Source organism: Papaver somniferum, chromosome 9, assembly GCF_003573695.1.
Source record: "Papaver somniferum cultivar HN1 chromosome 9, ASM357369v1, whole genome shotgun sequence".
In the NCBI taxonomy this organism is placed as follows: Eukaryota; Viridiplantae; Streptophyta; class Magnoliopsida; order Ranunculales; family Papaveraceae; genus Papaver; species Papaver somniferum.
In genome coordinates, this window is record NC_039366.1 from 32198840 (window position 1) to 32270928 (window position 72089).

General features: G+C 36.5%; 1 protein-coding gene and 1 long non-coding RNA gene across 4 annotated transcripts; one reads left to right on the forward strand and one right to left on the reverse strand.

Annotated features, from left to right (window-relative positions):
- Positions 1-27759: 27759 nt before the first annotated feature.
- On the reverse strand, positions 27760-30252 carry LOC113313750. Of its 3 annotated transcripts, XR_003342015.1 has the most exons (4): positions 29878-30252; positions 28806-29591; positions 28574-28711; positions 27760-28396 (listed from the first exon to the last, which is right to left on the reverse strand). It is a non-coding gene; the product is annotated as an uncharacterized LOC113313750 (long non-coding RNA). The 3 variants fall into 3 exon arrangements; XR_003342014.1 differs by having other exon boundaries at positions 27760-28711; XR_003342016.1 differs by having other exon boundaries at positions 27760-28711; positions 28806-29607.
- Positions 30253-33161: 2909 nt separating this feature from the next.
- Positions 33162-38597, forward strand: LOC113313427 (calcium-transporting ATPase 1, endoplasmic reticulum-type-like). The gene is made up of 8 exons (XM_026562196.1): positions 33162-33301; positions 33555-34449; positions 35179-35269; positions 35908-36176; positions 36286-37230; positions 37577-37646; positions 37770-37888; positions 38322-38597. The coding sequence occupies exons 5-8, from the start codon at positions 36973-36975 to the stop codon at positions 38343-38345; spliced, it is 471 nt and encodes a 156-aa protein (XP_026417981.1). The 5' UTR covers positions 33162-33301; positions 33555-34449; positions 35179-35269; positions 35908-36176; positions 36286-36972; the 3' UTR covers positions 38346-38597.
- Positions 38598-72089: the final 33492 nt, after the last annotated feature.

Consider the following 72089-nt stretch of genomic DNA (forward strand, 5'->3'; position numbering starts at 1 on the left):
TGATTTCGCAGGAAACTATGTTGATAGCAGAGGACACACAGGTCAATGGGGAGCAGGAGGAGCCACAGGAGGAGCAGACTTAGCGTTTGAGTGGGCAGAGATAAAGCAGCACATGAACATTGAAATACAAGTTGAAACCAATGAAATTCTGGAACACTTCAATGCTCTCTATCTCAAAGCTATAAAGAGAAGATTCAGCAGGAACTATCATAAGGAAAAACAAACATTGAATGAAGCAACAGTATTAAATGTAAAACATGTATCTTTTGTTTTAAGGGGTCTTAAACTTCTTCATAGAACCCAAAATCTCCAAGCTCTAAACTTGGCTATTACTTGTAAGAACCTTAGCAGTGGGTCTGATGTTTTTCAAAACAATGACACCACTAGCATTACTATCAATCTTTTATCTTAGGCTCTGCCTAAGTTTTCTTAAAAAAAAAGAAGGTAGAAGCCCTAAGAAATGTTGTATCCAAATGCACTAAAACTCTGCAAATAGAATATCTTCCAGGCCACTTATCATCATAACGATCTAGAAGACACCATCACCTAGTAAAATAACTTTCTATGATGAAATCTGAGTAGTCGTCTATGCCGGAGCTAGCATCCAAACCCGGCGCTCCTAACACAGAATTAGGATTAATATGATCTATGATGAAGATGGTGGGGATTAGAGGATCTGATGATGTGGGGCTCTCTATTAAAATTTCGGTAAAGTTTTCCTAGCAGGGTCTATTGTTCCTTAAAATCAGGGACGGACTCAGAAATTAGCGTCGGGTGGGGCTAAACCTTTGCCAATTTTTTTTCTTTTGTTCAACAAGATATTGAAAGTTTCTATAGGCTTAAAGAATGAATCAATGTTTTCAGTTTCTTAGCTGGTGGAGGAAGATGGTTGAGTGACATTATAACTTGACTAGTATCAGTAAATACACAACATTAAAATTAAACTTAAGGACCAAACCAGTTAACATGATTGGAATTATAACACCGAAAGAATATTTTTTTTTGATCTACCAGAATATAAAGATGCCAAATAAGAGTAGCATTCATAGTATGTAAACACTATTGGAATCACTATTATGGTATGCTAGTATGATATACACGATTATAATTTGAAATCAACAATTACCAAGTCTGCTCTCTAACTGTGTAGTATGATATACACGATTTAAACACCCTACTACCACCGTAGCATTGAATCATTAAAAAGTAAGATGAACCGATGGGTGCTATATTAACCAAAGACCAAAATATCTAAAAACTAGTTTCAACAACTACTATGTGGTTTGTAACCAAGATTAAGAATCAAATAAAGTAAGAGTACTTACATGTCTTGAGAACTATATTCATACAATAACAGCAACGGGTACTGTACTCATACGATGAATGAGCAATGGTACAAACCAGTTAACTCTAGCAATTTTTACTTATGTTCTGTGGGTCAAATCAAGACTATCAAGTCCTTTTACTCAATAATCATCTAATTTTAAAGATATTTGTACCAAAACCTCAAGATGGATCGACTCATAAGTGATCCTTTTTAGTAGAAGATAACCAATAGTTTCCTAGAATCTAGTCTAGATACAAAATCCAAACGCAAGAATCACCAAAACAAATAACCACCAATTTTGAAACACTTAAAAAACCTAAATGTACAAGTAAAAATTAATAATCATCGTACCATTGTGATTTAGAAGATTTCGATCAAAATCAAGTCAAATCATAAGGGTTTTGACTCTTTTGAGTAAATACCTGTAGAACTCTCTGGTGATGACTACGTTGTTCTTGTGGATGGTGAAACTCCTTCTACTGTTGAAAATCGTTCGATGAAGCCTTTGGATCCTTGGGAAATCCCTGGTGCTCTTGATGATGATTTCTCTGACTCCAATCAGATAACTAAATCTGAGTTCTCCAACGCATCGGAAGTTCTGAACACAATTACCATGGGGCTAATACTAAATTCACAACTAATACCTATAGTAAAAAAAACGTTTGCAGCTATGGGGGCGGGCTAAAGCCCCAGTTAGCCCCCTTATAGGCCCGCCCCTGCTTAAAATTGCTTTCAATTCTGTTTTAATCTTAAATATTACCCATCAAATTTGTTTCAATCTTAATTTTTGATCAATTTGGTTAGATAGACTTCAATTGAACCCATGATCTTGCATAATTTTGTCTGTTGATTAGCTTCTTTGATTTTGATGTGGCATCTCTTGATTTTGTCTGTGTTGTTGAGCTGTTGTCCAATCTTAGAAGGATGTTGTTATTGGAATTCCTCTGTATTTATTTAGGAATTGAGCAGTAGTTCTTTTGTAGAACGGTTGGATGTCTATCGCCGTCGTTCTGGTCGCCGGTTAGTTTTTGGTGATACTGTAGCTTGTTGTGTCCGCAAGAAAGGGAAAAAAATATTTACGAAAGGAAAGATCAGAATAGGACGGGTGTCGTTTTCCAAGTATATGATGGGTGTTGTAGATGGTGACATGTGGATCAGTGGGTGTCGTTTACCTAGTATAGGATGGGGGTAGTAGGTGGTGACGTGTTGATCAGTAGATTAGGCTGATTTGAATTTTCCCATTGCTTTGGCACATGTTCGATTGGCGTCAGTTTTGTAGGAACGATTTTTTAGGGATCATGGTTTTTTTGAGGGGAGCATGGTTTTATTAGACCACCTTCCCTATAATTATAAGGGGTGTTCTAAAACGTTGAAATGATTAACTTATTCTTAATCTAATTTAATTTAAAATCAATCTAATAACCACCACCACCGCCCACCATCGCCGATTACCACCACCACCACCTCCGATTATCACCACCACCAACCACCTCCTCCCACCACCACCGCTCACCACCGTCGATTACCACCACCACCATCTTTGATTATCACCACCATCAACCACCGATTACCACCACCACCTCTATACATATAGCTTAATTTAAATCATTAACAAAGATATTCTCACAAACCCATTACTTGTAATTTGTTTTTGGTTGAAAAATGAGAAGTAATCATCAAAATGAGTTGAAAATGGAAGTTGCATAGAGGTTTAATGGAGGGGGTTTTTTCAGTGAAAGGTTCGGTTACATCGCAAAAAACAAGTCTCAGCCGAACTTTTAGTTCGGTTACGTCGCAAAACGTTCGGTTTCGTCGCAAAAAGTTCGGTTATCACGAATTGATTTTTTCTTAACCGAATTCACAGTTCGGTTGATTTGCAAAAAATACTTTTAGCCGAACTCCTTGTATTAGAACAACACAAATCCATAAGTTCGGTTCCTTCGCAAAATGAGGATATCACCGAACTTTAGTTTACGAAAATAATGAAAAGTCCAAAAGTTCGGTTTGTTTGCAAAAATGTTAAGTTTTTTTTGTAACCGAGCTATGGGCTAATTCTATATAGGCATTTGCAAGTTCAGTTCGGTTGGATCGCATAAATTGTTAAGTTTTTTACTTTAACCAAACTGAACTCTGATATTGAGTTCGGTTAGATATGTTATTGGGTAAAAGTTTGCGAACCAACCGAACTTCTTAAACTTGGTATAAATTTTTTTTTACGTAAAGTTCGGTTAGATAGTTGGTTGGTATGAAGTTTGTGAACCAACCGAACTATGTACACTTGGTAAAATCTTATGTTCACGTAAAGTTCGGTTAGATATTGTTTGCGAACCAACCGAACTTCTAGACCCTAAAGTTCGGTAACATTGCGGGCAAACCGAACATTACTCTGTAAATCCTATAAACAAAGTTCGGTAACATGTCTGTTAACCGAACGACTAAAAACCTCCATTACGAGCGAGGTCGGTAACCTGCGTGTTTGGAAAAAGTAACCGAACTACACTTTCAGATGTGTTCGGTTACATGTTCTTCACATAAGGTAACCGAACAAGGCCAAATCTACTTCAAAAGTTTACATTTTTTTGAAAATTCGGAGCAATTCAACCAACATTATCTAAGTTTGAAGCATACATGGGTACCCAAATACTCTTCCTCCGGTTTTGTTTGGTTACATGATTCAGATGAGTCATCAATTGAATCATCACTTGAATACTCAAGCTTAGTGAACTCAATTTTTTTTATTTTCCATGTTTTTCTTCTTCATCTTCTCTAACTTTACTCAGTAATTCTACTTCTTTTTTAGAAAACCCATCTGATTTTTTAATCTCACTAGTTATCTTTAATTTAATCATTTCACTAATTATTACACTAACTAATATTAACACTAACTAATCATTACCCAAAATTAATCGGGAGAGTAGTTTAGGTATTAATATAAATATCTAGATAAGGGGTGACCTAGATTTACATATAAATGTCTTACTAAAAATAGAACCATAATTCCTCAAAAAAAAAAATCATGGTCCCCAAAAAATCGTTCTTTTCTAGGCTCAGTTTGTTGGCCGCTCTTCATTTCAACGCTCTATGGGCCTAGCCAGGCCTTTTTTTTTTTTTTTTTTGCATCATCGTCATCTTCATATCACAGTGTTGGTCCGTAGTAAATTAATATGTGAATAGCTTCTTATTTTAAGTCCCCACAAATCATTCTTATCATTCGTTTTACCCCCAAGAATCCCTTCAAATCGTATCCTAATCTTGATGACGATAAATGAGCGCAGAAAAAAGTTGCCAGCCCCGGAATCAATTTAGTCCCTTGATTCCTGCATTTATTTTAAGTTCAATCACATCAACTTCAAGCCTTCACGTCCCGAAACTTCTCAATTCCCATTAAACCCAAACTCAATATCATATTTGCCAGAAATGAAAACGCCCATCACTAGTATTATATCAACAAAATTTCCAGCCACTCATTATTATATCAACCTGCTCATTATTATTTCATACTCAACCCAAAGTTTTCACGGAGTCGAAGGATTTTTTGAGAAAACCTTCTTCCAGTCCTCAGAACCCAAAATAATATTAAATCCAAGATGAACGAACATCTTGTCCTGGAATTGCCAGGAAATCAACAATCCAACCACAATACAACACCTAAAAAATATAATCTCTTTACACAAGCCCGATATACTCTTCCTTTCAGAAACTTTAGCTAATGAAAGGCACATGTCAAGACTTGCTCAATCCCTTCAATTCCATAACCTAACATCAGTCCCCAAAGTTGGTCGAAGAAGTGGACTTTGTCTCATGTGGAACAACATAAACATTCAAGTGATAACTCAATCCCAGAGTTTCATCCATGTCCTTGTTACTCCCTCAACCCCGGCACAATCATGGCTCTGCACAAGCATTTACGGTCCTCCACATCCAGCGGAAAGGTCTGATTTTTGGCAGGATTTCCAAATAATTTTCCCCAACATAACCAACTCAACCTCATGGGTGTTGATAGGAGACTTTAATGAAGTAACAAACCAATCAGAAAAGAAAGGAGGAAGACAAGTCAACTATAGCGAGACTCAGCCATTCATCACAATGATGGATCAAATGGGATTGATCGACCTAGGATTTCGTGGGGATCTATACACTTGGACAAACAATCAGCAGGGTCAAGACAGCATATTAGAAATATTGGTTAGAGCCCTTGCAACCCCATATTGGCGCACGAAAAATCCCCATGTCGTCGTCACTCATCTTCCGAGGATAGCGTATGATCAAGCACCCATTCTTTTGCGCACCAAAGCAATAAAATGGAAGAGACAAAAAAATTACAAATCTGAACGATTGAAGCACCCTCATCTCAAGCAAGTTGTAGCTTCTGCCTGGACTCTATAAAGTGACGCTGAACCTGCTCTGGACCTTCAACTAAAAGTAATCACTACTGGCCAAACTCTTATGGATTGTAACAAGGACACCTTCGGGCATCTTCCAACACTAATACCCAAGTCAACAGCGCAAATTCAGAGGGCACAACATTAGTCCGCCATTCATAATGGCGAAGAATTAGCATATTGGATAAATCAAGAAAAAGAGCTAAGGAATCAATACCTGACCTTACTCCAATGTCATGCCACATATTGGAAAAAAAGATCCAGAATACAATGGCTCCAATCAGGAGATAATAATACTACCTTCTTCCACACTAAATCAACCATACACCGAAGTTGCAACAACATTCAACAATTACAAGATCAGTAAAACAACTGGGTTTCTGATAAAGATCAAGTAATTCAGATCATCATGGACCATTTCAAAAGTCAATAAACAGCTCTGAACACAATAATAGATGAAGATATATTTGAGTAAATAACGCCAAGATTAACATCTGCACAATGTGACTCACTCTCGGCAGAAGTAACAGTACAAGAAATCAAGCAAGCTCTGTTCTCCATCAATTCAGAAAGTGCCACTGGGTCGCATGGTTATACAAGTAAGTTTTTCAAAGCTTTCTGGGACACCTCTCACACACAAATAATATCTATGGTTCGAAGTTTTTTTAATTATTTAAATATCCACCCCCTCATGAACCACACAAACATTACATTAATCCCAAAAGCGGACCACCCAACAAAACCATCTCAATTCAGACCTATCAGCCTCTGCAATGTCTGTTACAAAATCATATCAAAAATTTTAGTCAACCGCATTCGACCCCTTCTCCCATTTCTAATAAGCCCGTATCAGAGCGCCTTCATCCCACTACACCATTTTTCCGGAATAGCAACAGCTGCATGCAGTTGCAAAAGGGACTTGCAACAGCAGCAAGCCATTGTGAAACGTGGCGTTGCATATTTTTTGCAACAACTATAGAGCCGTTGCGAATTTTTTTCGCAACGGTTTTCGGTTCAGATTTGTTTATTGGAGTGTTCGACTTCGGGTCGTAGCAACTCTTGGTTGTGGTTGAGATCAGCTAAAAGAATAAAGTGCGTAGTATCCTGCTGGGATCAGAGACGTAAGGAGCGCAACTGTACCTTGAATCAGTGTGAGATTGATTAGGCTTCAACTACAGTCCAGACCGAAGTTAGTTTGTAGTAGGCTAGTGTCTGTAGCGTCTTAATACAGTGTGGTGTTTAATCTGGACTAGGCCCCGGGGTTTTTCTGCATTTGCGGTTTCCTCGTTAACAAAATTTATGGTGTCTGTGTTATTTTTATTCCACATTATATTTTGCTATATAATTGAAATAACACAGGTTGTGCGTTTGTATCGATCAATTGTGAAATCCAACCTTTGGTTGTTGATTGGAAATTGATTGATCCTTGGATATTGGTCTTTGGTACCATCCAAGTTTATTATCCTTGTATTTGATAAAGACTCGTAGATTTCTATTGCTTGAGTAAAATCAAATCAAGAGAGAGATGTTAACTTCTCGATATACTTTTCTCTAGATTGATTCTGACTGTCTAGTTGATTCTCTAGAAAGTATATTGGAGTTAGTCCATACAGATTGCTGATCCAAATATTCGGTGTGGTTGTTAGACCCCCTCTTTTTCAATGTGTTTACTCCTACTAATTTGATTGTTCTTCCACAGTTGGAGAGTCTGTGTTTGTTTTATGTGTCAGTCGAGGATAATCGAGTTACAATAATAATTTTCAATCATTTTTTCTCAATCTCTCACCCCATACATAATATTGTAAGAGGTTCAAACTTCAAAGGTTTCTTCTTGCCATTAACAACACAAAAAAAAAAGATCATAATGATCATCTTGTTGATTACTACCAAGATTCAAAGCCTCTGGAACAAATGATACGACACATCTGATTATTAGAAGCAGTTGTGACGGAATTCGAAACCTCTGGAATATAACATACATCACACGTTTATACTTGGTTATTTTCTTTCCCATAACTTGCTAGACCCACTGAAGTTTGTACTTCGTTTTGTACCGAAGGGCATCGAACGGACATAACCTTGCGTGCTTAGCATCGATATTTGGAAAGGGAAAAGATGGCCCCATCACCTCTCACACGGTACAAATGCTCAGTCCATTTTTTCTGTGTGTGATAATCCCGTAATTATGTTTGACTTTTTTTTATTGAGTGAACCAAACACGTAATTAGGTGCCACATCATCCATAAGATGAGCCATTAGACGTATGGATCCCACGGGTAACAAACTTGGTTAAAAGGTTTTGTCAAAACCATTTCCTATGCACATGTCAAGTAGCTGATTTTGCCATTTTAGCACTCACTATGGGCATGTTAAAGTGCCAAACATATCTTCCTATGTACCAGGAATAGCAGTTAGGCATACACAATAGAGTCTCTAATGAGATATAGAGTGTCCATCACTGCATAGTCATAATATCGCATGTTGGTCATTCCAGCGCCGGCGATGGTCATGATGTCACTCGCTGGAAGCATCATTTCTCAACATTTCCTCATTCAATGTCTACAATTTCCCCCCTCTATAAATACTCAATTTCAAACTCATTTCAACTCACATCAGAATTTCTAAGTCTCTCTAAAATTCTCAAATTTTCTTCAAACCTAAAGCAATCACACCTTCTCTACAATTATTAATTTCTTGTAATATGGATTGACAATCTCAAATTCAAGGCAGAGGTTAAAAAGAAAAAAAGTCTGGGGTGCAAAATACAACATCACGGAAGATGAATACATTTGTTGTAATTATGTTTATTTTACCCGAGATTGTATCTATGGTGCACAACGTGGTAACACCATGTGGGAAAACATATGTCGTATATGTGAATAACAAACCACGGATATCAATTTCCTGATGCAGAAGGGTTGGTGTACGCTTCATTATAATCGATAGGAAAGTCGCCTCTTATGTTGGATTGATGATAATGCAATCCAAGAGAGGTCGAGAGAGAGTATTCTTGTAGATTGTGATGTTGAAAGACAGGTTCCTACAAAATGGTAGCGAAAAAATGGAAATTTTTTCGCTTTCGAAAGTTGTTATCATATTTTGAATGTGTTGAATAAATATAATCCAGAATTTTTATCAGCTAATCAACAAGTACATGAAAGGTCACCATACAATTCTTCTCCCTCAACACCAAATTCTTCACCATTTGCAACAAGTCCGCCAAATTCTTCACCAGTTACCCCAAGAAACTCAAATATCAACTTAGTTGTCAATAATGATATGATGCTAATAAAAATATTTTAGGAAGAAACAAAACAAAACTTGCTAGAAAATAATCTCAAGAAGATGGAAGTTCTGATGGATGAAACATGGTGTAGTTTATGGAACATACGGTTAATAGGAATTTTCAAAACATGGAGAGTAAGAAAAGTTTTCTTTCTCAAGAAAAATTTGTGAATGACTTTGACAATAACATTTTTCAAGCTGACACTTCAATAATGAACCCTAGGAAAAACATGTGTGGCATGTCGAATTTTACAAGATTCAAGCACAGATTGAACAACAAGCTGAATTTAATAACATCCAACCAACCTGGTGATGTTGATGAGGAGGATGTATTCGATGTAGTAGAATCTTTAGATAATTGATGTATTAATTTAGTTTTAATTTGAAGTATTGCACTTTAATTTGATATGTTGTAGTTGCACTCTACTTAAAATTAGTTTGAAATAAAAATTTGATTAATTTAAAACATTGTTGCAGTCTACTTAAATAAGTTTCACTCATTACTTAATTGAATAAAAAAACTACAAACAAATTAATAGAGAAAACTAAAATACATAACTTAATAATTACCCCAACCCGCTCTTCCATACTCTTCCAGAAGATTCATTCTTGATGTAGTTTTGATTGTGGTAAGAAAGCGATTCGATTCTCGGACTTTTATAAAGATTTGGTTCAAGATTAACTAAAGAAACACTAAGACAAACCAATTAAATTTTGATTTTTTATATCAAGGAGAGGCGAACCTAGGGTTTTGGATTCCATTACTTCCGACGCTTACAAAATTTACAATTTATTATCTCAAACAATTACTCATAAGATACTCAAAACCATATTGAATCCAATCTCATGTTTTGGAAGATAAAACTTAAAACTAATTACCTCCTTCGCTTATAAAAGATCGGTAGCTAAACTACCCACAATCAAAATTAAGCATTTATAGAAGAGAAATTATTAGCCATGAATGACACAAATAATAGAGTAATTATTTTCTAAACAATAAAATATTATTAGTACATATCAGAAATAGCTTCCTCCAAAACTCTAGAAAGTAATTTAGCTACTCACGAATCAAAGAATGGAGTAAAATTGATTAACCATTGTATTGAATAAAATTAAATTTGCTTACAACTATATTTAGTCGCTAAAGGTCTTTCGCGACTGAGTTCTGCTCGGCTACTCCTGTTGCTAAAGGTCTTTTGCTGCAGAATAAAGTACGATATATGGCTTTTTTTATTGATTAATGATAGCTTCTGCGACTTTCTGTATCAGGTGTTTGTTCTTCGTGTTCTAACAACGGCATAACAAGAGAACCAACGGCCGATAATCCTAATTCTATATCAACACAAATGGCATATACAAGGGAACCAGCGGCCTATTTATTCATTAAACAATAACATTTTATTTTTTTTGTAAAAACATGATTAGATCTTTTCGATCCAAGCGCATGATTCTTGTCAGCAGATTACATGCTAATTCCCATGTATCCTACATTCCATGCTTGTTTAGGCGACTGAGACAGAGAGAATACATACATATTGCTACCAAGTGTTAATTATTCCGTTTGGTAAGATTGGTCTGGTCGTTTTTTTTTAATAACACAATCACTCTACTCCATCCTAGCAATGGTGATAATTCGATGCGTGTGCCCACCAAATCACTTAGAGAAATATATAAGTTTGTAATAAAAACATAACATAATGTGATGAACATAGTGTGATGATTCCATTATAACTCCTGAACTCTGTCTTTTTATGAATAGACTTTGTATTGGGTTCCTCAACTCCTACAACCAAGATGTTTCCATCCACTTAGACTGGTTAGTGTCGTCCTGAATTGATACAAATTTTTAGGATCTGGAGTTTTATTTATTTATTTTATTTTTTTATTTATTTTTTATTTTAAAAAAGGATCCACCAGAGGCATATTATTAAAATCAAAGTATAGGAACAACATCGGTAGAGGGAAATCTAGCAACAAGTTGAGCCCTCACACCTTTTTGAATGAAAAGTCCCAATCTATAAAAAAGAGAATTGCATATTTAATTTGTAATTTAAATCATAATTAGCTATGCAATTCTTCAACCTCTTCATAAACATAACCATATCTTCACCAAGTTCACCTGGAGTAGAGAAAGCAAGGACCCCAAAACCATATCCATGAGTTGAACATTTGTCCAAATATTTCTTTTGCTTGCGAGCAATAACATTGGCAATTGTAGCACCTGGGACAAAAACAGAACCATTGTTACCAGTAAAAGGGGAAACGCCTGTACGATCGAAGCAAACGTCTTGGAAATTCTCCCAATTATAAACCATAATGTCGGCAGGCCTCAAGGCAGCTCCATTATCTGATGTAAAGCCCATATCAACTTCCTTCTAGCTGCCACACCTGCTTTATAACAAATATCTGCCAAGACATCCCTAACCAAGTCATGCCTAAATTTAAGCCCCACCTCACTCGCACAGTGAAGTGCATGATCTCCAAAGACATCCATGTTCCTCTTACAACAAGAACAAACCTCAACCATGTTGAAAATGGGAATGCAAAGCCTATAACAAACCACAGCCCTAAACTGCCTAGGCCCAAGTACCTGGTTAAGCCCGCTGATAGATATAGCTTTAAGATAATCCTGAGTGCAGCTAAGCTTATTACTTTTCCAAAGAACAACATCCTGAACAGTCATGGGGAAATTATTAGGAATGTCCCTATTAACAACCTCGAAATACTGTACTGCCAAGGAGTGCATTGGACGGGGGGGGGGGGGAAATAGTATTAAGGTTGAAGGAGGACAAGCCACAAACCTGCATGAAGCTGAAATATAACATTATCATTAATGTTGAAAATTAAAGTGCAGTACCAAATTTAAATAACAAGAGGAATCAGTAAAGAGAGAAGCCAGAAAGATAGTACCTGGATGAAGCGTATCAATCCTTCCATGGGAGCAAGAAATAAAAAAAATAAAAACAAAAACAAAACTAATGTACAACAACGGTAGGGTCCTCCTGGGGGACCTTAATATCACCTTGTATAGGTTCTCCCATTAAGCGCTAAGTTTGGTGTCTTCATCCAGACGCTGGTAGAATTAGTCGCCGCATAAAATCATATAGCAATAGTCGAAACCTATGTGGGTCATCAAAACCAAATAAATCTACCAAAAATAAAAGGAATGCCAAGAAAATGAATAAATAAAACACACTCTTGTCTAGTTTCCTGTTTAAGACAACTAAATCTAGTTGTGGTTCGGGTTCAGTCTCTATGAAAGGGGCTAAATAAAAGATTTTCATTGTATGTGTTTCCTCATAGTTAGGATCTGGAGGATCAGGTTGTAAAGTCTGGAAATATTTAAATAAAAACTTATAAGCACATAATAATAAACTGAATAATTACGGATCCTCTAAGTCAATCTTATTTGACTGACACAAATGACCATTATGAAAGTGGTGGTCATTCTTAAGAAAATGCGTCGACGATTTTACTTTCCTAAAATAATTAGGTTTAGTTATAAAAACTATATAACGAAACATTTCAAATTGAGATACTCCCATATTAGGTAAATAAAATTTTGGTGGGACAACAAAGTCAATTATGGTATCATGGACCGGATTAACCACATTAACCATAAGATGGGTTACTATCAACTGAGTTTCTTTTTGGACATAACTAGGTTCAGGAAAACGTGCATGAAGATAGTCTCTTAAGATGGTCGAGGGACATAGGTCAAGTCCTAGGTTAGGAACCTTTACAAGAGTCAAGGGTAAACCACAGGGAGAATGATATACACCCCCAAACTTCGAATTGTCAATATCCTTTGATAAACTAGTCACAATTTTCTTAATTTCTAAATTATCAGATTTAGAAAAATGGTTTTGCTATTTCTTATAGGTTGTAATCATGTGGTTCTGCATTTATATAATCCTCAGCAGGGACTATTGTTTCCGAATCTCTAGACTCTAAAACGTTTTTCTCGGGATGAACTCTTTTTTCTAAACCATTATCAGCTTCATAAACACAATGATAAACTACACCATCTAACACAATGGTATCCCTCTTCAAATCCTCATCCTTTTAAATAGGTGAATAATAATTAATATTACTAGGATTTGAACTAGAAACAACATTATCATGATAAGGCTCAATTGATATAACAAATTCCTCATCATTATGACTATATATTTCAAATCCTCATTAACACTATTTTCATCCTCATTTAAAAGTGTAGTAAGTTCATTGACTAAAGCACTTAAAGATGCAATTCTTTCTTTCTTTTCTAAGACATATTTTTGTTCAGTTTCAATTGATTGATCGAGCATTTCAATTAATTGATCGAGCCTATCATTCAAAGAATTAATCGAAGAATTGATGACAGTTTCATTAATTGGTGCAGTTTCAATGAAACGCTGGAGGACATCTTCTAGAGAAACAATTTTTTCATGAGAATGATTAGTTTGCAAAGAACATTCGTTATGACCATTATAATATTGTTCAGTTTCTCATTTGTATGATTTATGCACGTGCGAATAATAACTGGGATCACCATGCTATGAACCATAACCTTCGGAAGGTCGGTAGTGGTCCCAAGTACTATCCACACTATAATAATGTCCATTTTCAAATTCGGTCGGAAAATCATTGTACTAGTCTTTATAATACCAGCTCGACATTTTCAAGGAACATGCAAATACAAGGTTCACTAATTTAGGTAAGCTTGGGGTTACCTTTAGCAATTATGTACCTACGGTCAACGACTGGTCAACGGTACAAGGCTAAGGCTTGTGGTGTTTCGGATGATAACGCCCAGAGGGTTCACCGTACTAAACCACGAGTTTTCCTAAAATCGGTGACGGAAGATGCAAATTAAATAATACAATATTTACAAATAAAATAAAAAGAAACCTAGTCTAATTATGTACGAATGAAGAAAAATTCATAATTTAAATATTTACAAAAAGACACTAATAAATTTTTTTTACTATATACAATAAAAAGAATATAAAATCTTGGGTTATTATACTTACCTTTTTGGCTGTGTATTCCACTTTCCTAATTTTATTTCAATAAAAATATGCACACCAAAAATACAAGAAAAGTACCCAAAGACATAAAATAGAAAAAATAAAATAAATAAAATAAGTAAATATACAAGCAAAATATTTACAAAAGAAAGTCTAACACCTAACCTAAAGGAAAGTCCGCGTCGGCGGCGCCAAAAATTGATGTAGTTTTGATTATGGTAAGAAAGGGATTGGATTCTCGGACTTTTATAAAGATTTGTTTCAAGATTAACTAAAGAAACACTAAGACAAACTAATTAAATTTTGATTTTTGATACCAAAGAAAGGTGAACCTAGGGTTTTGTATTCCACTACTTCCGACGCTTGTAAAATTAACAATTTATTATCTCAAACAATTACTCATAAGATACTCAAAACCATATTGAATCCAATCTCATGTTTTGGAAGATAAAACTTGTAAACTTAATTATGCGACTTTCGTCGTTACACAAAAATATAACCTCCTTCGCTTATAAAAGATCGGTAGCTAAACTACCCAAAACAATTAAAATTAAGCGTTTATTGAATATAAATTATTAGTCATGAATAACACAAATAATAGAGTAATTATTATCTAAAAGATAAAGATATTTTAGTTCAAAAATATTTTATCCTCCAAAACCTTAGAAAGTAATTTAGCTACTCATGAATCGAAGAATGGAGTAAAATTGATTAATCATTCTATTGAAAATAATCAAATTTGATTACAACGATATTTAGTCGCTAAAGGTCTTTCGCGACTGAGTTCTGCTCAGCTACTCCTATTGCTAAAGGTCTTCCGTTGTAGAATAAAATACGATATATGGCTTCTGTTGTTGATTAACGATAGCTTCTGCGACTACCTGTATCAGGTGTTTGTTCTTCGTGTTCTAACATCAGCAAAACAAGATTTATGTAACTCTCACAGGGGTTAGTCCACGAGTGAGTTGGTTGGGGGGGGGGGGGGGGGGGGGTGGTAATGTATTTTGAATCTTGGGGATTTTGAGGGAGTGTAAGAGAGTATAGGGATTTTGAGAGAGTTTGGTGTTTTGAGTGTAGGGAGTTTGAAAGACTCTCCCAAAATCTCTACTCTTTTGAGAGATTTGGAGTGAGGCAAAAATACACTGTAAACTCCCTACAACTCCCAAAAAAAAACTAACTCCCTATCATTCTAGTTTTTACCACTAACAGGGAGTTTAAAAGATTCTTTCAAACTCCCCCACGACTAACATGGTTTTCTAGGGAGTTTGAGAGACTCTTCTGAACTCTCCCACGACTAACGGGGATTTTGAGAGACTCATTCGAACTCCCCTACGACTAACGGGGATTTTGAGAGACTCATTCGAAGTCCCCCACGACTAACGGGAAAAAACCAGCTACACCCAACTCCCCCAACTCCCTTGAGGACTAATACCCTGTCAGTTCATACGATTCTAAGAAACTATTCTTCTCCAAACTCTCTGTATCCCTTCTCTTCATCCCAATCACCTTATTTATACTCAACAGGCGTAAAAAATCTTCTCATATCACCTCCAAATCTCTCACAGTAAAGAGAGAATATTTTCTTTCTTTCACTCCATATTACGTGATTTTCTTCTATTTTCTTCTCTACACGCGCATGTAACTATCTAACATAATCCAACACGATGCTATAAGACTTTTGAATGAGTTAAAATACTTTTAACCACACTCAATCTTCCTAAATTTAGAAAATCATACCCAATAAAGCTCTTCTTCTCTATTTTACTTAAAGTACGTGGAAATTTCCTTTTTCTTCGAATCCAAGACTTTTACCAAGCATGTTTGAATGAAACTGGCCTAAACCAATAATAATCCTTCATTGAGTCTCACCCAAGACTCCCCAAAATTCTGCCAGCAACTATCACAGATAAACCCGAGAATGCTTAAACATACTGTTTTCTTCGAATCTGATTATTAAGCCCAACTGGATCGAATAACACCACCACAGAATCCCTGTTTATTTGATACAAGTCAACACAAATGATTTGATCCATTGAATCTCTCTCAAATAACTTCAAATATCGAACCCTAATATTGTCAGGACTGGTTTAATTCAAATCCACGACTCTAGCCAATTCCAATCGAAACAGAACCCATTACCAGTCCTATTAGGATGAAAGAAAGATACCCAAATGATTACATCGATTGAATCTCAGGAGAACCCCTTCAAATCTTCAACCCTAAATATGTTGCCTTAAAACCCAATTTTCCTGCCTTCTCTAAATTCAAATTGTTGAAGAAGGTTACTCCTTATCCAAAAACTAGGGGTGGGTATAGTAATTGGGGTGCCTTTTATCCATTCTTAGAGTGGAAATGGTAAATTTTTTGGGTGCCTTTATCAACTACTTCGGGTGCCGTTAACAAATTTCCGGGGAGCCTTTAGTAATTCTCTCGTAGAGGTGCAAATACCACTTTTTGAGATAATTTCTCCGCACATGTTTATTTCTCCAAATAACCTACAAAAACATAAACTACAAAAATAAATACAAAAATAGGTACTAAACATATAGAAAATCGAGATCAAAATAGACATATAAATGCGTCTATCAACTCTCAGATCTTCGCTTAAATTGTCATACAGATTGTGGTTCTGAATGTAATTAGTCATTTGCGTATAATTTGTTGAAGGCACCCCTCTTTGTAGTTGAATCTCAGGTTTCAGATTCTCATAGTTAGTTCACTGCTTATCACGAAGGGTTTCCTGAATTACCATATATGTTATGAAGAATTATGCAATTGAGCATAGTGATGCGATTTTTAATTTGTCGTTGTTGTAAATAGGATTCGAACTCTGAGACTTGTGAAGATTAAATTTAAAGGTTTAATGAAAATAATAAAAGAGAGAGTTACTGGGTCTAGGATTCCATCGCATTCATAACTTAAGGCTCAATTATTTATTCTCAACCATTATCGCTCAATCAATAAAATAACATCGACTCTTATTTTGCCAAGGTATATTCTCAAAATATTAGTTATAAATCGTAAGCATGGGACATCAAACATCTAAGAAAGCATGACCCATCAAATAAAATGATAACTAATTAATTCAAATCATAATTCTATTTTAATTAGTGCAAAAGTCATATAGAAAATAAAATAAATTCACCCTTGTATGAAGTTCGACTTCCTACGTCGACCCATTGTTGGGGTTTAGATTCTCATAATGAAAACACACTCAAAAATATAATTCATAGATCAAATGGTGTTTTTATTGAAGAAAACTAATATTACAATGAAACTGCAACGATGTATTGGCGTTACAGAAGTCACTGTAACAAGAGTTGTTGCAAATTCAAAATAGTGTGCCATACTGACTGTTACGAGTACTGTTTATAAACGACAGTTCTCTGCGACAGTCGGTAAGCGTCTAAAGTTCATCTTTTTCTTCTCTGCAGCAGCAGAGAAGTTGTTCTGCAACTCTCTATTCTTCCCCCCAAACTCTCGATAGATTCTCTTTGGTCCCCAAGACACTCTTTTATACCCAACAGAACCGTAATAACTCGTAATCAATGCTTGAAATCTTCCCCATCAAGGGATTATTCTCGGGAATATTTTCTCCTTTTATTCTTACCATGTTACGGGATTTGATTCTCTTTCACGCGTCTTTGGCAGGTAAACGCACTCCAATGTCATGTTTGAACAAGTCCACTGAAGAGTTAAACACACAGTCTTTCCAAAGATATAATCGGATAAATCCGAGAAAACTTCTTCACTCTGTTTCCGTGTATTTGCACGTTCCTTTCCATTTATACCGAAACTAAACATGTCACCTGCCCTGTATCGTCTCAGTCAACGATTACCAATTCAACTCTCACCGAAACTCCTCCAATAAAAGAAACAGAACCCGATACTTTCACTGCCCTGTTTTACGAGATAAATATGGAAACTTCCACTTTCTTCCATTCCACGACAATTACCAGCCCTGTTTTGATACAATAGGATATTCCCAATCAAACTGCGACAAAAACTCCAACCAAACATCCAGAAATTCTCCAACAGAATCTTCCATGTTTCGAACCAAATACCCGAGAGCCTTTTTAATCCCAAACTTGATTATCTAGCCAAATCTAGTTGATCCAAAGTACCATACCATCCCTGTTATGCTCTAACAGGTCCATGCAAGCCAAAATCCTCGATTGAATCTCTCTCAAAAACCTTCAAAAATCCAGCCCTAATTCTGCCGTGAACCAGTAAAATTTTCCTGCCAAAACTTAATTTGAATTTGGGAAGATGACCTCCCCTATCCTGTACAGATGTGTGAATAACAGGTTCCGTCCTAGGGTGCAAATAGCAGAGAAGGTGCCCCTTAGTTATTGAGGTGCCCCTTATCCAAAGCTGAGAGTCCGAATAACACGTGTCCTCCGGGTGCAAATAACATTTTTCGAGTCGATTCTCCACAAGAGCTTATTCTTCCAAAAACAACTAAAACAAGTTTATTAGTGATAAAATGAGTCCCATCTAATGTATTTATGGGTGAAAATGCGTTGCACTTTCGTGCTCATCAAATTCCCGCACACTTACATTTTGCTAGTCCTCGAGCAAAACATAAGAAGACCCGCTACACAGCTGGTCATATAATAAGAGAGAGAGAGACCCGCTACACAGCTGGTCTTAATTTTTTTTTGGTTAGACCCGCTACACAGCTGGTCATAACATGCAAGAAAAAAAAATAAAAGACCCGCTACACAGCTGGTCATAACCCTAACATTTTTTTTGAGACCCGCTACACAGCTGGTCATAACCCTAACAATTTATTTTTTTTTGTTAGACCCGCTGAACAACTGATCATTCATTCCTTTTTTTTTTTTAGATCCGCTACACAGCTGATCATGATTTGCAAAAAAACATTCCTGAAAAAAGTAAAGTATAAAGTTAACCACTCCCCCACATTTAAACATTACATTGTCCTCAATGTAATTGAGTCATCCAACATAAAAATTAAGATGGGAAATTCATAATATTGAAAAAGTAAACGAAAACATAAAAAATAAAATAAATATACCTACTGGAATGTACAGAAACAGATCCCCAAAAATTAACAGCCTGAAAATTTAGGGATCAACCTAGAATACAGTATTTACAAACGACAGCTTCACAATTATGTTATCAAAATATGGTGACACTGAAACTGTCAGAAATAAAGGATTACCCCCAAAGCTAGTTTTTAGTTCACATGGAACTGAGTATAGAACAAAATATGGGGATACTATTGGGACTGGGAAGATATCAATTGGCTCATGCACGGTATCAGAAACAGGCAAGTCCTCTGGGTATTTGGATGCAAAGTGATCCAACAAAATTTTAGAAGCATACAATTCTAACCCTAAATTAAGTAACTTTTGGAAGTCTAGGGGTCTAGAAAAAACCTCTAAGTCGGGTGAATGATCTTGCGAGATAGGTTCATCTATGGAATTAGAAAAATCATCTACACAATCATCCACAGGGTCATCTATATGTTTTGTATGGAACAGGGAGTCACTACAAGACTGATCATCATCATCATTAAATAATTTTTGGCATTCCAGAATTCTCAGTCTTTGTTCCAAACTAGGTGGTGTGTATTTGTAATACTTCTCATATATCATTAGAGGCGATTCTTCACTTACCTCATCTGGAGGAGAAACTCCATACCGTTGCCTATGCTTATATTCAGCAAGCGTCATCTCAGATGAGGTTGCATGATAATTTGAATTTGTACGCTTATATTCCGCCAGCGTCATCTTAGGTGACGTCTCCTCAGAAGAAGTCATCATCCTCAAAAAGTCCCTGGTAAGAAATACAAAAAGAAACGCATAAAAAGGAAAAAAAACCTAAAAATTAATCTAAAAACAAATCTGCGTCGGCGGCGCCAAAAATTGATGCGAGTTTTAATTTGTCGTTGTTGTAAATAGGATTCGAACTCTAAGACTTGTGAAGATTAAATTTAAAGGTTTAATGAAAATAATAAAAGAGAGAGTTACTGGGTCTAGGATTCCATCGCATTCATAACATAAGGCTCAATTATTTATTTTCAACAATTATCGCTCAATCAATAAAATAATATCGACTCTTTTCCAAGGTAGATTCTCAAAATATTAGTTATAAATCGTAAGCATGGGACATCAAACATCTAAGCAAGCATGACCCATCAAATAAAATGATAACTGATTAATTCAATCATAATTCTATTTTAATTAGTGCAAAAGTCATATAGAAAATAAAATAAATTCACCCATGTATGAAGTTCGGCTTCCTCCGTGGACCAAGTGTTGAGGTTTAGCTTCTCATAATGAAAACACACTCAAAAATATAATTCATAGCTCAAATAGTATTTTTATTAAAGAAAACTAATATTACAATGAAACTGCAACGCTGTATTGGCGTTACAGAAGTCACCGTTACAAGAGTTGTTGCAAATTCAAAATAGCTTGCCAAACTGACTGTTACGAGTACTGTTTATAAACGACAGTTTTCTGCGACAGTCGGTAAGCGTCTAAAGTTCTTCTTTTTCTTCTCTGCAGCAGCAGAGAAGTTGCTCTACAACTCTCTATTATCCCCCCCGAACTCTCGATAGATTCCCTTTGGTCCCCAAGACACTCTTCTATACCCAACAGAACCGTAATAACTCGCATTCAATGCTTGAAATCTTCGCCATCAAGGGATTATTCTCCGGAATATTTTCTCCTTTTATTCTTACCATGTTACTGGATTTGATTCTCTTTCACGCGTTTGTGGAAGGTAAACACACTCCAATGTCGTGTTTGAACAAGTCCACTGAAGAGTTAAATACACAGTCTTTCCAAAGATATAATCGGATAAATCCGAGAAAACTTCTTCACTCTGTTTCCGTGTATTTGCACGTTCCTTTCCATTTATACCGAAACTAAACACGTCACCTGCCCTGTATTGTCTCGGTCAACGATTACCAATTCAACTCTCACCGAAACTCCTCCAATAAAAGAAACAGAACCCGATACTTTCACTGCCCTGTTTTACGAGATAAATATGGAAACTTCCACTTTCTTCCATTCCACGACAATTACCAACCCTGTTTTGATACAATAGGTTATTCCCAATCAAACTGCGACAAAAACTCCAACCAAACATCCAGAAATTCTCCAACAGAATCTTCCATGTTTCGAACCAAATACCCGAGAGCCTTTTTAATCCCAAACTTGATTATCTAGCCAAATCTAGTTGATCCAAAGTACCATACCATCCCTGTTATGCTCTAACAGGTCCATGCAAGCCAAAATCCTCGATTGAATCTCTCTCAAAAACCTTCAAAAATCCAGCCCTAATTCTGCCGTGAACCAATAACATTTCCTGCCAAAACTTAATTTGAATTTGGGAAGATGACCTCCCCCTATCCTGTACAAGTGTGCGAATAGCAGGTTCCGTCCTGGGATGCAAATAGCAAAGAAGGTGCCCCTTAGTAATTGAGGTGCCCCTTATCCAAAGCTGAGAGTCCGAATAACACGTGTCCTCCGGGTGCAAATAATATTTTTCGAGTCAATTCTCCACAAGAGCTTATTCTTCCAAAAACAACTAAAACAAGTTTATTAGTGATAAAATGAGTCCCAGCTAATGTATTTATGGGCGAAAATGTGTCGCACTTTCGTGCTCATCACATAGTCTTGTGCATTTCACGAGGTCTCAACCCACGATATGGCCCACAAATGATATCAAACTTCCTCTTTGAAGTTCCAAGATAATACATATGTACTGTACTGATGCCCGTTGATTATGAAACGTACTTGGGGACAAATTCCATACTTCAGATCTTCAAACAAAGACGACTTGTGAAAAATATTAATATCATTTTGTGAACCTGGAATACCAAAAAAAGTGTGTCATATCCAACAATCATAAGAAGCAACAGCTTTAATGATAAAAATTGGTTTCAGATAATAACCTTATATTGACCGACCCAATAAACATGGCATTCTTTCCATACTTAATGCATAGCATTCCTGGGAATCCCCTTTCCTCACTCTCCCTCAATATTAGTTTAACATCTTCCTCGGTTAGTTTTCGTAATTATGTTGGACCAAAATGATTAACCATTACTTCACAAAATAATGAAAGGTAAGTGAAAGAAGTTGTTTTACCCATATGAAGGTACTCATCGTTCGCATCCGCTAGTTTTCCATAACATATAATCCTTAAAGCTGAAGTAAGTTTTTGTTCAGGACTATGACCTTTAATGTTCAATGCATCAAACTAATAATTAAATTGAGGTTCTACTCAACAAAGCTATTCAATAATCTTTTTCACCAGATGCCGAGGCATGCCGAATCGACCTTGAAAATTTTGATCAGAGTACACACAATTAGAAAGAAAATAATCGTACATCAGCTTCTGGTGGTAAAATTCCCCCCCTCGATACACATATCTTCTTTGAAATACTTCTTTTGGCTCTGGAACTCTAGGTATTTGACACGAATGTACGAGCATCAAAGTGTCAATTAGTTTATTATCTTCAACTTCTTCATCGTAAAGTTCTTGCAACCTCCTCTGATGCATTTGTTTTTGTAATGTAAACCATTCCTCTCCTTGCTGGATCTCGCCATTGATGATTATGAAATTTAAAATTACGGATACAAATACAAAAATAGGTAAAATATATGTATAAGTAAGTGAGAGTGATTTGAAGAAGTATATGGGCATATATATAGGAAAAAAAAGGTGGGAAATAGTCGTTGAGCAATATAGTGTCAAACGAGCATTATAAGGAAAATCGAGCGATGAATTTTTTGACGCCATCGATATTTACATTATCGCCAGCGTTTTAGTGAATTTCGTTCGTTAAGAACTCCGTCGCTCTGCAGTTTTCCCATAGTAACGCAATTCATTTTCCATGCCACCTGGTATGTCAAACAGTTTTTTTTTAACCATGTACATAGAAATATGCTTTAAGGGATCCGACCTTTCTTTTTAAATCAAATAGCCTCAAACACAATTAATATAAAAAAAAATTACACATAGATATGTGTACCCTCCTTATGTCCTTTAGTAGAATTTGTGTCACAAAATCATGGGTCATGTATAAGGTTATGTGTTGATTGGTTGATGAAATCCTACACTTGGTTGCATTTTTTCGAACCAGTCGTATTATGATAACATTGTCAAAATTGATGTTATCCTCCTTTTATTTTGCTCTCATCCACTTGATCATGAAATTTTTATTTTATTTTCACAAAATTGGTCAAAAAGACCAAAAATGAAAAATCCTGGGTGAAATAGATTCTTAGCTTTTGATATTGTTCATATAGCCAAAAGTCAGAAATATATTGTTTATATAGCCAATTTGGATATTTCACCCAGGAAAATTAAAACAAAAAAATATGTGTTACCTAAAATACCCCCGAACTTTTTAAACTCTTCTTTTCAAAGAGAATTTCTTTCTCTTTTCATAACTCCTCGTCCCTGAGCTCCTGAGAATTCCTCACCTGCAGAATTCGATCGAAAATTCAGAGCTCGTGTATTCTTTTTTTCATATCTGGTTGATCAATCATGATGATTAACGATTCTTGAATCGAAGATTAGATTACTCCACTTTCAAGTCATCTAATATCATCAACAACCAGTAACACAAATCAGTAAGTTTCAAGTTTCAATTAATCCAATTTTGATTTCGTTTTTGTCTAATTCTTTGTAATGCATATCTGGATATGTCGATTTTGAAGTTTCTTTATCAATTATTATGGGATTTTTGACTATCTTTTGGTTTTAGTTGTTGATTTTGATTATCTAGGGTTCTACTAATAACCAATTATATTTTGGTTTTAGTTGGTGCATGTAAACGTGATTATTTGTTTATATCCAATCGATTGATTGTTTAAACCTGCTGAAACAATATACACAGATTCAAACCAAATTGATTAAAGTGATAACAGAAAATGGGCTAGATGATGGATGAAACTAGATGTTAACTGAGATATGAAACTAGATGATGGATGAACTGAGAGATAAGCTCCCATTGAAGAATCTGATTACGAGAAAATCAATCAGAGACTTCCAGAATGCGAAAGGACAATAAAATCTTGTGGTAATTCCTTGTTTTCTAATGTTGTTCGTAGTCTATTAAACGTATTCCGTATGTCTCATATTTACCTCATTTTCAGCTGTAGAAGGCGAAGTCGAATGCCTCAGAGCTTAATCCACGTGCAATTCGATATTCAATAGTATCCTCAACATTGCTGGAGATATCAATGTAAGGAAAGCCTTTTGGTTTGATTATTGCGCTTATGCCTTCGTTTGTTGTTTGACTGAATTTGAACTTGATGAATTTTTTTATTGGTCTTCAGTACTATGACATAAGGAAGCAATGTGAAGGAATCCTCTGTTATGATTTTTCCAACTTGGAGAAATTTCTGAATCTGAAATCTGTCAGGCAAGCTCTTGGAGTTGGCAACATTGAATTCATCTCATGCAGCCCTACTGTGTACTCCAAAATGCAAGCTGACTGGATGAAGAATCTAGAAGTTGGTATCCCAGCTCTTCTTAATGATGGCATCCAATTACTAGCTTATCTCGGGGAGTATGACTTGATATGCAACTGGCTTGGTAAGTGCGCTATTGTGCTGAACTCAGAATTCCACTTTTTGTGACTTTTAATTGGAAAAGTATCACATTTTAAACAATATACACAGATTCAGTCAGTTTAATATGATTTTTTCTTTTTGTGTTTGTTTTGTTTCGTATCAGGTGAAACTATTGAGAATTGACATTGGTTTTTGGAAAAGCTAAGAACTATCTTGGGTCCTCGTATACTAACTATTATTTAGGATCGCCATGAGGGTTTGATCCAAGGGATTCATGATGTTTTTCCAACTTTCCTTCATTTTTGGTGTTACCAGCATTTGAAGAATAATGTCCGCGGTAAAACCAACAAGAAAAACGGAGAGCATGGTGATGCGATGGATTTGTTCAAACAATGTTTCTATTCATCAACGCATGAAGGATTTCATCAAGGTATGCAAAAGTTGAAGGATATGGGATGTGATGGTTTTCACAAATTCTTAAGTGACCTTCCAGTGGAATGTTGGTCCAATGCACATTGTCTTGGCTATCGTTATGGCGACATGTGTTCAAACATTGCAGAGTCGTTCAACTCTTGGATTAAGGAAGCAAAAGGTATGCCTATTGCAACACTTGTTAACTAGATTAGACTTAAAATTATGGATCAGATGAGTAAAAGGAAGTTGAAGGGGGAGAAGTATAAAGGATTCATTGTCCCAGGCTAGAGAAAAAAGTAATGGCTTCCATTCGTGTTGGTGTCCAGTGGAGAATAACTAAGTCTGGTGACATGGAGTGGGAAGTTTTTGATGGAAAGCACACGCATGTTGTTCATAAAAACATATCTTATGGTATTATTTTTTCAAGTATTTCTCTTCAGTTTTATAGTATATATATTATAGTCTTATGTTGATTTAGTTTAATTGTACATTTCATTCAGTTTTCACTGTAAATTTTGAATGTTTGCGAAGATTCAAATTTAAATGTACAGGATGTAACCAGTTTCATCCTGCCTATTCTGGAAAAAATGAGATTTTTGGCCAGGATGTAACTGGTTTCATCCTTCACATTCTGACAGAAATACTATTTTTTCTAACCTGCACACTCTGAAAACAGTTTTTATACAGGCTAGGATGTAACCAGTTTCATCCAAGCCTGGTTACATTCTGACAAAAAATTGCAGTTTTATACAGGCTTGGATGTAACCAATTTCATCCAAGCCTCGTTACATTCTGACAAAAAATTACAGTTTTATACAGGCTAGGATGTAACCAGTTTCATCCAAGCCTGGTTACATTCTGACAAAAAAATCTTTTTTCAACCTGCAAATTTAATCATTTATGGCTAACATATTCAAACACAACTATCATGAAATTGAAGTATAGGCATTTTTCAGTAAAAAAGTTCATATTTTAATTAAGACGAATCCACGGATCACAAATTTATGCGAAGACATAGTCCAACAAAAAAAAAAGTACTTCCGTATGAACTACATTAATAAATTTTTTCTAAACAACCTAAAAACATCAAACTTTCCAGCAGCTATTTTCTCTGGCTTGTCTTCATCCATTTCGGCACCCACATCATCCACATTCCCTGTGCTAGACTCACCACTCACGCTCACATCATGCCTTTTCTTGGATTTTCTTTCAGCACCGGCACTCTTCTTACTCTCCTTGCTACTGCTTCCTGCAACAATTTGGATGAAACCAGTTAAGTCATATTTTAAATCTGTGGATGAAACTCAATTACATACCATCTTTAATGCTAGATGAAAATCATTTTCTGCAGGTATCAGATGAAACCCAATTTCATGCAATCCATCCAAAACATAACCAGATTCAATCCATAACATAGATTTTCATACAACAACCAAATTAAATCATGATATAATTTATTACCAAAATTCACAACATACAATACTATCATGCTAATAGTCTTATATTCAATATAGGATGTATCTTCAAACCTGAACTAAACTGGTTTCATCCAGTTTTAATCTGCTGAAAAAATATACACTGCAGATTAACACTGGATGAAACCAGTTCCATCCTGGTTAAACCTGCTGAAACAATTTGGATAACCAGATGACCCAATTTCACTTCAACCAATTTCACAGTGGAAATACTTAAATAACCAGATGCAAACCAGTTTCATAGCCAAAAGATACTAATTGAAATGAAAATAAAACAAGCAATTCAACACATTAATCTACTGAAATGAAAATAATAACAACCAATTCAACAATTTAATCATGCAATTCTGAAGTTAAGAACAAAACAGAGTTAGGGTTTGAAAACTTACGAATTCTAGGAGACATTATGTGGATCGATTGAAACCCTAACTCTTCCAATACACTAAAATGCTTGAAACCCTAATTCTCAGAAACCCCTCTTGTAGTGTTGATGGTGTTTAACAGACGGTGGATGAAACCAATTTCTGGTAGAGTTGATGGTGCTGAACCGGTTGATGAAACTGATTTCTGTTAGTGATGATTTGTTAGTAGACGGTGGAGGAAATCGATTTGGTATTTTCTGGTGACGATGAAGATGAACGTCGGTGGTTTGAAAATTCACAGAGTTTTGTGTTTGGAATCTCACAGAGTTTTTTGAGAAGATGAAGATGAGAGTTGGTTGTTCTGGTTTTTGTTAAAGAGTGCGATGGTTTTTATGAAGAGAAGGAGAACGTGCTGGACGAACGGTTACAAAAGGATAGTAAGGTCTCTCCACATTAAAAGATTTTTCTGGTCATTTGACCCAGGCCTAATTCCTACCTGTCCATATGGCCCAGAAAAGGTTCCCTTTTGACTATATAGCCCATTTCCTGTTTATTTTTATCATGACAATCCCATCGTAGATTTATCCATGTTTTTCAAAATTATGAGTGTCTACAACAATAACTGCAATCTATAAAATAGATCCACTCATAGACCGAGAATTTTGAACAAATTTAAAACCGACACTGATAATTTTTTGGTAGCTATGTGTCAATTTTAGTTATGTTCAGAAATTCTTGTTGTTTCAAAAAAAAAGTTAATTTAAAATTATTTGTTGTTATGATATATGAAGTTGCTTAATCAATACTCCTAATTTTTTTCCTATTTCTTTCTTGTTTCACCGAATATTTTTTTTGTTTTTTAATTATTCCTTCCGTCCACATTATACGGACAGAGGTCAGTATTTCTCATATTTTATTGAAGGATTAAGAGTAACAATTTAACATAAGGGGTCTAGAATGTAAGTATCATATATTTAACAACAACAAAATTGGTCAATATTAACCAACTTATCGGATACAACTGATAGAAAGATACTCTCTCCATTAATAATCTATAAATTTCTCTAATCAGCTTTGATTATCAAACTTTTATCTAGATGTTTTTAGTTATATATACTAGTATAACCCGCATGCGGGATGCGCCTGCCATTCCGTTTCAAAACCCGCAAAACATATCATTTTAGTTGCATCACCTGCCCTTTCATTAACAATTCACATTTGTTTCTGAACCGTCTTGCCCTTTCCGCAGTAGGACGCATCTGTACTCAGAGATATTTATGTTGCAGGTCCACATGATGACATTTATTTTAGTTTATTTTGTTATCTGAATCCACTAATCCATGGCAGTGTTTCTTGGGGTACTTCTTTCTCAGCATCCAGTTATTATCAACGATTCCTGTTTGCTTCATTATCTGAATCCCACTACTCGTGGCAGCATTTCTCACCTCTTTCTCTATCAGCATCCACTAATTGCTCAACTATTTTGGGGCTTCCGTGAATGAATATTGTATTGCCACTACTTTCTGCATTACCTTGAGAGTTACTGCTTCCTTTGCCACTCCGATCCAGTTTACCTACATCAGTTCGCTTATTAATTTGAAAAGATCTAAACTTGTAAATGTTACTGTGGTAGCAAAGTCATAAACAAAATTCAAAGTTGTTGTCTTTTCCCGCTCACTGATTCTTGTTTTCACCACCTCATATATTCTCTTCATATAATAAGCATTAAGCATTGGAACATCTTTGCTTACTTATCAATTATAGACATTGAGTCACATTCTTGTTTAGCCAAAATTCGTGCACTTGTAGTGGAACATCTCTTTGGCGCGTCAGCTCAATTAGTCTAGGGCTTCGACGAAAATGAGGGAGCTTGCCCTCCATTAATAGATCTGCATTTAAAATACAAAAACAAAAAGAAATCAAATTGGTACCGCTTTGTATCTTACTGACATTAGTTTAAACTAAATAGGAAGAAAACTAAACCTGGGTTAAGGAGCTGAAGTTTGCAGGAGATAGCTTATATAACGCGTGTGATTAAATTTCTATTTAGCATTTCCACAAACAGAAAATTCCAAACTGAAGGTATTAAGAGAAACCCAAAATGTTAGCTTTCAATTTAGGTCTAGAGTTCCTATAGTACCCTACGAACGGGCTCCAAACTTTGTACAGAGAAAACTAATTTCCATGCCCAATCCCACTGATGTGCTGATTTCGTATTTCTGCACTTTCAACATCGATTAGTATAGGCGTGCTGAATTCTTGGCTAAAAAACGCACCATGGAAGATGCTTATTGTAGTAATTTATTTATCTCAACTACCGGCACCACAAACCATAGACTTCTTTAATCTCAAGGACATAACCATCTATTCTTCATTGTTCAGTTGCTTGAGAACTTAGTTCATATACACCCCAATACAACCAACATAAGGGCCTAGCTTTGCAGCTGGCACTTAATCATGATTTCAAGAGAGTACGAAGTCACTACTTACCCATATCAGCTGAATCACCAGTCATGATTTTACTCTCTCGAAAATCCCAATCAGTTCCTTTTGATTCGCAGCAAGAAACCCCACTTTTCTTGCAGCAGTAACACTTAAAATCAAATTTTTCATTCACATCTGAAGAACTACCCCGCAACAATTTCAGCCAAAACCCACTGCTAGAGGAAAACCACCACTGCTTTAACAAAGAGATGCTGAGATAGTTACCATCTCCTTCCTTTCCCTTAAACCCTCTCAACTGAGCAGTATTCAACATTCAATATTCCCCTGAAATGAATGAAACCTAAAAAAATTATGAAGACAACTTGTTTATTCCACTACACAGGTGCTTGGCATTTTCACGAACAGTTAAAGCTCACAAACTGTTTGTGAAGAAGTAACACAATTTTATCAAAATTTGTAATGAATATTTTTATGAAATCATTTTTATAACAGAATTACTAAGCACAACAAAAACGTTAGCTGAATTTTAGTTCACTAAATTGACTATCCAAGTGTTCAATCTTAAAATCAAAATTGATATGAAATCGAAAAGAAAAGAACGTGTATTTACCCGGTGATTGTGTTGATGCTGGTTAAGATGGTGCTGATGGTGTTTCTGGTTACGGTAGTTAGTGGTGGTGGTGGCGGCTCAATCGATTCAGAAGTGGTGAAGATAGTGTTAAACTGTCAATGGTAATTTTGTGGTAGTGGTGTAGAATGAAGAGAACGAATTTGGTACTGGTGGTGGTGGTGAATTTGAATGAGAAGTTAAAGAAGGTTGAAGGAGGATGACGGTGGTGATTCTCCTTCAATGTTGGCTGGTTTCGTTTAGTTTCAGATTCGAGTTTGAGATTCAGAAACGAAGAAGAGGGCGGTGGTGGTAGCGGTGGTGGTGACACTCAAACAGGATGAAACTGGAGGTGGAGGGTGGTGGATGGTGGTGGTGTTTTTTTTTTTGTTTCTTTGGTTTTCAGATTTCACCTAAGAATTTCAGATTGAGCAGGAGCTGAAACAAAAACACGGGAGGAAGAATTGAAGTCGAATATGACCTTGAAGTTTTAAAACATTTACAAAAGTTTTACACTCAAAACAAATCACAGAAGGGTAGTCGAGGTATTTCATTGTCAATTGAAAATTTTGGTTAGCCACCCAAAAAGGCCTCTTTTCTTTATACTGGGAAGATATATTAAAAAAGTCATCGAGGAAACTAAAATAATTTATTAACCATGAGATAAAAACATTTATTCTGAGATTAGTTTAATATCTTGACCATATCAAGACAAATTTACAAATTCAAAATTGATTTTTGGCAGTTTTAGAAACTAAAACACCTCTTACGTGCGGGTTTTCATTGGAAAGGGGATTGAAAAAACATTGAGCAAAAAAAGATATATATTAGAAAAGAAAAAAAAAATTCACTGGGATTTTGAAACAAAGCATTACACCAAAATTAGGCTTTTGTCACAAGGTATACCTATTGTTATAGTATTGCTCGGTCGAACTTGTAAGCGTTGCTATCTCAAGTTTGTTTGTCAAGTTTAGTTGATGAAAACTATAGTCTTGATTTCTAGTCTACCAATAGGAGTTTCAGGCTAGGATAGAATGTGTAGTTGAGCTTTAGACTTCACGTCGCTTACAACTGAAAACTAAGATCTATTGAAGAACTTGAAGGAACTTCATCAACAAAAGGTATGTGGAGACTAAAACTTATCTAAAACTTGTACATAAAGAATTATTTTTAATGGTTTAGTACTAAATATATAAAAATATCTCATGAGGTTGTACTTCTTTTAGTAATGAAAAACATCTCATAACTATCTGAATCACGTTCATGAGGTGAAGGAAAAGTTGGTATATTGAACTCCAAACTTCAATTTCAAGATTTATATCTCAGTTCTTCTACAATGATATCGTCCCTCTGATCACGGTTCATCTTATTTTTGAATGACCATATGTCTACACGCTTATTATATTCACACTGACAATGCCCAAAAACCTCCAATAGCTTGAGTTGGATTTCGAAAGTACAATGCTTGTTATTAGTTGGGAAATATGGGAACTCTTCATGACAAATCAAAAGCAATAATATTCCGCTGGTACCGGTCCAACTAATGAAGGGATCCATTCCAAAGTATACCGTCGAACGTAATATATCGTAACTGGAGCATAACTGATAACTAATTTCCCGTACATTTCTCCATCTTCTGTTATCACCTCCTCCGAGAGTATATACTTAAATCGATACTTTGTCTTTCGAACTACAGTTTATGAGATCCTAAATTCTAATAACCTTGTAATTGTTATCATAAAGATTAACAAAATCCAGTGACTATTTCAGTTCCTTCGTGGTCTTTTCTACAGAGATGGGTTGTTTTATCTTTGTAATTTTTTTTTTCATCGTCTTGTTCATCCATATCAGACCACGTAAGTTTAAGAACCTCATCATAGTACCCAAAACAAAGCTTCGAGTACCCCCGTAATTCAACAGAAAAACAGAAACCCAGATGCAATCTTTCGATGAGAAAAGGGAGACTCCCAATTTTTCGATACAAGTTTGTAGCTTAAGACATACTCAGGAGGAATATATGATAGGATTTTTGATTAAATTCGTTGTACAAATCAAGAATTTTGATATGTTTGTGGAAACATTTGGAAACTGAAGATATATATGTATAGACTTTTATATGTCAGGAAACGATGGTAGCACAACTTATAGACCACCTTTATGCTCCTACTTATCTTTTTTTTTTAATGTAAAGGCACAACATTTTCGGGTCTTCTTCAGGGCAGTAAAATGTCAGGGACGACCCTAGGATGAGGTCCTCCCACATTTTATTTCATATATTGAACTGTTACTACCAAGGCAATTAAAAAAAATCAACTTTCTGAACAGTATTATTTTTTGTCTCACCAAATGATTATGTTCTAGTAACACAAAATGAATTTCGCCAAATAATGCTAACACAGGAGAATAACAACCAGGTTGAATACTTATTTAGGTACCATAAAGATGATGAATAACTACCAGGTCGAATACTTATTTATGTACCATAAGGATGATGAGGGAAGTTTCCTTCACACTTTTTCCCTTACACTATCTCACATTTTAGGCATGTATTTTGTGAATAAAAATTAAATAATATCGGTTTTGAAGCTAATATTTTGGGGTATGTTTTCCTTGCATGCCTCTACGTCCCTACAAAAAGTGATTACATTCTGAGATTTATAACACCATTATCTACGACTTTGAACATGAGCCGTTGGAATTCATTGGATTTTTAACCATTGAAATTAAGAATAGTAGATGGTGAGGTTTAGCATTTCAGTATACACTCATTTTTTGACAGGAATGTAAAACTCCATAAGAGGAAATATCCAAAACATATCTGTTTCTAATTCGTTATTGTTAGGATCTTATTCAGAAAGGTAACGTATGGCGTGTTAAACAATGTGAGGATACAAGTATAAGGAGATCCTTTCTTAAGGATGATATGGAAAATCAAATCACAAATGATTATCGATAGGTGGAAGCGTTTTTGTGAATCCACACCTGAGTCGAGCTTTCAATGATTGCTAAAGGGAGCATCTGGCATTAGCAGGGGATACTATTCAAGTGATACGACCGTTATGATCTGTTTCAATCTTTTTGTCTTACATAAAATGGTATCCCCCGAAAGAATTGGCATTAGCCTTTAGCAATCACGGGGCTTTCCCACTAGAAAAATAAAGACAAGAAATGGTCAATTCAGAAATGATACATTTCAGAGTCACAGACTGGGTCCAGTTGTACATTTCGGTCAAAATCATGAGTTAACCACGATTCACCACCTCTATCACGAAAGTCAAATGAAAATACCCAGTTTTTATCCGCCTTTCGTTTCAATTGGGGGTTCCACAAAATACAAAACCCTAGAAATGAAATCGTTGGAATCCAAACAATCATCACCGTAGTTGAAGAAAAACACCTGTAATCAGAGCCTAAAAAGGATCATCAGGTAATTATTTAAACCCTACTACTACTTCTGTGGAAATTTTGTGTTTGTGTTCTGCTGATGTCTGAACAACCTATTAGAAATTGGGGTATGCTGTTATCAGTTTTGTTTTTTGTAATGAAATTGGTTACGGAAATTAAGTTTTGCTGCTATATTATTACTTTAGACACTTGTGTTTGGGGTTTTGAGTGATTTCAGTACTTCCTATTATGCATATATCAAATGTTTTTTTTTTTTTTTTTGTTGTTGTTTCCAGCTGCTGCTAACATTGAATATGAGGTTGAAAACACTGGAAGTATGGGACTTCAAGAAGCTCTTAAGAACCAGAGGCCGTCAAATGGCTGAAAGGGAGATGAAACTGTGACTGAAGCAGTGGATGAAAGACCTGGCGCTGTTGCTCTCGAGAAGCAGAGGTCTTCAACCACGAAACCACGTATTCAATTGTCAATGGCTGGAGAGCAAAATAAATTGTGACGAATGCAGTGATGAAAGACTCAACGCTGTTGATCCCAGGGAAAAGAGGTTTTCAACACCAAACCATCTTCTGCAATTGTCAATGGCAGTTGGGCAAACGAAATTGTGAGCATTGCAGTGGATGCAAGACCCATCGCGGTTGCTCTTAAGAAGCAGAGGTCTTCAACAACTAAACAATGTTCTGAATTTTTTCTATGGCCGTAGGGGAAACAAAATTGTGTCCCATCCAGTCGATGGAAGATTCAACGCTGTTGCTGACATGCTTGATGCTGCGATCAATACTAGAGATTAAGATGCTGGCACGTTTGATACTGTGGGTGATATTAGAGATGAAGATGGTGACATGCTTGATGCCGAAGACCATTGGTTACCCACCAACTCTGGTGAAGATGCTGACGTACTTGATGATGATGGAAAAGGTGACATGCAAATTGCAGAAGACCAATCGTTATCCAGCAACTGCGATGAAGATTCTGACATACTTGATGTGGATGGAAACGGTGGCGACATGCAAATTTTGAGAGAGCACTCGTTACCCACCAACTCTGAGAAAGTTGCATGTTCGTCAAGGAGAAGGAACCGAGAAACGGTCCGAGGACAAGTAACTGACCCTCGAAGGGAGTCTAACAACGGAAACTGCATCAGTAATGGCCAAGGAAGCACTTCTAGGCGATCAGGTGCATACTTACTAGTAATTAGTTGTTTATTTTGTATGTTGGCATATGAACCTTGTGTAGTTCCTCTAAATTGTACGGCTTTGCAACAATATCCTCCATCCGCTTTTTAGCTTCCTCTTCCGTTGCTTCTGCTCGTTGAATTTAACCTTTTGGAGCAGGAAGCGACTGCTTTAAGACACATCTCATCCCTGGATTTTGAATATGATGTAGTGCTTACACAACTATTACCTTCCATTATTTCTTCTTCGCGGTAGAAACACACTTTTTTTTTTTTTTGGTATGGAACCAATATCAGAGTTCTCTTATTATTCTGTGGACCTTGGATTTGAATTTGAAGAGCTTATATTATTATTACCCTTAACTTCAAGTTCTTAGTGATGGACCAAAGGTTTTTTATTTTGATGTTGAAATGGTCCCTTAGAAGATGGGCAATGCATCCTTAACATATGTCTTGGTAATTATATTGAAGTTAGCACTGCATAAGCATAACCCATTACAGGACCTTTTTATTAAGATTCTGAGGATAATTTTCTTTTCTTATGTTTCTGGTGTCATTAACTTTATGATTTTATCAGGTTAAGGGGTTAGTGATGATTTGATCTTGTTGTCTAATTTAGGTCAAGTTCACCTAAATTAGGTTTGAAATTGGTATGATTCTTCTGCTGCTTGAAATAGCAGTGCTTAATTATATTGTAATTTTTTGTTGATTATTATTTTTTTGGTCTGCAGGAAGGAAGCTGTGGTGAGGTGGGTTTGGGTTGTTACTGCTTTGATCTGAATCAGAGCTTTATTTTGCTTGTGGGTATTCAGCTATAACCAGGTAATAACAATAATTAGTTGTTTGAAATATGGTTAAGAGTTTTAAAAAAGAAACTCCTGGTCATGATAAACGGTTGAGAAAGGGAAAATAAGAAGCTAGTCTTTAAGGAGTCACAAGAGGAGCTTTAGATAGACTTTCTATTAAGATTCCACCTAGAAATATGTTGGGAAAAAAAATCACTATAATAAGGCCCTGCGATTAAGTTTGCACAGGGTCTGTCTACACACAGCATCAGCTATGCAGATTCTTATCTGCTGACTTTTGAAACTTGTTTTTTCTTACAGGGTTTTGAGATGGTTATCTCAATAGTTTCTGGAGTTGCCAATACCGATTACTTTACCTTTCTTATGAATTTGATTTTGGGGGTTTCTGGGCTTTGTGGTTAGGATTTGTCAAAATTTGAGGTTTCTTCATATGGTATCAGTTTTAATCAGTTCTGAAGCTTCTTGGGTTGTGATTAGATTCTCTGATAAGAATACCAAAATGTGAAACTTGGGTATTCTTATGGGTTTTGAGATGGGGTTACATCCAAACTTAGTTTTTGGAATTGCCAATACTGATTAGTTTCTTTTCTTGTTTACTAGATTTATTATATTTGTGGCATACATCTGATCTGGTTTCTCTTTTGAAAATTGCAGTTGGATCGGTTTATCCCTAACAGATCTGCAATGGATTTCGACTATGCACACTACATGCTAATGGAAGCAAAGAAAGGTAAGGAAAATCCAGTTGCAAGTTCTCCAGCGAAAGAGGCTTACAGGTGCAGCTAGCAGAGGCTTTGAACATTAACAGAACCAGAATTCTTGCGTTCAAGAACAAGCCGCCTACACCTGCAGAGTCGCTGTTCCCTGAAATTCCATCAGTTCAACAAGCGAAACCAGCAAAGCCCTAAACATCCATTCCCCGAGTGAGTTTCTTCTTCATTTTAGTTGATTCTTCAATTTCGAGACCTTTTTCTGATTACATTGATTCTCCAATTGGTTCCGATGTTAGTTTATGTTTGATCAATTTTACAGACTTCAGAGAGGACATTGGATGCCCCAGATATCATTGATGATTACTACTTATATACCTGGCTGGGAAGCAGCAATGTCCTTGCAATAGCTGTTGGAAACAGCGTGTACTTGTGGGAAGCCACCGATTCATCCACCTCTGAACTCATGACTGTCGATGAAGATACAGGCCCTATTACCAATGTGAGCTCGGTTCCTGATGGTCGTCACATTGCTGTTGGATTGAACATTTGAAGTTCAACTCTGGGATTCTACATCTAACAAACAACTGAGAACTCTACGAGGTGGTCATGAATCTCGAGTTGGTGCTATGGATTGGAACAACCATGTTGTGTCAACAGGAGGAGTGGACGGTTTGATTATTAAAATGATGTCAGAATCAGGAACCACATTGTAGAAAACATACAAAGGACATCATCAAGAAGTGTGTGGATTGAAATGGTCTGCATCGGGACAACAATTAGCAAGTGGTGGGAGTGACAACCTTCTTCATATTTGGGATAGATCAGTTGCTTGATGCATCTTCCAACTCTCCTACTCAATGGCTTCACAGGCTCAAAGACCACAGTGCTGCCATAAAAGCCCTTGCTTGGTGTCCATTCCAGGCTAATTTACTTGCTTTTGGTGGTGGTGGAGGCGATAGATGTATCAAATTGTCGGACAAAAATGAGAGAGAACTTTTGAGCTCTCATGGATTTACTCAAAACCAATCGACCCTTTGGAAATATCCTATACATGGAAGCTGATACTGAAAGGGTTCACACTTTCAAAGTCGATGTGACCACATATAGTCCCTTGGACGGGAAAACTCATGATTGGCCAGCTGGTCGTTTGGATTCAAATTTGCAAACAATTGCTAAAATAGCTGCTGTCTGCAATGGTGCATCTGTGACACAATCAGGGTCACAGTACATTGCCAATGGAATGCCTACTGAGGCAGCACTCAAGGTAGTTTTTTTTTTTTTATTAAGGCTTTGTTCCTGCGTGTTCTATAGTTCGATAATGGTTATTTCTTTAAGAACCATAATTTGATGTCTTAACACTCTGTTTAAGAACCATAATATAGAGGCAGATGATGTGGATCATGGTTCCCAGTCTGCTGTTTGATAGTGAATCTAGAAATTAGTGAAAAGTTAAACATAACCATTATCCATTATTTTGGGTAATAATATTTGCTGAGTATAATGTGCTGTTATGTAGTACGTTCAATTGGGTTGCCTAACATTGTTTTATAACAAATGTGTGGCTTGATTTCTAAAGAAAGTTGTTGACTCTGCCTGTTCCTCTGTTTCAGGTTCTAGTTGAGAAAATGGGGCTTCCTGAAGGGCTTGATCGCTCGTCATCAGCTTCTGATGTTTTGTCATGTAAGTGAAATGATATGTGGTGCACATCTATCATTTTCATACGGATAATGATATTTTCATGAATAGCATCTATCTTGTTGTATGGTAACTCAATCTGCTTTTGAATTTTTTCCATTATTCAAGGTTGCAAGCGTTGGGGAGTTGTTGAACGTCGGATTGCAACCCTTGAGTTTGATCGCGATAGGAAGTCTGTGGGAGTTATCGTGAAGTCATCATCTGGGAAAAATACACTACTGGTTAAGGTATGTTCTTTCGTTCCCTGTATTTAGACTCTTCAAAAATCTTCTAGCTAAAAGGTTCCTGTTGTAAAATAAGTAAACAGGAGAACATATTCCTTCTTTAAAGCAAAGATGCATGAAGTTTTTAAAGAACATTAAAAGTGGGACATGGTTAGTAGGATTTTGCAAGTGTATGCAAGAGAGGTGAAATTAGACTCATGCTCATCTTGGTGTAGATTGCCTGTGCATCCTTTTTTTTTGCTGGTTACTGGATATCTTGCTTAATTTCCTTTCTATTAGATTTTGGTTTTAACTGTATAGTAAGATCTGTTATGTGTTCATTTTGGTTTCAAACTGTATAGCAAGATCTATTATGTGTTCTCACTTCTCGATGATATTAAATTCTTTTGGCTCGTCTGTGTTTTGGACTTACATAAATCATGTTCTTTTCTGGCAGGGTGCGGTAGAGAATCTACTGTAGAGAAGTAATTGCATTCAGCTTCTTGATGGTTCTGTTGTAAAATTGGATCACAGTTCACGGACCCTTATTTTAGAATCTCTTCATGAGATGTCATCAACTGCGCTACGTTGTTCAATAGTTCGAGTGTTGAGGAACCACATTTGCAGTAGAGAGTGATTCTGCATTAGGCTTAGAGAATAAGCTTGTAAAGTCCATTGGTTGGACCATTTTGTATCTTCCCCTTAAGCTAATAAAAGTGTGTTTGTTGTCTTATACGTTTGGCTTTGGTATACTGTTGATTTGATAATACTCCCCCAATTCTGTGAAGCATAAACATGGCAGGAACCTCTTTGTAGTATGGGTTACATTGTTTGGTATAGAAAATCTAAGTAAGTTTTCCGTTGCATACTCAGGATAGAGTTGGTTGTTTGCATTGGTGCAAACTTATAAGGCTGAAATACGAGTGGGTGATAAGTGATCACTGAACCACTGTATTCCCGGGTTGTACCGTCGCGAAAAATTGCTTGGAGCATTTGAAGGCGTGACAATATGGGTATCAGAGCACAGATTGCTCTGTTTTAGCTTTGTGTTGGAAGATTTTCTCTGTTTTGCTCGAGTTTAGTTGTTGAAATTGCAAGAGATAATGGCTAGTAAGAAGAGTACGCTAGATGCCTTAACTGATAGGGTAGCGGACTTGGAAGACAAGATTGGTGATGAGGTGCGCCATCCTAACAATGCTAATTATAATGCAACGGTGTTGGCTCGCATTCATGCTCTTGATGAGCATGCTGTTGATATGCTGGAGTCAAACCGAGAAGCAACTAAGAAGCATACTGATTTGGAAGGCCAAATCAATGCTGTTAAGACCATGATCACAGGAGCCCTGAAAGAACTAACTAATGAGTTAAGTGTCTTGAGGCGAATGTTGGGTGTAATTGGGTCAGATCAAGCTACTGCAGCTGGTAGTGGCAGTGACTTTACGAAGATTAAAGTCCCAGAACCTAAGGCGTTTTCTGGCGCAAGAGATGCGAAGGCATTGAAGAATTTCATGTGGGATATGGATCAATACTTCAAGGCCGCCAGAACCTCGGAAGAACAAAAGGTTACTCTCGTTAGCATGTACTTGGAGGGTGATGCGAAATTATGGTGGAGAACTAGGACTGATGATGACCTTACTGCTGGTCGTCCAGGCATCGTGACATGGGATGTCATGAAAGAAGAATTGAAGAGTCAATTCTTACCAAGCAATTCTGCTTGGCTAGCCAGAGAGAGCTTGCGTAAGCTGAAGCATACCGGTACACCAGGAGAATTCGTGAAAGAGTTTTCGTCTCTGATGCTAGACATTCGCAACATGTCGGAGGAAGACAAGTTGTTCAATTTTACATCTGGTTTGCAGCCGTGGGCTCAGGCTGAAGTGAGAAGGCAGGGTGCCAAAGACCTACCTTCAGCCATTGCAATCGTGGACAGCCTTGCTGATTTTAGGTCAGTCAATAACTCAACTGATGCTAATAGGAAAGGCAAGGACAAGAAAAACCAGGAGTCTAAGGACAAGGATAAGAAAAGTTCTGAGGCCATGGAGAAAAGCTATCAAAGGGATGATAGTCTGGCTACGAAGAACAAGGCTGGTGGCTGTTTCTTATGCAAGGGTCCTCTTTGCGCGTGATTGTCCAAAGAAAGAAAAATTGTCCGCAATCGTCACTGAATGTAGTGGTGACAAAGAAGAAGCTGATCAAGTGGAGCATGTTAATCCTATTCAACTATGCAACATAGTAGCACAAACGGCAGCAGTACAGCATGGGCTGAGTGGCGCTGGCCTGTTTATGTGAAAGTTGGCATACACAATCATCATTTATGGGGCATGGCAGATACAAGTGCGTCGCATACTGTTATGAGCTTGTCAATGGCAGAGTACTTGGGTTTGGAAGTATATCGGGCTGATCACTGCATGAAGACAGTGAATGATATACCTAAGACAATCAAGGGGATGGCAGTGGCAAATGTTGAAGTTGGAGAATGACGTGGCCAGATCAGTGTAATGGTGATGCATCTCAATGATTTCGAGATGATCCTTGGTAACAACTTTTTCAAAGAAGCAGATGCAACAGTGATACCTCACCTTGGCGGGATTTTCATACAAAGTCCTAGTGCACCTTGTTTCGTGGAAGGTGTAGGGAAAGTTAGTCCGGTTGATATGAAGTGCGACAAATGGAAGGAAAGTGAGTTTTCTCCTGTCCGCTCGTTCGAAGAAAGCTTAGCTGAGATTCATATGGAATAGGGATATCCGATGGATCTTAGCATCCCTTGTTCGTCGTGATTAGCGTGTGTATGAAGCAGGGGCCTTGCATTGCTGGTTGCAAGTGCCTGAACCTGCAAGGTTGCTGAAGTATGGAGACTTTGGCATATTATATGTTTGTTGTTTCTGTTTTCAAGTTAAGTTGGGTGTTGCTAATCTTATGGTCTTTGAAGATAGCACACTTTTGTTGGTGTATTTGCTTTGGTAATGTATTTGCTTTCAGTAAGGCTGAGTGTTGGCCAGTGGTGTAATGGGAATGGTCCCTATGTTTCTTATGTAAGGCTAGTGTAATGAATGAAGGAGGTGTTTAAGCAAAAACTTTGTCTCGTTTTGCTTAATGTAAAGCTAAGTTCATTGGGGAAGCACTACAAGTATACTTAGCCAAAGTATACAATAAGAAACGCTGAAAGCAAAACCAAGCAAGAAGTAAAGTTGGTGGCATAGGCGACTTTGCTGTTGGGAGAGTTACGTAGAAGTGCGAGAGTATTTGGAAACAATAGCATGGAGTAACACAACAAGAATGAAGATGTAAGTCCATCAAGCATATGAGTTAAGAGTAACTCATAGTGAGGAAGAACATGATGTTGTTTTTCCGCTACATTAAAGCGTAGCAGTTTGAAAGAACAAGTGAGGCAAGGCGCGTGAAAAGGAACCTAGTCTAGTGAGACAACCGTAAAAACCCAGGTTTCCTAAGTCATGGCTAATGTCATGCATTTCAGTCGAGTTTTCACAAAGAGTGTTGCAAAAATATTGAAGAACACTTAGTCTACAGTAAGGCCTGTTGAATTGCAAGAGTGCAATGTCAGTCGGAATTGAAGGCAGTAAGCTAAGTTATGCATATCAGGGTGATATGTTGGCTGTTTGAAGTGTACACTTAGGCACGGAATGTCTTGAAGAAAATATTTGTGATGCGGATGCGATCGAATGAGTACCACTGGTTTAGGGTTAGCCAAAAGATTAGTACTGTCGATATTTCAGGAAGAGTTCTGAAAATGCATGGTGCAATAGATCACAAAAGCATTTGGGTGTTGAGATGGGAATGAAGTAGAGATTGAAGCATAGTCGATGATGCGGCAATAAAGCTGGAATTCATAGGCCCAATGGCAAGGCAAACAAACTACGTGGCGGCATAAAGTACTAGGCAAATGAGGTTTGGCAAGGTTAAAGGCCAAACAAAGTTGCTGATTTCTGAGAATGGCTCAGATGCGTACAAGACCAAGGAAAAGTTCAGTAGAGGCTGAAATGATGTTGCATTCAACGAGGACGTTGAATGGATTGGGTGGGGGAGGTCTATGACATGCCCCAACAATGAAGCACCACAGTGGCGCGTTACTGAGAATGTAGCCTGGCCGATGGAGCTGCACATGCCGACGGTGCAGTGCCAACATGGCTAAGACAAGAAAGGCTACTTAGAAAATGCAATACAACGCAATAGTGTTGCATATCCTTATTCAGAGTTATCCCGGCTCAAGAGAAGAGTAAAGGATTAAATGCAAAGTCATGGCATGACTTTGACATCGTTCCAAGCACTGGCCAAGACTTGGATAATGCATATGCAACAATGGCGTTGCCAAATGCGCCGTTGGTGATAACTGTTCACCAAAAGAGATGCAAGTGATGAATATGAAGCATGAAGTTGAATTAAGAAAGTCAAGACTCAGTTGGCACGATATTTGTATGTTGGCATCCAAATGAGCTAAGTGCGTAGAAAGTGAAGTGAAGCGTAACCATTGCCGAATACTTGGCAGAAGTGCAAGTTGCATGAAGCGTAATCATTGTCGGGCACTTGGCGTAGGCCAAGAGTGAGTGAAGCACAATCATTATCGAACATTGGCAGGGCCAAAGTTCAGTGAAGCATAATGATTGTCAGACTTGAGTTCAAGCTGTCAGTTGCGAGTGTGTGTGCATCACACGCATGCGAAAAGTGAAGAGAAAGTTAGAGACGGTTATAAAGGAGCTATGTAACCGAGTTTGGCATAACCTAACCGTTGGAAACATGTGTAGCTCCATTGTGCAAGCCAGCACCAAAGTTAGCAGTTAAAAAGTGGAACTGGCGGTTAGGGGAACTTCCCATGGACAGATGGTTGTTCTTAGGGCGTGCAACAGAGTTGCATACAGATTGGCCCTGATTTCTTGGCATTATAAATAGCCAGAGAAGCCTTACAAATCAGGTTGTTCAAGAGTTCAATAGTTCGAGTGTTGAGGAACAACATTTGCAGTAGAGAGTGATTCTGCATTAGGCTTAGAGAATAAGCTTGTAAAGTCCATTGGTTGGACGATTTTGTATCTTCCCCTTAAGCTAATAAAAGTGTGTTTGTTGGCTTATACGTTTGTCTTTGGTTTACTGTTGATTTGATAATACTCCCCCAATTCTTTGAAGCATAAACATGTCAGGAACCTATTTGTAGTATGGGTTACATTGTTTGGTAGAGAAAATCTAAGTAAGTCTTCCGTTGCATACTCAGGTAGAGTTGGCTGTTTGCATTGGTGTAAACTTATAAGGCTGAAATATGAGTGGGTGATAAGAGATCACTGAACCACTGTATTGTCGGGTTATACCTTCGCGAAAAATTGCTTGGAGCATTTGAAGGCGTGATAGTAGTCCATATTGGGCAAAAAAAAATTGGGTTCATGGCATATCATCCAACATATGGCACCACACATAGACAAACCTTGGATTTTTATAGGCGACTGTAATGTTGTTTTGCACATAAAAGAAAAAAATGTAGATTTCCTTTTAATGAAACAAAAGTTATAATTTTCAAAATTTTGATTAGTAGTTGTGGTTTGATGGATCTGGGATCTGTATGATATACTTTTACTTGGAACAACAGGAAAACAAATTATGACTACATAGAAAAAAGACAAGACAGGGCTTTGGTAAATTCTATTCGGAACTCTTGCTTCTCTAACTCTAATATAAGACATTTAAGTCCTTTAGCTTCTGACCATATCCCAATTTGTCTAAATACGCACAACACCTGGAAAGATATGCCTATCCCTTTTAAATATTTTGGTAAGTGGATGAAACAAGAACAATAAAGGCCTCTAATTCAGAAGTGTTGGAGTAATGATATTCAGGGATCCGCTGCTTTTACTTTCGTCAAAAATATTTCTACTATCAAGACTATTCTTAGTATATGGAGTAAATCCACTTTTGATGATATTAGAACCAACATAGAACTAGTCAAGAATAAGCTGAATCAAACAAATAAGAGAAATTATTACATTGATAAGTCTAAAGATCTTGTTATCCTAACTGCTGAGCTCTTGGTATGCCATTTTAGAAAAAAATTGGAAAGAAAAATGTAGGGAACAAAATCTAGCTCTAGGAGATAGAAATACTATATACTTTCATAGCAAATCTAAACAAAGATTTAAAAGAAATAGAATAGAGACTATCCAAAAAGAGAATGGAGAATGGTTTATAGTAGACATGAAATTGCTTCTTGCATATCTAATCATTTCCATAGTATTGCCACTATATTTGATCCTAATATAGATCATAAAATGATTGATTTAATATTAAAATACACAAAAGATGTTGATAATGATATTCTTTGTGCTACTCCTTCTAGCTATGCTTGAAATTAGGAAAATTGTGTGTTTTTATGGAACCTGACAAAAGTCCGAGCCCTGATGGTTTCCCTCCGAATTTTTTTCAACAAAACTAGGAAACCATAAGGCTTGATTTAACCCTTATGATACAAACTTCTTTTTTGAAACAACGCATATATCTAAAGAGACGAATGCCACATTCGCCACCCTCATACCTAAAACTCTGAACCCTACTACTCCAGCTGAGTTTATACCTATAGCTCTTGCTAACACATGTTATAAAATCATCTCTAAACTGATGGCGTGTAGGATGAAAGGATTATTAGACAAGATAATCTCTCCATTCCAATCTGCCCTCGTCCCGGGAAGGAAGATATCTGATAATATAACAATAGCTCATTAACTAATCCATAAGATGAGAAATAAAAAATGAAGGATGAAAACATGGGTTGATGGGTCTAAATATTGACATGTCGAAAACATTTGATAGATGGAATGGACTTTCCTAATTAAAATTATGTCTAAATTACATTTTAATGAAAAATGGTGTAATTTGATTTATGAATGCATTTCCACCTCCACCTTAGTTGTTTTGCTTAATGGGTCTCCTACTGATTTTTTCAAACCTACTAGAGGATTGAGACAAGGAGACCGATTATCACCCTACTTTTTTTTTTGCATGGAAGCCATGTCAAGGACAATTTTACATGCTGAAAATTTATGCCACATAAAAGGTATAAAAATCGCAACTCATGTTGTAAGCCATTTATTATTTGCTGATGGATGTTGAATTTTATGTGATGGAAATGTTAAAACTAGTCATAATCTGGTTGCTCTGTTCAAAGAGTTTGGCGCAGCCTCTGGTCAACTGATTAATCTAAGTAAATCAGGAGTCTTCTTTAGTACTAAAAACAACCCTAGTATTATAAAAGATGCTCAAACCATTCTAGGAGTCAATGCCATTCCCCTGAATGATAGGTATTTAGGCACCCCTTTGTTTACCAATAGATCTAAGTTCAAAAGATTTGAGCCACCAGTGGATAAGTTGAGCAAAAGACTGTTGACTTATAAAGGTATATACCTTAACACAACTAGAAGGACTGTCATGTTGAAGAATGTTACGTCTTCGTTATGTGTTTATCAAATGACTTGTTTCAAAATCCCTGTGAAAATTTGTAAAAATATCACTAATATGCAACGTGACTTTTGGTGGGGTAAAAATGAGAAAGGAGAAAATAAGAACGGGAAAAAAGGAGTGTATATTAAGGCTTGGGATTATATATGTAAACATATTAGTGATGGAGGGTTAGGTATTCAAAATATGTAAAATCTCAATCTCGTAATGATAGATAAAATAGGTTGGAGACTCAAAGAAAACCCAAATTGTCTTTTGACAACTTGCCTGAAAGCTAAGTACTATCCTAATTGTGCTATCTTGCATGTTAAACCTAAACCTAAACAAAAATATAGTTGGATTTGGAAAGGAATCTTGATAGGTGTTCAACAGATCAAGAAAAACATTTTCTGGGAGCTTGGCAATGGGAATAAGATTGGTATATTGGATGATCACTGGATTCCAGAAATCAAACCACCTCTTATCAAGCATACTGTAGGTGCCGAGGAATTTAAAAAGGTTAGTCAATTAATAACAAAGTTGCATACATGGGATTAATCAAAGTAGTCGATATGCTTTAATCAAAGTACCATTGACAAAATTTGGGAGTTTAAATCCCAACAAGAAGAGAGGAAGACAAACCACACTGGACATTGGACAATACATGTATGTTTTCAGTTAAATCCTTATATAATTCTATTAATTCCAATGTTACCAATGACTACAATGCTAAGGATTGGAGCATAATACGGAATATGAAGGTAACCCCTTCTGTTAAAACTTTTGTTTGGAAAGATGGCCATTCTATACTTCCCAATAATATGAAGTGGCATCCATTATACCTGATATAAATACCACTTGTACCCTATGTAACAACGACGATGAAACTCTTACTCACCTTTTGATCCAGTGCAATTTTTCTTCCTAGGTATAAATGCATTTGAACTTTGATATGCATTATATTATTAATGACACTATTGATTTCTATGAATGGCTTAACACCTGGTTTGAGAAACATAACAGAAATAGGAGAGCTATGGATTGGTCTGTTTTTTGCAGTATTGTTTGTTGGCATGTTTGGAAAGCACGGTGCGACCTTGTTTTTTAGAAATTTAAGCAAAATAGTGCGCATACTGCTAGGACAATAGTCAAGTATATAAATAGCATCATAAATATAAAATGAAGCTAATTATGACATTATGCAAACACTTTATTATCCAACGAATGACGAGAACTTGAAAATCGCTTACGAAGAACCTGAAATTGATTAGGTGTTCTTGGCTGTCAGGATTAGTGTTGCTATAGCTATGCTTGATCCAATTACTAGTTCCAGAATAGGTTTGACTCTTAATGATTATGCAGGGATCACAAGAGAAACAAGAGGATCTAATACAGATTGTAGAACCAGAGAAGAGCTGGAATTGAGAGGTGATGAAGCTGCTTTTAATTTAACGGGAAACACAATGGAGTGGACCCAACATCATCTTCCAAAGTGATTCAGAACCTACTCTCCCGCTTTTGATGGAGATGTATGTCAGAGCAAGGGAAAGAAGATACAGTATCAGTGAAAACTTCGATTGTACGGTCACAAACTATATAAACTTCAAAGTCTACGGGTTTATTTTGAAAAATAGATTTCAAATTATAGAAGCAGCTCATATATCTACCTATTGTAATAGATTAGTTATAAACAACATATGGTCTGGCGAAAATATTAGAGTACTTTTAAACAATCTTCGTTTTCAATTCTGGAAAGCAAATGTAACCGAATCTATTGCTTACTGTAACAGATTAGCTACAAGCTACTTAAGATCAGGTGAAAACTTTAGAGTCCCTTTAGAAAATTTCCAGTTTCGAGCTTTTGCTGTAAATGTAAATTACTCTACTACTCTATATAACGAGGAGTCAGAGATTCAAATCAACGAATGAGGACTTTCCTCCTTTTTCGAAAAAAAAAGTAAGGAAGCGAAACAAAAACCACCATGGAACTCAATGTCATGTGATTATGAAAAGAGGGTCAGCTGGATATGTAACTAATAAATTAGTTTACATTTTCTTTTATATAAGTAATATAGTACTGTCTTAGGGATCAGATATAACATCAAGGAAAGATGGTACAAATAACTTTGATTTATAATCTGTATTTTGGTCAAACAATTTCCATGATTTTTCAGGTTTGTCCGGCTAAAAAACAACAAAGTTGCATAAAATTTAAGTGTTCCTAACACTATTCGTTGCTACTAATTCTTGGATCTTGGCCTTCATTTCCTGTTTACATCTTCGTTTTATCGGCTCATGCCCATTTAATTTCAGTCAATAATGAACTTTTGTCGCATTGCAAATGAGATGATGTTGATATGTATGAATTTTTTATTGTTTTTACGGGCCAAATCGGGATATACCCAGATTAACTGGGGTATCAAATTTTGCTCCAAGCCATAATAGAGGGCTTGGGGTGTCTAATGTATATGAACTTACCTAACTACCATTCCCCTAATAATATCTACAACTATTCCTTTTTTTTTTTTTTTTTTTTTGTAAATATGACATTTCATTCAACGATAAGACTCCAGAGGAGCCAAAGTTACAAAAGGAGTATAGTCATCTAATCTGGAAGTATGAGCATTCTCAAGATTAGATTTATCTACTGAAAGATGTTTTTAAATACAAATAGGGGGAGAAGTTTCCCATTCTAAGACGGAGTTTAAAGGTCTAACGTGTTTGGCCAATATATTCGCAACCTGATTTTCAAGTCTAGGAATAAAGTAAAAACCCAAAAAATTGGTACAAGTTTTAGCAATTCTTGTTCTTTTTATTTTAGATCTAAACCTTATATTTTTATTTCTTCTTCATCGATTTAATGATCAATTCTTTTCTCCTTCTAAATATTTGATCGTTTTAAATGAAAAAAATTGTCGATTAATTTTTTTGATTGTTGATTAATTATTTCAAACTCCATCTACTAATTTGTTTTGTTGCTTGAATGACATATTAGGTCGGAAAATCGAAAATTTTGAATTGTAGTTACACGGTCGTTACGGTATCTTTTCATCGAGCATGAAGACTTTTCATATTTATTTTTAGTCGTGAAGGTTGTAGGATGATTTTTATTTCTGAAAGTAACATTTACAAGGTCGTCATGGTCTTTGAAAAAACGGGGGTACAACAACCACACCCAATATTTCGATTAGCAATCTGTATGGACTAACTCCAATATACTTTCAAGAGAATCAACTAGACTCAATCTTAATAAAGTATATCAAAGAGTTATATCTCTCTTTCTCAATTCAATTTTTACTCAAGCAAATAGAATTCTGCGAGTCAAATTGAATACAAGAGAAATCACTTGAACGGTACCAAAGACCAATTTTCAAGGATCAACCAATTTCAATCAACAACCAAAGGTCGGATTTCCCAATTGATTGATTCAAACGCACAACCTGTGATATTTCAATTATAAAGATAAACAATATAATGCGGAAAAGAAATAACACAAACACCAGAAGTTTTGTTAACGAGGAAACCGCAAATGCAGAAAAACCCCGGGACCTAGTCCAGATTGAACACACACTGTATTAAGCCGCTACAGACACTAGCCTACTACAAACTAACTCCGGTAATGTAGTTGAACCCCAATCAACCTAACACTGATCCAAGGTACAGTTGAGCTCCTTACGTCTCTGATCCCAGCTGGATACTACGCACTTGATTACCTTAGCTGATCTCACCCACAACTAAGAGTTGCTACGACCCAAAGTCGGAGACTTTAATAAACAAATCTGTATCACACAGAAAAGTCTACGGTAATAGATAAATATGTCTCCCACAGAAATACCTACGAGTTTTGTTCCGTCTTTTGATAAATCAAGGTGAATAGGAACCAATTGATAAACTGGATTTATGTTCCCGAAGAACAACCTAGTATTATCAATCACCTCACAATAATCTTAATCGACGCGGCGAAAGAAGATGTTGTGGAATCACAAACGATGAGACGAAGATGTTTGTGATTACTTTTATATCTTTCCTATCGGAGATATCAATCTCAAGCCAATCGTTACGATTGTACTCAATACGATAGAAGCATCAAGATCAGATCACACAACTACAAGAAAGTAGTATCGGTCTGGCTTCACAATCCCAATGAAGTCTTCAAGTCGTTAACTTACAAGGTCTTGGTAGAAACCTAAGGTTAAAGGAGAATCGACTCTAGATTATACAACTAGTATCACACAGGAGGTGTGGGGATTAGGTTTCCCAGTTGCTAGAGTTCTCCCTTATATAGTCTTTCAAATCAGGGTTTGCAATCAATGTTAGCTTAGTAACAAAGCATTCAATATTCACCGTTAGATGAAAAGATGATTAGATTCAAGCTAATATCTTTCAACCATTAGATAGAAAACTTAGCTTGTTACACACAAATGAAATGCACGTTTTAGGTTTATGTAACCGTACCCAAACATGTACATTTAGTTGGTTCAACAGTAGTTAACCAAATGGTTAGCCATTTGAGCACTTTCATATTAACCATATTCTTCTTTACCATAACTAGTTCAAATAACTCAAATGAACTAGTTAGAGAGTTGTTCAATTGCTTAGATCTTGTAGAAGTATACAAGACACATTCGAAGCAAAAACGATTTGATTCACTCGAATCGATTCATGAACTTTATAGCCACGGTTTGCAAACTTGCATTCCTTAGTTAATATAAGTATAAGTTCACGAACATCGTTTTTAGAAAATAACCAACCTAGGTACGCGGACTTAAGTACCCGGAATAAGTTTGTAAATAGTTCACAAACTCCAGCAGATTTTCTCAGGAAGAGAACCTCCGACAGTACGCGGACTGGGTTAGCGGACTCTGTTCCGGTTTTCTTGAGCAGCAAAGTACGCATACTTTGGTACAAGGAATAAGGACTTATACATGTATGTGTTTCCACACAATGCTTATATCCAACAATGGTTATATAATCTAAACTCTCATTTCAATCATTGAAACATTCTTAGAGACATTATATAGTTGTTGTTCATAAACTATTTTTCGTCAAAGCCATTTTCAAGTAATTGAAACTTAATATGACTCTCGTCACTAGGTAAAGATGAACTTGGCCAACGCGAAAGCTTAACAACACATATTTCGAGAAATAGATAAGCGAGATAAACTCGGCTCGAAATAATAAATGTGTATAATCAAAGTCTATATAGCAAAACGACTTTTGTCTCAAGATAGGAGATAGAGTAGATAGACTTTTGAGTGATAGATAAGTTCAAGTCTCCACATAACTTTTAGTCGATGAAGTTCCACCAGTTCCTTGAGTGGTTCTTCGTCTTGTATGATGATCGCCATGGAGTTCTTGAGCTCAACTACACTTTCTATCCTAGTCCGAGACTTAGCTATAGTAGACTAGAAATCAAGACTTTAGTTTTAATCACTAACATTGACAACACATGCTTGAGATAGAAATGCATGCGAGTTCGACCGAGCAGTACTCTAATAGTCTTCATCCCTAAACCTTGACGACTAGTGATGTGGTATGTATAGTCGTCAGGTTTTGAAACGCTAAATCTTGACAGTTAATAGCTCCCAGAAAACAAGTTTTCATGTATCAATTTTTTTATTGGTAGTCATGGTTTTGTAAAAATAAGATGACAACTAATAGACATTCGTCAGTGTGTTGCATTTTCGAACAAGACGACTATAAATGCAAAAAAAATATTTTGATCGACATGCTTAGTTTCTTGTCAAGCGTGCCGACTAAGTTTGGTCACCATGCTTTGTATGTCGACTGTTTATGGACCGAGCTCTGAAGGTACTTTGAGAAATGCATTATTTACAAAAAAGTTAGGATATCATTTTTACCCATTTATTTTTATTCTTTCGGTTATATCATTTTAAATTATATCTGTCTATCTATCTATTTGTTTTATTTATGTATTTTTTTTAATTTTTTTATATTTTTATTTGTTTTTTGTTCGTAAAATTCTTAATCATATTAAAAGCAAAAACTTGAAAATCGGAAAGAAAACGGGTTCAGACATAACAATCCAAATCTTATTAATATTTAAGCTAATTCGAAAGGTATAATACCTCAATTGAGTTTCAGTCATTCTTTAAATCAAAATCATTGGTATAAAATAACAAGGTTAAATGACCATTTGTGGCTTGAAAACAAAGCTAAAACTAATAACAAATATGTGTTCAACAGAAAAGTTAGGATATTAATAGATCCAACCATTGTTCAAAGTTTATATTGAGAACAATGTAAAAAATTAAGGTCAAACAAGTAACGAAGTGATGAGTGCTAAAAAGTGCATGTTTCTATATATTTTTCTTGGCATTTAACTCATCTTTTGTGCATTAATTCTACATTTTAACCCATATTCTGTATTTCCATTGTTTTCAAGAATAAATATTTTTATTAATTAATTTTGCATTTTTAGGTAATAAATAAAGACTAGATGAGTTGCGGATCGAAAAGTGCAAAGACACGGAGAAAGCCGGCGGAAACTCTAGAGGAAAAGAAGTGCAGAATGCGGTATGGAAGACTCAAGGATGAAAATGGGCTCACAAAGGAAGAAATTGTTCTTAAAGAAGAAGTGGGCTCAAGATTGTTTAAGCCCAAACCCATTTTCTAAGCCTAAAATCAATACCCAAACCCGTTTCTCTCCTTCACCGTCAGATTGAATCCATTCCATCATCCAACGGTCGCTCCATCAGAGTCCATCGAGTTTTGATGTTCCTGCCTAACACTATAGCACCTAACTCCATCTCAGACCGTCAGTTTTGATGTATCCCAGATCCAAAGGTCGCTTCATATCCATTTCCATCGAGCCGTTGGATCATTCTTTCATCTTTTCATCCTACGCCTTTCACCATCCAAACATCAAGACTTGATGAGTCTGCTCAACACCCAAGAACCCAAATCTATTAACCCAACCAAACACCCCCTACTCCAAAAATATCGAACCCATCTTCTTCTCCTCCCTTCTCTGCACAGCGACGCTGTCGCCTCCGCCACCAACTCCATCTCAAACACCACAACCACCAACACGAGTTCTCATATCAGCCAACAACTACACCCCATCATTCTCCTATCCCCTAGCCACTCATTACATCAACCCCTCAACCTATTCTTCCCACTGAAACCCTAGTTTTAGGGGTTGATGAAATTAGTGAGCTAGAAAGGCAATTGAAGGTGTGGGAAGCATCAGGAGACCATAAGGAAGCATGGGTCGACGTACTCAATAGTTTTCAGAGATTAGGTAAGGGCTAATTCAATTTTTGATAAAACCCTAATTTTGGATTTTTGGGGATTTTATGTTTTAATGATTGTATGTATGAATTGAAAGTATGGGTGAGAGCTACTGAGTGAATTCAGAGAATTAGGTGAGGTTAATTTGTATTTTTTTACAAACCCTAATTTTGCTGATTTGGGGGAATTTTGGGGTTTGAACTGTATGTATAAATAGGGGACTTTGGGTGTTGTAGAGAGTATGCCTGGATTAGCCAGTGTGTCAATTAGGTTTAGTTTTAGATTTCTTTGTTTTCCAATTTCAACTTATGCTTCACTGTTTAGTTCTTAGGTTTTGTTTAAATGTTAGTTTCTTCAATTAAATATCAGTTTCATCATGTGAATGTATTTTTCATGTTATGTTTGTGTTAAGTTCTATGTATGTATTGTTTCTACACATGATCCTGTAATTCCCCTGTTTAACTCACATGCTCTTATTTTGAGTCTTAATGCTTGACAACCATGAAGACTCCTAACTGCAACATGTTCTAATTCACCACTAGGGTGAGAAGACAACTGAACTTTGTTGGTTAGCCATTTGGGTTAGACCCTGTTGAGCTCAAAACACTTAGGTTAGTGATATTCCAAGGGTTCACTGGCTTGTGATTAGTGGTGCTTTAAACAGACCATTAATGCTAGGAGATAGTAATAATCTAAGGAATGAACAAACCATATTAGTTAGAAACCTAGGAACCTAAATGACCTGTGATTGTTTATGCTTTAATCAGATAGGCAATGCCAGGGGTTAATCTAAGGATTTTAGGTAGTTAACTAGCCACATGACAGGGATGTAACCAAGGTGAACTAGCTAGGTGAAGGAGAATTCTCATCCATCTCCATACACTTCATTCCCATCCACAATTTCTCTCCCATGTTCTGTTTTGGTTAAGTTTTTCTTATTCATTGCCACTGTTTTTTCTTTGTTCCTTTGTCATTGTCATTCACTGCTTCTTTGGTTTACTGTCACTTGTTTCTTCACTTCATTACACACCCAAGTCTCTGTGGTTCGACCCGTACTTGCACATTTGCCACTTTCGACACCGTGCACTTGCGGTTATAATTTGTAGGACCTTTTAGAAGCCTACCACGAAGCATAAAGTCACTTAACTTTAGAGTTAGATCAAAATATTTAGTCATCTTTCCGCTCTTCCTTGGAATGTACAAACACTTTTTTTTTTGTGAATAAGACATTGCATTGAAAACTAGAACTCTGGGAGAGTCACGGTTACATAAAAAGTAGAGCCATCTAATATGGGGGTTATGAGACTCGCAATATTAGATTTATCTACTAAGAGTTGATTTTTACTACAAATAGGTGGGATCTTTTCCCATTCTAAGCCGTTTGTTAAACTTCTAGCAAATTTGGATATACTATCAACCATTTGATTTCCAGATCTAGGGACAAAGACAAATCCCAAAAAATTGTTGCAAAGATTTCCTAGTCTATGAGCTTCTTGCATATAAGCTTTGGCTCTCCAAGAAATGTCTGCATTCTGACCATTAATGTAGTTAAAAAGGCTTTCACAATCCCCCTCAATACTGAAACTCTGTATCTGTTTCTCATTAGCCCAAACTGCTGTTTGCCATACTCCTATAGCTTCTTCTTCTTGTGGGTTGAGGCCTGTTGCAAGTCCTGCCTTCCCTCCTTCACAGTCTCCTGTTTCATTTCTCAGAATAAAAGCATAAGTAGAAGTTAAAGATTCAACATTCTAAGTAGCATCAACATTAAATTTCAGTTTTCCTGTACTAGGTGCTTTCCATTTAAAGTTGATTTTCTTTTTCTGTGGGTGATTTAGGGACTTTCTTTTTTTGGTGGACCAGAACTGAATAAGTATTTCTAAGTTTAATTGAGAAGTGTCTTTAGTCTTAGCTTCAAAGATTTTATTATATCTCTCCTTCCAGATGAACCACATCTTTGTGAGTAAATTTTCCAAGAGAATGTCTTTCCTAGGATTTCTCAACCAGGTTTTACAGAGGTCTAAAATTGTATTAGACTGATCTAAGTTCAAAGAAACAGGGTTAGGGGAAGAACTCCAAATAGAAGAAGCATAGGGACAATGAAAGAGGATATGTTCAGTGGTTTCAATATCATTATTACACATAGTACACATAGGAGAAATATATGTAACTTTACCATAAAGTTTAGCATTAGTAGGCAGAGAATCTTGAAGGCATTTCCAAAGAAAGAGTTTAATTCTCTCAGAGACATTAAGACTCCAGAGAGATTTCCAAAAGGATTCAGGAAGAGATAGACTAGTAATATCCACACCATTTTCATTTAATTTTTCATACATTGACTTAACAGTGAAATCTCCTGATTTAGTTAGAGTCCATCTTAATTGATCTTTCCTAAGGGTATGATGGGAGTCTCTGAAGAGACGTATTTGCAAAATTTCATTAGCAATGTTACTAGGGAAAGATGAACAGATAAGGGTAGCATTCCAAGTGGCTGTTTCATAAATAATTAGATCAGAAACTTTAACAAGATGATTATTGCTAGTATTTTTAAGATTCAGTAAAGTGTGTTTTAAACCAGGGATCCAATTTTCTTCCCATATATTGATATCTTGGCCATTACCTACTTCCCAAATACTATACTTGTATACTAAGTCTAGGCCTTGCTTTATACATTTCCAGGTCCAAGAACTTCTAGAGTTCACTTTAGTCCTAAAAGGTGATTTATTCCTAAAGTATTTTGGTCCTAGAGTTTTGACCCATAAGGCATTAGGTTCTTTTAATAACCTCCAAGCTACCTTAGCTATCATTGCTAGATTAAATTTCCTTGCATCTCTAAAACCAAGTCCACCTTTAAGAATAGGCTTGCAGAGATTTGGCCAAGCTTTGGGACAGAAGCCCTTTCCTCCAGCCTCTTTTCCCCACTAAAAATCTCTTTGTAAGACATTTATTGTACTAGTTATTGTTTTTGGTAGAACAAAACAGCCCATTAAGTAGGTTGGGATACTGGAAAGCACTGCTCTATTAAAGACAGATCTACAAGGTTGCGCAAGAACAAGATTTTTCCATCCTCTTGATTTAGATTCCATTATTTCTAAAATATGGGTGAAAGTTTTTATTTTAGATTTCTCCATAAACAAGGGAGCTCCTAAATATGGGTCTTTAAGATTGATATGTTTTATTTTTAAAAGCTTGGATATCATCCTTTAATGTTTAGGTTCAACTTTCTTACTAAATAAAACTCCTGATTTTTCAAAGTTAATAACTTGTCCTGAGACTTTACTAAAAGTTGCTGTTGTATCTAAAAGATTTCTAAATTCCACTAGGTCAGCTTTGACAAAGAGAAGACAATCATCAGCAAAAAACAGATGAGATATGGGTTCACTTTTAGGAGTTATTTTGACTCCATGTAGAACTTTGTTTTGTTCTTGCTTAAGAAGGAGTTTAGAAAAAATTTCCATACAAATAATAAAAAAGATAAGGGGATAATGGGTCACCCTGTCTTAATCCTCTAGAATGTTTAAAGAACTCTCCAGGGCTACCATTTAGGAGCACAACAATAGACGAAGTTGAAATGCATTGTTCTATTATATTACACACCTCTTTATTGAAACCAAAGGTTTTAAGAGCTTTTAAGAGAAAACTCCAATTAACCCTATCAAAAGCTTTGGACATATCTATTTTGATACCTAGACCTCCAATTTTAACTTTTCTCTTTTTAAAGGAATGAATGATCTCATGAGAAACAATGATATTGTCTGAGATTTGTCTAGATGAAAAAAAAGGCAGATTGAAAAGGGGATATATTTTTTTCTAGTGTTGGTTTGATTCTATTTGCCAATAGTTTGGCTATGACTTTATAGATGGTGTTACAAAGTCCTATAGTTCTGAATTGACTAGGTTTTTTAGAATTTTTAATTTTAGGGATCAGGAAGAGATGGGTTATATTTAAGTCAGGGTTCATAGTTTTTTCTTTGAAGAAGTTTTGGATAGTTTCTGTAACTTGGGTACCTACCAGATGCCAGTTATGGATGAAAAACTAACAGGGAAGCCATCAGGGCCTGGAGATTTATTAAGTTTCATATTTTTGAGGACCAATAAGATTTCCTCTTTAGAAGGAATAGCTAGAATTCTATCATTATCTGAAATGGAGACTGCAACACTAATATCAGAAAAAATGGGGTCAGAAATTTCAATTTCAGTTGAAGGTTCACAAAAAATAGATTGAAAATGTGAAGTTAAAATATTATGAATTTCCTTCATATCCTTAAAAGTTTGATTTTGATCGTTAGTGATACTTTGTATAGTATTCCATTTCCTCATTCTCAAGGTTATTGTGTGAAAATATTTGGTATTTCTTTCCCCTAAATTGATTATGTTATCCCTTGATTGTTGTTTAGCTATTGCCTCTTGGGTGTCATACAAGATTTCTAATTCTTTTAGCTTATCTTTAATTATCTTTTGTTGATGAAGCGTGACTCTCTGGGATTGTAATCTTTCAATATCTTTAAGGATATTATTTTTTTTTTGAAAGGAAGGCCAAAAATGTTTTTTTCCAATCAGCAAGATTTGTTCCTAGTTGTTTTAGATTATGAACAAGACTAGTTGATGCATCTAAATCAGGATGTTCACTCCAAGATCCCTGAATAACCTGGAGACAAGATAAGTCTTTTAACCATGTATCATAAAATTTAAAAACTCAATCAGCTTTTGAGAAATTAGAGTCTAAAGTTAGAACAATAGGGCAGTGATCTGAACCTACTGCTGCTAAATGTGTAAGCGAAGCATTTTGGAATTGATTATGCCATTCTGCATTAATTGCTGCCCTGTCTAGCCTTTCCTTAATGTTTTTGTTTCCTTCCCTATGATTATCCCAAGTGTAGTCATTACCTGTATAACCTAGATCATATAAGCCTGATCTTTCTAGAAAATTAGCGTAGTATTCACTATTTGTTTTATTGAAAGGTGCACCACCTAATTTTTCTGTTTGATTAAAAATAATGTTAAAATCTCCAATAACTATCCAAGGCATTGTTCTTTGAGCGACTTGTTTGCTAATTTCTTCTAAGAAATCCCAAGCTATATTCCTATTCCATGGGTAAGGGCTGCCATAAAAGCAGGTAAGAATCCATTGTTCATTTTCTAAGGAAGATTTGACAATAATGTTTATCATGTTAATGTTCCATTGTACTATTTCAAAGTGAAATCCATCTACCCAAGCTACCACTAGACCACCTGCAGTTCCTATGGAGTCGACAATATGATAATTTGGGTAGGAAGAAACTAATCTTTTTACCAATTGCCTTTGGTTTTTTGTTTCAGAAAGAAACATGATTTCTGGTTTTTCTTTATGAAGCAAATTGGACAGGTGATTTTGAGTTAAAGGATTTCTACATCCTTGGATATTCCAGGCAAGGACTTTCATGGTAAAAGACAAAGAGGACCAAGAAATCAATAATCTTTAAAATAAGAAGCAAGCAGAGACAAGCAAATTAAAGCAATTAAGGAAGCATAGAATTCACAATTAAAATAAGCAAAGACAGATCAATTAGTGTAAATAAGAAGGGCAAAGCAGAAATCAGTAAATAAGGGTAAGAATTATGTAATGAAATTTAAAGAGAGGTACCCGTGTCTCTTCCGTCTGCATTGAAGGGACTAGCTGTGGGAAAGGGATTGGATGATAAGTACTTGTACTTGCTTTATGTTCAGCTATGTTTGATCCGTATTGATTAATTGTAAAAGATTTTCCTTCCTGAGAGGGAAATGAACAAAGTAGTTCAGAAGATGAGGAGGAGATAAATTCCGAGACTGAGACCTTGAAGGAAGATTTTGGCTGAGTTACAGGAGTTTGAAAAGATGATGCAATGCAAAAGTTATGATCAATTCAAGAAGAAGAGCCAATCAAATTGCTCATAGGCAGAGAAGGGGAAATTATGGATTCCAAAGTATCCCTCCCCAAAATAGGAGAAGAGAAGGAAAGTCTTCTGTTTACCCCCAAAAGATTGTCACTATTAGACCTAGAGGACGAGTTCGAAGAATGAACAGAAATAGCTGTATCATGTTCGGAACCCACCTCAAGAATAGCAATAGCAGCTGGTTCCGATTCCCCTATGACTCGGAACGTTTCCGAGTTAGCGGATCAGAACGAATCGTCATCAGAAGACGACAACGGGATATAGTTTTCTGGCAGGTTAAAAGGAAAGGTTCTTTTACCCAGAACAGAGGAAGAAGCAAGATGCATTTCTTCATCAGAAGATGCAGACTCAGTAATAATGAAGGGACCTAAAACATCATAGGAATTAATTGCTGGTGGTTGGACTAAAGGTGTTTTTCTATGAAGGTTTTCATGACTGTCATCTCTCAGTGCAGGTTCTTCATCGACGTAAGTTCTGAAAATGTCATGGAATGTTTCTCGTACTCCAGGTTGGTTTAAATATTCTTGCACTGGTACAGGAACTCAGTATGATCGAAATTATCTTTAGGGTTCCAAACTTGGACTAACACATCATTTAACCAATTCATGTCGTCACTAGGATAAGGAGAATGAATTGAGATGTCATAAATGTCTTCCAGAGGTCTTCCCTGAAGTACAGCGCAATTACCTATTTTGTGTCCTAACCTAAGGCAATGAGAGCAGAATTTCGAGGGGAGGTTAATTAAGTAGAAGTAGATGGAAGTAACAGGAAAGTGCCCTACCTTAACCAAAAGATGATGAATGAGAGGTTTTTCAATATTGACCCAGAGTAGGAATCTTGACTTACAGTCTGATGTCTCATCTCCTCGACAAATCCTAGAGACATGGCTTACTTTGCTTGTTATTATCCCTAGCATTTCCTCACTGCGATGTTCATATTTGGCATTTGAAATAGAAGCCCAAATAGGAATTTCTTTTACTAAGTCTGTAGAGATTTTCATTCCTTGATAAGTTGTTGTGGCTGCAAGCACATTGCCAAAGGGTACCAAGGACCATTAGAAGAAATCCAGTGAAAATCTTCTTCGTTTCTAAAGGTGATGATAAAAAGGTTTGGGTCTACCTCCCTAATCTGAAAAACTATCTGGTTCCCCCAAAAATTGTTTAGTGCGCCTCTTACTTCCCATTGATGAAGGTAATCAGTTCAAAAAACTCTAGCTAGGATACTATGTTGTTTGATACCGTAGTCTCTAATAAAGGAAGGTGGAGTAAGTAGAAGACCGATATTACTATGGTTTGCTAGTCGCTGAGCTAAAGAAAGACCACTACGATGTTTGTAAAGATTAAAGGGTTCACCCATTGCAAGAAGAAAGAAGAGAAATGAGAAACATAGACAAAGGCAAGAAGCAGGGCGTTTAAATAAGAAAGGGAATACATAGGCCAAAAGAGCATCAGAACCAACAAAAGCAATACCGATGAATGGTACTATAATCGAAAAAAAAAGACACCTAAAACAAGCCCAATGGGTAAATGACATCAGCAAAGAAACCGAAACTGAGGTACGATGAAGATCATTCTTTTAGATCTTTATTATTATTATTATTATTATTTTTAAAAATTATTATTAATAGATATAATTACATGAAACTAGTTGGAAGCCTAACAAGCTAAGCTCCAACGACATACTACTACATTAATTGAACAGGTTGTTGTGTTAACCTACCAGCGAGCCTCATGAGTAACCTTGCCAAGGGGAGCCGAAGCGGATTGGGGGGGGGGGGGCGAGATTGTGTCACAAGGGGGCAAACTAACACTACCTTCCATGTTAATTCCTGCAATATTACGCCATTGGGGACTCGAACCTGGGACCTCCTAGAACGCATCAAATTTTGGGAAGCGGGGATGACCAGCTGAGTTAGGGCCCGTATCCTAACACTACGATGTTTATTATTATTATTATTATTATTTTTATTTTTTTTTAATTTTTTCCATTAATGGGAGAACGATGATTACATGAAACTAGTTGGAAGCCTAACAAGCTAGGCTCCAACGACATACTACTACATTAATTGAACAGGTTGATGTGCTAGCCTACCAGCGGGCCTCATGGGTAACCTTGCCAAGGGGAGCCGAAACGGCGGACTGGGGGGCGAGATTGTGGCACAAGGGGGGCAAGCTAACAACACCTTCCATGTTAATTCCTGCAATGTTACGCCATCGAAGACTCGAACCTGGGACTTCCTGGAACGCATCACCTTTGAAGAACGGGGTTGACCAGCTGAGTTAGGGCCCGTTATTATTATTATTATTATTATTTTTAAATAGTTTCGTGAAAACCCAGATTAAGAAATTCAAAAATGTTTAAATAAACAAAAGTTAAGACTTTCAAAACCTAACCCATATAGTCTCAAAACACACAATGGCTAAGAAGCTATAGGACTAAACGAAAACCTAAAGAAGCAGGGCAGCAGTAAGATGTCCCGTACATTAGAAGGATTAGGTTCTATATGAGGTCTTTCAAGAGCTTTTAATGCACCTAACGGCTGAGCCAAAGAAAAGAAAGAGAAGGCAAAGGATGATAAAGCGGACCTAGTCATACTAATAGGTAACTATAAACTGACTTTCCCTTTCTACATTTTTTTCAGATGCAGCTTCCTGTTGTTGTTACGAAATCTCATTAATTTTACCTTTAAAAAAAAGAAGATACCGAAATGAAAATAAATCCCAACGAATTCAATGTGGAACTAACTGACGGTAAGAATAATATATCTATGGTACATCTCTCCTACAGAGGTAATATCATTTCGTCGAAAGGTCGACGCGTGATCCTATCCCGAATTTTGCTCAAGGGTGGAAAGAGTCAGCCAAATCTTTTAGGATACGGCTAGGGCTGTTCATGGTCGGTTTTGGTTCGGTTTCTCGCCAAACCAAAACCGAAACCAATATTATTGGTTTCTAAAAATTTAAACCAAACCAATCCATTAACCATTGGTTTGGTTTCCAAATGGTTCCAGTTGGTTTCGGTTTGTCCCAGTGGTTTTTGGTTAACCAATAATTATGTCAAACCAAAAAAAAAATACACAAATTTACAGATAAAAAAATCGTAGTTGCCGATAGTATTGGTTTACACAAATATACATACAAAAAAAAGTCAAGAATAGTGTAAGCTTACTCTAATTCTAGAGATCAAAAGAAGATATATAATATATCTTAATTTAGTTATTGACAAATAAAAAAGAAGGAAGACGGGAAGAAAAAAGTCGAGTAGCAGCAGCTGTTGTTGGGGGTGGAGAAGGAGAAAGAGAAAGAGTGAGAGTATCATAATGAAATATTATATTTAGGGTTTCTATTTATCCTCTAAATCAATGGGTAGAATCTAATACTTTTAAATCGACGGTAGAAACTAAGTTTAAAAATTAATCGGTTCCCCAATGGTTTTTGGTTCGGTTTTCAGGTCAAACCAAAACCAAACCAGTAATGTCGGTTTTTCAACTTTTTTTACCAAACCAATCCAAATCTAAATGGTTTGGTTCGGTTTCTTGCTTATTGGTCTGGTTCGGTCGGTTTCCAACGGTTAACCGACACCATGTTCAGCCCTAGATACGGCATTCAAGAACAAATTCAAAAGCATCAAAATGTTTTCTTAGATATGAGTAAAAAAATCTCCGTCCTTATATATAGAGTGGGATTGCATGAATTTTTGGTAATCAGTTTAGATGAGGGTCATTTTGAATTTAAAATAACGCGCCTTTCAAAGGCCAAAAATGGTGCCTTTCCAAAAAAAACCTACGTGTATTTTTGATTTGGTGTTAAATATTTTGATTGGGTGGGGTCCGGCTTCGCCTTGTCCCGTTCCTTAGAGCATCTCCAATGTAAGTTTCTCAAACTCCTATACTATAGGCCACATAGGATTTTTCCACATTTTATAAAAAAAACTTTTCCAACGGAGATGTGAAGGAGGGTGTGAGGATGACGTGGTGAGTTAGTTATTACCACAACCTCTAGTCCATCCTCTAGTTTCAGAGATTCTTCTCGAGGATGTGATAAATCCTAGTCACATATTTTAACCAATCAAAATAAAGTTAAACCAACACAAAATAACAAATAAAAGTAAAGGAAATATTTCAACCAATCAAATAAATCCAAATGGATTATAAAACATCTGTCATTCGAGATAATTTTTCTTAAATTCCTAAATTGTAGGAAATTTTTGAGTTTAGGTTTTAAAAGGATGTCTATCTGCACCATCCACGTAGGACACACACCACAATTCATTGGAGATGTTCTTAGAGCATCTCCAACTGAAGGTGCAAAAAATCCTACGCGGATTTATTATTAAGTCCTTTTATTTATGGGGTCTATCCAGGGAGCAAATTTAGGACCTTATTCCTAAAAAATTATCTCCAACAGTTAGAGATTTTTATTCCTTAGAATTAATTATTAAAAGAGAAAACATGACGTGGAGGTGCATCCGAAGGTGTAGTTAACACTTTCTTCAAGACCTTCTTATTTAGTATGGCACCCCTCCTAGTTTATAGGACCTAATGTTGGAGATGGTTTTAGTTAATATGGGGGTCTAAAATCTTATGTGTCGCATAAAAATAAAATTATAACCCTCTGTTGGAGATGCTCTTAGGATTTTTGATTTGGTGTGGCTCGGATTCGCCTCGCCCCGTCGTGTATTTTTTATTTGGTGTTAAATTTCTGATTGGGTGTGACTCGGCTTCGCCTCGCCCCGTAGAATTTTTGATTTGGTGTCGCGGGACTTCACCTTGCCCCATTGTGTTGCATTTTTGATTGGGTATGGCTCGGCTTCTCTTCTCCCCGTTCCTTAGGATTTTTGATTTGGTGTGGCTCAGCTTCGCCTCTCCCCGTCGTGCATTTTTTATTTGCTGTCGCGGGGATTCGCCTTGCCCCGTCGTGTTGCATTATTGATCGGGGTATGGCTCGGCTTTGCCTCACCCCGTCGTGTATTTTTGATTTGGTGTTGAATTTTTGATTTTGATGTGGCTCGGCTACTCCTAACCCTATCGCGATATATTTTTGATTTGGTGCGACCGGCTTTGCCTCGTCCTATCGTGCATTTTGGATTTGGTGTCGCGGGGCTTCACCCTGCCCCTTTGCGACGCATTTTTGATTTGGTGTGGCTCGACTTCACCTCGCTCTCGTCCCCACGCATTTTTTATTTGGTGTGGCGTGGCTTTGCTCGCCCCACCAGGACGTTTAAGATTTTTAGTTTGGTATGGCTGGGCACAAAGCATTTTGGATTTGGTGTGGCGTAATCTTTGAACATCGTCACAATACGAAGCTAATTTCAAAGAATATAGTTTGCCTCAATTAATTTAGGAGCTCACCCTTCCCATTTGTAGTACATAAATAATGGTTTTGCCACCTTCTCCATCATACTTGACGGTGAAGATTATGAATTCTCCCAAAGAAAGGTAAACCAACATATCAACAGGAATGAACATGAAATAATAGACTCAAGTTACCATAACTTTGAAAAGTGTAAATACTTGTGCTTATGTTAAAATTATAAATAAATCAAAGTCTTAACTTCATCATCAAAATTTGAAATCTCTGACAAATATTATAAAAAAGTAACAAAACTAAGCCACTGAGTATAAAATATAAATGACACCACAAACTGCAAGGTAATGATTCAACTTTCCAGAGTGGCATTGCACTCCAGCAGGTAACAACACGATACCAACTTTCGCTGGCAATACTTCATCATTTCGATCATCCTCTAAAATAGGAACTATTGACCTTGCTCCAAAAGAACAAACAATAATGCGACAACCTAAGTAGGTTGGGACAATCTTGGATCAGGTATCCTTTCTTTCAAGGGGCGTCCACTCATTCTGAATGAATGATGTGTTAGGACTTTGTTCAGTACATGGCTGTTGATAGTTGCAGTAGTTGTAGTGTCTGCAAGAGGTCTTTTTTGCATTGCGGATGCCGTTCCAGCCTCAGTGCGTCAGTCTACAGTCTTCTCCAGTCGCGCATCTATACAATTTCTTCAATCGTCATTGCTTGTTTTCCCGTAATCACCACCCAATGTTCTGAATATATGGTAAATGAACTATTTTAGTCAGAAACGGTAAATGAACAATTTTCCAAAGTCTGGATCAAAAGCATATCGGAATGTCCATATCAAAGCAGTGGAGCTTCTTAATTTCGACCTTATCCTCACTCACATGCTATGCTGGATTTAAATTGCCAAACCTAAACTTTTTAAGTGTCGCAATCTTTTGTTTTTTACATTCCAATAGACTCAAGTGTTTCTATGAGTGTTGAAACTATGTTCCTAATATATCTAGAAAAATTATCGATAGTCTTGCTGCGATATGCCTTAATATAAGGGAGTCATCTGATCTATAGAATATAGCCTATCACATTATCACATCAGAAATGAGACTTCCCATTCAGTTTGTGTTGCAGGTTGTCAATTGTATTGCACAGTTTTATTTAATGGATTTCATAATCCAAGAAAGTTTCCAACTTCCCTATCAACATAGGATGGTTAATAGGCTTTAGATCCACATATTGGCATAGGTATTCTTCTGAACTTGTGAAACTAAAGTGGGTTCCCAATTTCCCTGGATTTATAAATTATAAAAACTCTTCTTGGAGCCGAGACCATGAAATGTAAGTGATCCAGGAAGGGACAAACTAAATTTTAAAATAGTTCGCTGAAAATCAAATTCATACCTGAATACTATCATTCGTAGCAGAAGTAACTGGGGGATACATTTGGATGCAACGTTTTCAGTAGGGGACTTTCTCCTTCAATGGTATAATCAGACAAACCAACTTGTACCTGCATAAGCATATGTAGACATTTTAAGATCAATTCTAATATTAATAATTATCCCAACAGTGACTAATTTTTTCTACATGGGCTATTTGAGTACTTAAACACAGCTGTGATTTGCATTATTTGAGTTTATGCTCTTAGAATGCATCAGCGAATATTTAACATATATGCATAATGAAATGAATTCGCATAACCTTGGGAATTCCTTGAGATACTTTTTGATTGGAATTAACCGTTGTTAATCTTTTATCTCGATCAAAAATATTGTAATTTTTCTACACCTTCCCCCAAAAATGACCTTATAACATGAAACATTAGCTCCCAATTACGCCTAACTGTACATGTAAAATACACTAAATAGGCGGGGAACTGGCCCGTTCTACAGTATATGAGTTATGGGTTTAATCCAGATATGACCCAAATTAAAGAACCTGGAAAAGATTCAGCTCGAACCACTGAGATTTTCTTTCACTGGAGTACTAATTATGTAGATTAAATTTCACAAAGGACTTTAACATCCTGAAAAGTCTCTCTCTTTTCAAGTTCTTTGCAGGCTACAAATTCCCCCCAATAACGGTTTCAACAATCTCAAGACAGACGTGAAAAGTAACCTGAAGACAGGTCCATGGACACCCATATGTCCCATAGCCCATAACCTGTTACCAATAGGCAGTCGATGGGTTTGGAGACATATGGATTGACATGAATCCAGCATTTTCTCATGATCTTGATGATATCCCCTAGAGACATCTGTTGATTTCCAGAGCACTGATGCAATTAGCCAGTGATTTATGGTAGAGAGCCTCTACAGTTTGCTATTAAATCAGTAAGAGAAGTAACAGACTTCCAAAGACATAAAAAACGTGCCATGAGAGGAACAATCACAATGCGCCAAAGACTGCATCAAACAAATCAACGAAGGAATTAATTTAGTATCTTTGGGGCCAAATGATGACATAAACCCAGCAAAAAGCAAAGAGACAGGCGAATGAAGACAATGCTTATACAGTATCCGCTAAGCGTGAAAAGTAGAGAATTTCCTACTTTACTCAGCTTCCTTATGTTATGAAAAGAAAAATATTAACTCCATGAAATATCTAAAGTTACCTGATCAAGGATCTTAACACGAAAAGAATATTGCTTGTGTAAAAGAAGAGAGAAAAGGTGAGCACAGACAGAGAGAGATTTGTATGCAACTCTGTATCTTGATCTAAAAGGAACCAACAACATTTTAGTCATGGATTCTTAAAACGATTCAAAAACAACATTGAGTTAAGCTAGGAAAAGGTGAGAAAACTTCACCTGCACCAATCCTGGCTTGCATTAATAATTCCCAAGAGAAAATGGATCAGACGTATTCATACCTCCTTCATTAAAATAAAAAACCAAAGTATTCATACCTCCTTCATTAAAATAAAAACCCAAAGTGTTAGAATACGCGCATCCAACTCAAAACCATTTGGAAATGAGTGGAGCGGCCCTTCCGTATTATATTTTAAGTTCATTATGCGAAAGCTAGGGATATTTGTTCTTTCACACCCTCCCTCACGTGTAAGGCCAGTCACTCGGCCTGAAACATGGACCTACGCACGTGTGGGTCTTGGATGTGCAGGTGACATCGGTCACGGTCCACCCCACGTACAGGTCATACGAGTGACCAGTCATTCGGTCACGGGTGTACATATGTCCACTCGGGTCACGACGGCTACTAATTTGGCCTACACTCCGCGTATGGGACCTAGCTCTGATACCATGTTAAAGTCTGCGGGCATCCAACTCAAAACCAATTGGAAATGAGTGGAGCGGCCCTTCCATATTATATTTTAAGTTCATTATGTGGAAGCTAGGGATATTTGTCCTTTCACACCCTCCCTCACGTGTAAGGCCAGTCACTCGGCCTAACACGTGGACCTACGCACGTGTGGGTCTTGGGTGTGCAGGTGACATCGGTCACGGTCCACCCCACGTGCAGGTCATACGAGTGACCAGTCATTCGGTCACGGGTGTGCATATGTCCACTCGGGTCAGGACGGCTACTAATTCGGCCTACACCCCGCGTATGTGACCTAGCTCTGATACCATGTTAAAGTCTGCGGGCATCCAACTCAATACCAATTGGAAATGAGTGGAGCAGGCCCTTCCATATTATATTTTAAGTTCATTATGCGGAAACTAGGAATGTGGGATTATTTATCCTTTCACACAAAGTATTAACTAAACAAAATCACAACATATATATATATATATATGCACTATGTAATGAGAGAAACTGGGACTAAAGACAACTAATTACCATGAAATATTAACTGTGTTACGTATGTGCGACTTAAACAGTTAAGAGTTAATATGGCATCTTTACTGAGTAATGAAATAGTAATGTTAATATGGCGTCTTTGCGTAATAATAAAACATCAATAAGCTTTAAAGCAAATGGGAACAGATGTGGATTTCTTATTTCGTGATCACTGGCAATGGGATCTCAATGAATACCAAAAGGTCTTCTTTCAAAGCTCTACCATGGATAACTAAAAAAATCAAGAAACCACATAGCACAAATCTATATCATGGTTTCAATGTCAAGATGTGTTGAAACAGAAAGGAATAAATATGGCTTGATTACATATTTCTTTTTAAAAAGGGCTAATTTAGCCAGTTGATTAATGTTAAGATGTAGTAAAGGCCTCAAGCATTAAAAAAATAACATGTATTGAACCTAAATCCACCATTTGGTACATCAGGCACTTAATGAACAAAGGATTAAGAGTGTAATTGTTATATGTGCAGATCCCTGCCTAATCCATCATTGCTTAGTTTGTTTGCATGATCTTTATGCCGATCTCCTGCAAAAACATATATGCAGTGGATACCTTGTACAGGCTTCCAAGTGACCTAAACGATGATGACCACTATATTTGGAAGGACTGCAATGTACCTTATTCATGCTTTGTCGACCATATAAAAGTTGTCCTGGAACTTCTGTTTCTGCTCATAAAGGCTTCTGATACCAGTTAAATTGATAAAGCTAATAAGCTTAAATGAGAAGATTAAGAACATCAACATATTAGAATTGTAGATGAGAAATTCTAAGCGGATGCACTGAATACCTCAATTGAAGCCCCTTACATCATTGAATTGCCACTTCCTGCTATTACAAACAAAGAATAGCTCTTATCTACTTTCAGATTCAACTAAAATTAGAAAAAAAAATCTTAATAATAGGAAAAAACAGAAACCCTAGCTATAATCTTTACTGGAATTTGTAATTGACTGCTAATACTTTTATACCATGGAACTTATCCCATGGTAATTGTGTGTGCTTCCTATGTGGCAACACAAACAAGACATCCCCGATCTGTTGTTCTTTTAAATTATGGAGAAAAAAAAATCCATCTCCAACGGTATTGCATGTAACCTCTTCATTTAATTAGTATAATTTATATTTTTCATAATTAAGATTTTGCTAAAGCTAAAAATAGTTAGTTAATATATTAAAGTCAATTCAAATAATTAATTAAAAGATGACTAGGATGGTAGACAATGTCAAGGGGAATTTCTAAAACTTGACATTCTCCTTGACATTGTCTACCCAAAGTCATCTATACATTAGTTTAAGACATCATGGTTGGAGAATGATTTTAGAGAAAATGGATGTATATCCTAGGTGGATTTTGACATTTATCTCCACACACATGTCATTGGAGAAACTCTAAACTCCATCAATCTACAGAATATGAGAAAGAGAAGTTTCTTTTTGCGGCAGTTCAAGTTTTTTTTTTTTTTTTTTAGGTTTTCTTTATTTAAATTCTAATTTTTTTCTGGCTTGATTGGGGTATACCCAATAAGACAAAATGTGGTCACTATGAAGTAAAACCAAGCCACCCCTTAACCTTGTTTTTTCTAAATGGCTAAAATGCCCCCACAATGATTAGCACTAATTTAATTAAAATGATTAGATTAGTTAGATTAGTTAGTTGATTTATAAGTTGGGTTTTAGAAATAATTAGAGAGAGAAGTAGAATGAAGTAGTAGTGGAAGTTTTTTTTTTTTTTGGGGGGGGGGGGGGGGTGGGGGGGGGGGGGAAGTTAGGGTTTTTGAGAAATTTGTGATATGACTGATATGAGTGATTCAAATCCTGATTTAGAAGTGGGGGAGTCTTCTAACTTTCCTCCTACAGATGAGTACTTGTATGATGATCTACTAGACCATGATCAAATGGATTACATGCATGACCCTCACTTTTATTTTCTTCAAACTCATGATGGGTATGGAAGTGATGAATGTATTGAGCCAAACAAAGAATCTAATGACCAAGAAGAAGAGAATGGAGCTGCAAGTAATCAGGTAGATAACCTACGTGGTGAACATTGTGATTTTTCCATGCAAATGATCGATTTTGTTTGTTTTTTTTCACTTTTGCTTCCCAGGGTCGGCAAGGTCGACGCTTGTCGATCATGCCGACCGTAAAGTCCGGCGTGGTTTGTATTTGAAAAATGTGCCGACTTTTCATGAGCAGTATCATGCCGGCAGGGTAGAAAATTTACACCATGCCGATTTTCAGTTTTACAACACAGGAGCCGTTACTTGAAAATGCTTAAGACGACATTTTCAAGTTTTCAAACCTTGTCGGCTCTACTCTGGTCGGCACTGTTAAATTTTTCTTGCGTGCCGGCTTTTTGTAGTCGGCAGGATTTGATATGCCGACCTTGGTAATACAATGAGATGAGTGATACATATCAACTAACTTGAAAATGCTTAAGCCGGCATTTTCAAGTTTTCAAACCTTGCCGGCTCTAGTCTGGTCGGCATTGTTAAATCTTTCTTACGTGCCAGCTGTTTGTAGTCGGTAGGGTTTTATATGTCGACCTTGCCGACCTTGGTAATACATATCAACTAACTTTTGATGTTTTGTAGATTGTTGCATTGATACCGATGACGGATCAGCCTCAAGCTCAGAAAATTAGGGGTCCCGATACTTCCGAACATTATGCTAATGATTTGGAATGGAAAGAAAAAGACGACGAGATAAATTGGATTGTTGAGAAAGCCAAAAAGAAGATGTGCGTTCTAGTGAAAAACACCCAACAAAAATCTACGCGGTTTGAAATGGTATGAGAGTGTTATGGATCGCCGGACGAAAGTCACAAGAAAAAGGGTTATGTATATGATAAGAAGACCACTAGGGTGTACAAGATGAAGTCAAAGAAGTGTGGATGCCCATTCAAGATTATTTTTGGGAGGAACAAAGACACCGATGATACGTGGAGAATGACTAGATTTGATGTTGGTTGGCATAACCATAAAGATCCGGAAACTCTTTTTGGGCATTGTCAAGTTGCCAAGTTGAAACCGCACGAGTTCGAACAAGTAAGAACAAGTTGGGGAATTAAACCAAGTAAGCTCCTTAGTAAGTTCAAGAGGGATGACCCGCATAAACTTTCTTCATTGTCTACAATTTTTTCGGCCAAGGAAACTATTAAAAGAATTGAATGGGATGGAAGAAAGGTGATGGAAGAATCACAAATACAACTACACGGTGAGACACCATGAGTCATCGGAGGGGATGGTGGATCGTATTTTTCTTGTGCATCCCGATATAATTCAATTGGCGCGTTGCTTTTACCAAGTTTTGTTCATGGATTGTACTTATAAGACGAATAGGTACAACATGCCTTTGTTGAACATTGTTGGAAAAACCTCGGATAATCAATCGTTCACGGTGGCATGGTGTTTTATGGATCGTGAGAAGGATGATAGCTATATTTAGGCATTGGAAACTTTGAAGCTTCTCTACCACGAAGACGAGATTCCCGGGGTTATAGTTACCGACAATGAGAAAGCAATAATGAACGCCGTGAGGATAGTCTTTTCCAATGCAGAAAATTTCCTTTGCACATGGCATATACAATGCAATCTTAGAAAGAATTGTAGAAGTCATATCCAAAAACCGAAGGCAAAGAAAGGAACTAAGCGTGAAAAAGAGGAAGATGAACGTCTTAGCAAACTAACTAAAGAGGAGTGAGAGAAGGAGAAAGATAAAGAAGACGAAGAATGGAAAGAATGTGAGATTAAGTTTGGGTTATTCATGAAAGCGTGGGATAAGGTGGTTTGGTCGATGAGTGTTGCAAGATATGAGATAAACTTGAATGAGTTCGAGGATGATTGGGGAACTAATTACCCCAAAGTAGTGGAATATTTCAAGAAACAATGGTTGAGACCACACAAAGAGAGGTTTGTGTATGCTTTTACTTACGACTATAAACATTTCAAACTTGAATCCACAAGTATGGTACAGCAAGCTCATGGGAGACTAAAAGGTATACTTTTGACAAGTCAAAATGGGATTGTGACGCTGTAACATGCTATCCATGAGTACACTAATAATGATATCGACAAGATAAAAAAGCAATTCCAAGAAAGTAGCTTCCGTAAGTTGAAGGAGTTTAAGGAGGATGATTGGTTGCTTGTTGGTATACATAGAAACGTCTCGCATTGGGCAATACGTTTTATAATGAAACATCTCGCTTTGTTTAAAAAGCATAATAAGCATGACGACCCGAGCACTCCTTGTAAGTGTAGGATAATGAAGGCTATCGGACTTCCATGTCTTCATATGCTTGATAGGTATAAAACTCTCATTCCTCTTGATGATATCGATCCTTATTGGAAGCAATTATCTTTCAAACCGGCTCCAAGAGAAGATACCGGTGAAGAGTTTGGCGACATGGAACTTGGGAGAATAATCCTTGAAAAGTACCCCAAGTTGAATAGGTTGGACAAGCAAACTATGAAGCACAAGTTGATGCCGATTGTTTACCCTTTTA

Bases quoted from the DNA above. Each gene is read 5' to 3' on its own strand.
- LOC113313427 (XM_026562196.1), top strand. From the start codon at position 36,973: ATGGATTTACTCAAAACCAATCGACCCTTTGGAAATATCCTATACATG. The intron at 37,231-37,576 runs GTAGTTTTTTTT...CCTCTGTTTCAG, and splicing joins CTACTGAGGCAGCACTCAAG to GTTCTAGTTGAGAAAATGGG. The intron at 37,647-37,769 runs GTAAGTGAAATG...CCATTATTCAAG, and splicing joins AGCTTCTGATGTTTTGTCAT to GTTGCAAGCGTTGGGGAGTT.